Source organism: Hypanus sabinus, unplaced genomic scaffold (genome assembly GCF_030144855.1).
Source record: "Hypanus sabinus isolate sHypSab1 unplaced genomic scaffold, sHypSab1.hap1 scaffold_1079, whole genome shotgun sequence".
In the NCBI taxonomy this organism is placed as follows: domain Eukaryota; kingdom Metazoa; phylum Chordata; class Chondrichthyes; order Myliobatiformes; family Dasyatidae; genus Hypanus; species Hypanus sabinus.
In genome coordinates, this window is record NW_026779135.1 from 20881 (window position 1) to 92969 (window position 72089).

Here is a 72089-nt window from a genome sequence, read left to right on the forward strand (position 1 = left end):
CGTCCGGCAGATGTCAAAGGACCTCAGTCTCCTCAGGAAATAGAGATGGCTCTGACCCTTCTTGTTAACAGCCTGAGTGTTCTCTGAGCAGTCCAGTTTATTGTCAATTCGTATCCGCAGATATTTTTAATCCTCCACCATGTCCACACTGATGCCTTGGATGGAAACAGGGGTCACCGGTGCCTTAGCCCTCCTCAGGTCCACCACCAGCTCCTTAGTCTTTTTCACATTAAGCTGCAGATGATTCTGCTCGTACCATCTGACAAAGATTTCCACCATAGCTCTGCACGCAGCCTCATCTCCCTTGCTGTTCGACATAACTGCCTTCTCTTGACATTTACCCTAAATTACAAATATCTCTCCCATCACCTATTTTGTGGATAAACTGAACTTTCATACTTTACAACCTCAGGACTCCAAGCCTTGTTTCCCCTGAGCTCAATAGTTTGGGAGTTAAATTTACACACATATATACACATAACACTGTTAATTTTCGTTTAACTTGCTTAAGTTACTATATTATAAGTGGATACTAATAAGCATTGTGGTTTTCACATCAAAAACAGACTCCAGTAGTAGTCTGTTGCTGCTGGTTCGTTTCTGAAGCGTTACGGTTCTCCTGCATCTGGGTTATGATCAAATTTGAGGATTGATTAATTATCAATTTCATTGGGGAAAACTCTTTTGATTTATTTCTGTTTGGGAAATTTGCAGCAATGGATGTTGATCGATGTCAGGAAGCGCCAACCTCTGAGGCATTAGAGGACGCCAGAAGGGTTGAGTTGTTGAGTATTGCTGAAAGGTTAAAACTTGTTAAGGTGAAATTGACAATGAGGAGGGCACAGATGCAGAGGGTGATAGCTGAACATTATGTATCTGAGGGTGTGTTTAAAGTGGAGGAGTTGGAGGTGTTTCCTGGAAGTGAACCTCGTGAGCTTGAGCTCCAGTACAAGTGAGAAAAATTAAAGATTGAGGCTGCGGAAAGGCAGAGGCAGTTTGAGGCTAGAGAGGCAGAAAAACAGACAGAAAATTGTCTCATAAAGTGTGATAAAGGGAAAGGCTTAGCATGCCTATACTGCTTTGCCAGTTGATGAAGCAGCTGATTTTTTTTATACTGCACCAATCATCGCCACTGGGCTATAAACGTGCAGGAGCAGTGTGTGGTTCAGTGCTTTGCTCAAAAACACTCACACTGCCTCGGCTGAGGCTCGAAAACATGACCTTCAGATCACTAGTTCAACACCCTAACCAGCTGGCCACGCACCACACATTATGACCTAGTGAAGCAGGCTGTGCTCAAAGCTTATGAGTTGGTCCCAGAAGCATAAAGGCAAAAGTTTAGAAATTTGAAGAAACCTGTGAACCAGACTTATATGAAATTTGCTTATGAGTAATTTGTGTGTATTGCCCGCTGGTGCACATATAAAAATGTAAATGATGATTTTAACAGCTTGAACGAGTTGGTTTTAACTGAAGAATTCAATAAGAGTGTCCCTGATGACATAAAGACATATTTAGATGGAAATGATGCTGCCACTATGCAGGAGTCTGCTAGATTAGCAGATCAGTTTGCTTCAACTCATAAGCGTATGGTTACCCTGAATAAGAGTTTCGAAAAGAGTAGCAGGGATGACCAGGGTAAACCAGAAATTAATGCTGGGATTTGTCACACTTGTCAAGTTTTGGCTAAACCTCATCAGGTCACCCCAGTGGCCCCACTGTGGTCTATACCTGCATTCTGTGAACCCTTTTCTAAAGTTATAGAGAATTATGTTGGCCCATTGCCAAAGACTAAAGCTGGCCATCAGTATCTGCTAACTATTATGTGTACTGCGTCCAGATTCCCAGAGACAATACTGCTCAGAAATATTAAAGATAAAACTGTGTCGAAGGCTCTTACTGAGTTTTTTTTTACTTTATTTGATTTGCCTCAAGAAATCCAGTCTGATCAAGGAAGTAATTTTACATCTGGGTTATTCCAGCAGGTAGTTTATGAACTGGGAGCAAAACAAATTACATCGTCTACATACCATCCGGAATCACAAGTGGCTTTAGAAAGATTTCACTCTACCCACAAAACAATGATTAAGACATACTGTGTTGAAAATGGAAACGACTAGGATGAAGGAATACATTTGCTTTTGTTCGCAGTAAGAGAGTCGGTTCGGGAATCATTGGGCTTTACTCCATTTGAACTCGTATTTGGACGCAGAGTGAGGTGACCTTTGACCTTGTAAAAGGAGCGGTGGATTGATGGGGATGTACATGTTAACTTGTTAGACTATGTTTTAAATTTCAAAAATAAACTACACCAATTCTGTGGTCTAGCGAGACAAAACTTAAAGATTTCTCAAAACAAAATGAAGTGTTGGTTTGATAAGCAGGGTTGTGAAAGAAAATACCAGGTGTGAGATAAGGTGCTTGCCTTATGTTGACGAATCCACTTCAGGTGAAATTCAATAGACCGTATGAAATAGTCTCTCAATTTAATGATGTGAATTATGTTATTACAACACACAACCTACGTAAACTAACACACCTGGCACACATAAATATGATAAAGCCTTGTTTTGACAATCAGGCACCATCTGTGAGTGTTGTTGTCAAAACATATGAATCTGGTAACACTGAGCTTGAAACAATTGACTCGTCTGAGACTTTTCACAAGCCAAACGTGGTCCCAGTTAGGCTAATGAACTCCGTTGTTCCAGAAAATATTGATAACAAGTTGGCTCATCTGCAGCCAAAGCAACAACAGCTGAAGGAATTAATTCTGAAGTTTAAAGATTTCTTTTGCGATGTTCGCAAGCAAACCACGGTCTCATTACATGATGCAGATATTGGTCAAGCCAAACCGATTAAACAACACCCATATCGCATGAACGTAAAGAATGTAAATTGGCTGAGCAATTGTTGTAAGCGTGGAAACAGATTCAGTAGGTCTCAGGGGCACAGATTATGGGAAGGTAAATGAAGTAACAAAAACAGATGCCTATCCTATCGCTAGGATAGATGATTGCATCGATAAAGTTGGAATAGCTAATTTCTTACAAAGATTGATCTGTTGACAGGGTATTGGTGTGTTCCATTGACGGACAGACATAGAGAAATTTCTGCCTTTGCGACACCATCTAGGTTGTATGAATACAATGTTTTGCTTTTTGGAAAGAAAAATGCTCCAGGAACATCCCAGAGAATGATTAATTTTGAAATTCGAGGGTTAGAACACACAGATGCCTATATTGATGACTTAGTCACAGGGAGTGACACTTGGGAAGAGCATATCTCTGATTGGTAAGAAGGCTCTTAGAAGGTTTCTGGGAATGGATGGATATTATCGTAAGTTCTGTAAGAACTTTGCTGCTCTCGCTCTTCCTCTGACTAATCTCCTGAAGAAGGGTGAAAAGTTTGTTTGGACTGAACCTTGTCAGGGGCATTTGATCGATTGAAAGATATTATTTGAGTTTAGGCCAATCAATGTAGTATTCTCAGCAAATTTAATTAGCAGATTGGAGCTGTGGTTGGCAACACAAGTCATGGGTGCACAGAGAGTAAAGGAGAGGGCCAAAGTGACAACCCTGTGGGGTATGTGTGCTGAGGGTCAGAGAGACAGAGGAGATGAAGCCCACTCTTACCACCTGCTGGTGATCTGACAGGAAGTCCAGGATCCAGCTACACAAGGCAGGGTGAAGGCCGAGGTCTCTGAGCTCCTTGTCGATACTTCATGCCTTTGTATGGCTACTGCTCTGCCCATGACTGCAAGGAACTGCAGAGAACTTTGGAGAGCAGAGAACATCAGAGAAACAAGCCTCCACTCCATGGACTCTCCCTACACTTCCCCTCCCTCGGAAAAGCAGGCCATGTACACAAAGAACCTCATTACCTGTACATTCTTCCTGCAAACCCGCTCCCCAATCGGGGAAGAGATACAAAAGCCTTAAAGTGCGTAACACCAGGCTGAAGGATGGCTTCCTATCTGCAGTTATAAGCCAAATGAATGATAAAATGGACTCGGCCTCACAATGTAACTCGACGTGACCCTGCACCATATGTCTATCTGCACTGCACTTTCTCTGCAGCCATAATACTTTGTTACAGTTATTTTTTTTGTTGTCTATGAGCTCAATGTACTGTTGTAATGTATCGATCTGTGTGGATGGTACATCAGGCAAGATTTTCACTGTAGCTCAGTACGTGATGATAATAAACAAATACACCACTTTAATTGTGTGGAAATATTAGACAGACTGAGCTTCTGCTCCGGAACCACAGAAGGAAACTGACCAGTTGTCATTTCTGTGGAAAGCAAATATATGGAAAATGCTTCAATCTCACATTACGATCTACAGTAACTGGGATCAGGTGACCGGCGGTGGGTCTCCCATATCAATATCAGAATCAAGTTTAATAGCACCGGCATATGCCAAGAAATTCGTTGTCTCTGCGGTAGCAGTAGAACCTAATTAACAAAAGATCTTAACAATTGTGACAAAGTAAGTATATATATATATATATATATATATATAGTACAAAAATATATAAAAAAAATGTAATAAGCTATTCTAATTGTGTAAATGTAATAATCTAATTTAATTGTGTGGAGCTATTTGATCCGGATCTCACTGCGTTCTCTGAAAGGGACAAAGGTGAAGCTGCATGTACACGTCGAGCAGTGACCCGCAAATGCTGCAGATCTGCAGAAAAACGTGAACAGGAAACGGGATCAGGTGACGGGTGGAGGGTCTCCCTCCTGAACTGGTGACTCTGCTCCTCGGCCCTAACATGCTGCCCGACCCATCCGCCGCATTCCCCACATTATTCCATATTTACACCAGATACATGTCTACTTTTCCACACCATATCTACCCCGATCCCTTTCCCTCCACCCCCAGGTCACAGAGTCACTGGCTCGATTCCCATCCCCTTTTTCAGAGACTGGGATCACTGGTTCAACCGGTAATGATGTTCTGCATTTCAATGTGTTCACCTCTCAGTCCTCGATTCTCTAAATGACATTTAGAGTTACCACATTTGATCTTTCTTCAGGTTATGACCCCACCTCTCCAGGGATCAGTCAAGTGGATCTTCATTGCACTCTCTATAACAAATACTCTCTAACCTCATTGTTTATGGAATTAATTTCCATCTTCTGCAGCTCCGTGTTGCCCCAACCATTGAGCTCCCACCCCTGTCACTATTTTCACCTTCCACCTCCCCCCTCACCTGAATCCACCTCTCACTCCCCAGCTCATGCCCCATCCCTACCCCTCACCTCTTTTCTCTATTTCCCCTCCACTCTCAGTCCAGAGGGAGGGTCTCGGCCCGAAATGTTTACGGTCCATCTCCCTCCACAGATGCTGTCCGACCCACTGAGTTCCTCCGGCAGTTTGCTGTTTGGTCTGTATAACCCGTGTTAATATGGGGAGCGGGATTTTACACCATATTGCAGGGTTAGAGTTAATGGACTTTTCGGTGAGACGACAACATTAATCAGGGGTTTCATCACTGAATCCAGTGTTGTGGGATGTAAAGTCCCCTGTTATGTGTACGGCTGTGCCGTGTTGTTGGTGGAGTGGGCAGCGTGGTGTTTGTCTCGATTCGGGTCACAACACCAGAATTGCCAGCGGGATCCACACACAGTGTATTAGTCAACAGAAAACCTCTCGTCCCTGCAGTCTTTGTCTCCTGGTAAACTCAACACCCTGACAGTGTGGACCATAGATACCCCTTCCTCTCAGAGTCAGGGGATCATTCAGACAGCTGATCGCTGAGAGGAATTATATTTATTGGTCATTAAAGTTCGCCCAGATTCGTTTGGACGGATTTGATGTGGAGTTCGGGGTGTCACAGTGACAGGGCCGGACGGCCGAACTCTTTCCGTTGTCCAAACATCCTTCCAGGAGCGGCGACAATTCACCTGTGAATCTTCCGGGGTTGCCTGTTGTGTCCGCTGCTCCCGATGCGGCCGCCTCGACACTGGTGACACCGGCTCCTCTGCAGTTGTGTCGGGAAGGAACGTTTTTAACGGGTGTCGATATTTTTCTTCCCTTTTGTGCGGGGGGGAGGGGTGGGTTTTGGGGGTTGATGATCGGGATGCCGTCCTTTTGATGCGGGGGGTGGGGAGGGAGTTTCATTTTTTTTTCTCTGAACGACTAACGTTTTCTTTGTTTCGTGGTTCTCGGAAAAGGAAAAAAACTCAGTGTTATTTATGAATTCCTGCTTTGATAATAAATTAATCTTTCAACCATCCACTCCGAGCGGGACTTCCCGGTGTCCAAACATTTCAATTCCGATTCCCATTCCCGTTCCGACGTGTCATCCCATCCCTTGCCAAGATGAGGCCATCCTCAGGGTGCGGGATCAGCAAATTGTATTCCGTCTGGGTGCCCCCACCCACCCTGATGGCATGAATATCGATTTCCCCTTCCGGTGAACAAATTTACCTCACACCCCTCCGTCCCACTCCCTCTCATCCCCTCTGTCTTTGTACGTCCTCTCACCTGCTTATCACTTCACTCTGGGTCCACTGCTCCATCCCTTTCTCAATATATTGAAGTGTACCTGTGAGTGTCGATACACAAAATATCCTCACACGTCTGGTGTTACATGGTTCGACCTTCATACATCCAGTTTAGTGTTTAAATATATAAAAAGTTAAAGAAGCTAGAATCTTTACATAAATTATTATCGCAACGATACGTATATAAAATATTGTATTTTGGAAGTGACAAATGTTAACGGGTGGAGAGCAACCATTTAGGAGGTTTGGAAATGCATTTCATCTAGTTCATTTCCTCACTAAATTACTCTTTTTTCCTATCAACACAAAGAGAAAAAGAGCTTCTTTTCAAACAACTACAGTTGGTGGAGCGAGGCCAAGGAGTTAATCAGCTACTAATCATATGAAATGACGTAAAACTAGCTTGTAACCTAGAATTTTTTTTTCCATTTGGCTTCCAAAACAAAATTAAATTTATCCAGGTGTAGAAGGGGATTTTGGATGATTAGCTTGTGTATCTGATCAAAATCAGGCCGAAGATGAGCGAGAGTGAATATTTCTTTCATTATTTTCGACTCTTAAACATGGGTTTCGATGTTCATTCCTTGCTTAATATAGCTCCTTCCTGGAATCCAATGGTATCCATGGGAAAGAGCGGATGAATGCTTGCATTTGTGTCCAGCTATTTCCCAGCTTCCTAGGACAACGGGTTGAGCGAGAAGGAATGTCACAAATACCTAAATAAAAAACAGTCACAGCTCCAGGATTTCACCAAAAACGATCAAATATCCTAATGTTATTAGTGGTATTTTTCCCCACTAGCCAACACCCCCTCATCCCAACCCCCGCTTCCGTAAAATTCCCTCTATTTAATATCCAGGCTTGCTAAAGTCCGCGCTTGTTTATTTTGACTGTTTCTCAGAGGTGTCGGAGCGGCTCTCCGGCTCCGCTCTGGTAGCACTGCAGCCCTGAATGTATGAGACAGTACATTGTTAAATGCAAAACCCTGAACAATTTCGATGATCAGAAGGATCTTAGACTCCAGGTTCATCGCTCCCTGAAAGAGACTGCACAGATTGATCGGGTGGTTAAGAAGGCAAATGGCAAGGTTGTCTTTATTAGTTGAAGCACTGAGTTCAAAACTCATGAAGTTATGTTGCAGATTTGTAAAACTTGTCAGCCCACATCTGGAGTGTTTCATACAGTTCTGGTCGCCCCCATTGTCGGAAGGATGTCGAAGCCTTGGAGAGGGCGCAGAAGAGGTTTACCAGGACCCTGCCTGGATTAGAGGGCATGAGCTATAACGAGAGGTTGGACAAATTGTGTTGTTTTCTCCAGAGCGGCGCAGGCTGGGGTGAGACTGGATGGACGTTTATCAGATTACGAGAGGAATGGATAGAGTGGACAGAGGGTATGTTTTTTCCTGGGGGTTTAAAATATCTGACACATTTAAGGTGAGAGGAGATGTGAGGGGCGTCTGTTTATTTCCACAGAGTGCTGGGAAGCTGGAGACTCTGTCTGGGGTGTTAGAACCCACCGGTCACGTGATCCCATTTGTCCCTCCCATTTAACCATAGATGTAACGATCTCTTTGCGTATGTTCACAATCTCTAGATGGGTGGTCACGCATCCTCCATATTGTGTTGGGGAAATCTGATGTTGGCCACTGAGTCCCGTTAACTTCTCCCGAACTCGCCTCGCTTCCTAAGGCTCCTCACATTTGTCCTGGAGCTTTCTGGCTGTTGTGTCTCCTCCCGGATTGGGGTGGGTAAGAAAGGAGAACGTCCCAGATTGTGGGGATCTTTGATTTCACTGCCTGCTTTACCGAGGGACTGGGAAGTCTATAGGGGAGAATGGTTTCTGTGATGTGCTAATCTGGATCCAAAGGTCTTACCAGTTCCTCATAGTCACGGGCAGAGTAATTACCATGCAAAGCGTGAAGTGTCTGGATGGGAAACATTCTATGGTTGTGTTGATAAAAATCTGGTGCGGGTCAAAATACATCTGGCAAAGCTCTTGTTATTTTTGCTAATTCTGTCATTTTAGAATCTTTTGTACAATAGTATGTACTATTCATTCAGTACCTACGTGTTGCTGGAGGACCATCAGTGATCGTCCTTGATCCCATCTCCCACCTGGTTCCATCTGTTCATCTTGTTCAAACTCTGTCCAGTCTCCTCACACCCCCCAACCCCGCTTCAGTGAAATACATTAACCATCTGGGTCATCCTCAGTCCGCCTTGTATCCCACCTCCTCAATGTTATATATCAGCAATCTTTCTTCCAATCTCTGTCTTCATTGTGAAGTGTTCTTTTGTACCTTTGGCCTCGCTGAGTCATTTCCAGAATCGGTTATTGTTAGCTGGAATGCCGGAGGATCATCAGGACCCAGTTCTGTTGTGCATTGGTGTGGAGGTGCTAGTTTATGAACAGTGACGGGCTGACACACTGCATCATTTTACTGGCAGAAAATAGTACTGGGAGAGTTGGTGCCTGGGCTCTAATCCTGTGATGGGCTTTCCAGGCAAATGGAACTATTGGTGTTTTGGCTTTGACTTTGGTTTGAGCTTCTGCAGATGGGGCTGGATGCTCGTCCTGCAATGAAGCAGAAATTTTGAGCAGCTGGACATTGGTTGTGGGGAAATCCCAGATTGCACGACCCAGTGTGAGATGTGGGGACGATGTGTGAGACTCTCAGGGTCGGTAAGTGGCAGATTCAGCTGTGTGACTCTGTGAGGTTGGGTCCTGGGAGATCACGGTTTTTGATCCAGGCAAAGTGGACCCAGGGATTGAGCTGTGTGTGCTTGTGAGATGTTGATCGAGTATTTCTGGTCTGGGATCAGATGTTTGTTTCTGGAGTTCCTTTGGAAGCAATGACTGCCAGTCTGAGGAGAGGATGAGTTCCCATTCCATCCTCACAGGGAGAGGCTGTGAGTAAATGGGCTGTTCCATGTTTACAACAGTAGAAATAGACCCGTGAATTTGGTGTTCAAACTGTGTTTGGAAATTCCCCCCCCCCCCCCTCACTGTCACACAGTGGAAATCAGGCAGGCAGCTGTGCTGGAGATCTCCACTAAAAACTGTAAATGTTTGAAGTCATTCTGATGAAATGATATTAATTGAATTGTATTGTAAGCTGTTCCTTACTTGCTGAGTGTTACTGGTAATTTTTATTTCTTGGTTTATATTTCATGAAATGGACCTGTCTTCACCTGGAAATGAAAATGGCTGTGATAGTTTGTAGGCCTCTGTTAGACTCTGCAAGTCTCCCCTCTCCACGCCACCGATGTTGTCCAAGGGAAGGCCATTAGGACCCATACAGCTTGGGACCGGTGTCGTCGCTCAAGGACACACGGGCAGCCTCAGCCCAGGCTCGAACTAGCAACCTTCAGATCACTAGACCAACGCCTTAACCACTTGGCCACGCGCCAACACATGTGATAGTAGAACAGTAAAGAAAGCACAACTTTTCCCTGTCAATTATCCTGGAACCGATTTGTCTGTTATTCCTGGAAATGTGTTCAGTACAGTTGTTGCTAATGAGGTTCACATGAATAATCTCAGGAGTGATCGGCTTTCTGTGGGAGGAGCATTTGATGGTTCTGGACCTGTGCTCGATGGAGTTCAGAGGGACGGTGGGGGTGGTGGAGGGGTGTATGGTTAAGTAAACCTACCGAATGCTGAAACGCCTGGATACAGTGGACATGGAGAGGATGTTTCCATTAGACATGGAGAGTGTGTGATCTGACAGCACAGTCTCAGAATAAAGATGCTTCCCTTTAAAACTCAGATGAGAAAAATTTTTTGGCCAAAAGTTGTCTGATCTGTGGAATTTGTTACCGCAGAGGTTGGCTGAGGCTGCCATTTGGGTATATTTATGACAGAGATTAATATATTCAGGATTGCTAATTAGCTTCAGGGTTACAGGAGGAACAGGAATATGGTGTTGAAATAAAAATCAGCCATGGTTGAATGGTGTGGCAGACCAGATAGATCGAATCATCTAATTCTGTTCCTGTGTCGTATGTCTTACCATCACTGAATGATGGCTCCTTCTTATCCCATATCGCTTTGTGACATTTGAAGGACAATAAAAGATTGTTCACTGAGATCATTATATTTGCTTTCAACGTTTAAATTTCAGTGAGTTTTGTTCCTAGTAACATTAAGCAGAAATGTTTGGTCCTCCTTTTCATTGTGAACGTGCTTCATTATCTTTCACGTTAAAGTTAGACTTGCAGTGAGAGATTTATTGGAAGAAAAACCACGACTGAAGATGAGGGAACAGCAACAAGTGAACCAGCCCGAGGATTGAGAGCATCAACTAGAGAGAACCCATCTGACTCGGAGATTCCACTGATTCAGTCAGGAGAAAGTTTGGTGAGTCTCATTTACAAACACTGGTCCTTTAGACATTATGTACCTGCACAAAGGAAGGTAGGAAATAGTTGGGAGTGAGACAAAATGTGCCCAGAAGAACCAGTTATGCCTCTGTCAGACCCAGTTGTGAAGCAGCCCTTCCCCCAATGTTCCCTTTAAACTTTTCGCCCTTCACCCTTAACCCATGTCCTCTGTTTTTTTTTTCTCCCAGTGGATAGAGCCTGCTTGCATTCACTCCATCTGTGCCCATCATAATTTTATATACCTCTATCAAGTCTACACTCATCTTCTACACTCCTAGGAATGAAGTCCTAAATTATTCAACCTTTCTCTGTATCGCAGTTTCTCAAGTCCCGGCAACATCCTCATAAACTTTCTCTGCACACTTTCAGCCTTATTAATATCCTTCCTGTAATTCGGTGACCAGGGCTGCATACAATACTCTAAATTCGGCCTCACCAATGCCTTATACAACCTCACCATAACATTCCAATTCTTATACTCAGCACTTTGATTCATAAAGGCCAATGTATCAAAAGCTCTCTTTACTACCCTATCTACACGTGACGCCACGTTTAGGGAGTTTTGTATCAGTATTCCTAGATCCCTCTATTCTACTGCACTCCTCAGTGCCCCACCATCTACCTTATATGTTCTACATTATTTTTTCCTTCCGAAGTGCAACACCTCACACTTGTCTGTATTAAACTCCATCTGCCATTTTTCAGCACATTTTTGTAGCTGGTCCAGATCCCTTTGCAAGGTTTGAAAACCTTCCTCACTGTCCACTACACCTCCAATCTTTGTATCATCAGCAAATTTGCTGATTCAATTTACCAAATTATCATCCAGATCATTGATATAGTTGTCAAGTAACAATGGACCCAGCACTGATCCCTGTGGCACACCACTAGTCAAAGGCCTCCACTCAGAGAAACAATCCTCCACTACCACTCTCTGGCTTCTCCCATTGAGCCAATGTCTAATCCAATTTACTACCTTACCATGTATACCTAGCGACTGAATCTTCCTAACTAACCTCCCATGCAGACCTTGTCAAAGGCCTTACTGAAGTCCATGTAGACAACATCCACTGCCTTCCCTTCATCCACTTTCCTTGTAACCTCCTCGAAACACTCTAATAGATTTGTTAAACATGACCTACCACACACAAAGCCGTGTTGACTCTCCCTAATAAGACCCTGTCTATCTAAATAATTGTCAATCCTATCTCATAATACTCCTCCAATGATTTACCCACTACCGACATCAAACTTACCTGCCAATAATTTCGAGAATTACTTCTAGAACCTTTTTTAAACAACGGAACAATATGAGCTATCCTCCAATCCTCCGGCACCTCTCCCGTAGGTAACAACATTTTAAATATATCTGCCAGGGCCCCTGCAATTTCAACACTAGTCTCCTTCAAGGTCCGAGAGAATACCCTGTCAGGTCCTGAGGATTTATCTACTCACCTCAAGATAGCAAGCACCTCCTCCTCTTCTATCTGTATAGGTTCCATGACGTCAATACAGAGTTCCCTGTTTGCCTTATTGGTCCCAGGGACAAATAAGTCCTTGTTTGCCTTCTTTCCATTGACTCCATGCCAGTTTACTTAGTAAATACAGTCAGAAAAAAAACATTTAAGATCTCCCCCATTTCTTTTGGTTCCATACACAGCCTACCACTCTGATCTTCAAGAGGACCAATTTTATCCCTTACTATCCTTTTGCTCTTAACATACCTGGAGAAGCTCTTTGGATTATCCTTCACCCTGACAGCCAAAGCAAACTCATGTCGTCTTTTAGCCCTCCTGATTTCTCTCTTGAATAATTTCTTACACTTTTTATACTCCTCTAGTACCTTATTTGCTCCCTGTTTCTAATACATGTCATACATCTCTCTCTTCTTTATCAGAGTTCCAATATCCCTCAAGAACCAAGTTTCCTTATTCTTATTCACTTTGCCTTTAATCCTGAGACTTTGTTCCCAGGGTGTCCTCGTGGGCCGTCCGTAAATGATTTCAGCTGGTGACAACCCTGTTTTCCCCTGTGGGGTAGCCCTCATATGGAATCGGGCTAATGGTCGGACCTTCAACCAAGTGAGTCCAGTCTCCACTGTTAGTCTGGCTAGTTTACTCTTCAGAGTGCCATTGGCTCTTTCCACTCTGCCAGCGGCCCGTGGGTGGTGTACACAGTGGAATTGTTGCTTGATAGCTAGTTTGTTACACATCCCTTCATTTATTTTCACCACAAAGTGTGGGCCATTGTCAGAGCTCAGCATCTTTGGCAGGCTGTACCTGGGAATTATTTCCCGTAATAATACCTTCACAACAGTCATAACTGTATTAATGGTAGTTGGAATAGCTTCAATCCATCTACTAAACACATCTATAATAACTAAGCAGTATCTATAGCATTGTACTTTAGGCAATTCAATAAAAGCAACTTGTAGACACCAGAAAGATCCACCTGTCAAAGGAGTCGTACACGGTGTGCAGGGTACAGGTTACCAACCATTCCCTCCTTTCCCAGGGGTGTCAAATCATGTATATGATCGACCAATATTGGTAAAAATTGTGTAGGAACACAAACTTGTCCCACTAGGTGATCAGAAACCTTAGGCCGGGAACTTTCTGGCACCCCATCTGGGACCACAGTTTTCACTCCTCCTCAGAGGCAGCCCCCTCAGAAGAACAAAACTCGAGGTAGCTGTAGAACGGTGAGTAAGTTGTTTGCAAAGGTGGCATTACTAATGGGGTGGCCAGAGGAAGTCAGGAATCCCCATGTTCCCAGAGAGCCCCGTAGTCATGTACCATTCCAAACGCATAACGGGAGTCTGTGTAAACGTTCCCACTTTAGTCTGTTGCTGGTATACAGGCACGAGTCAAAGCAAACAGCTCAGCCTTCTGCGTGGAGACAGCTGCTTCAAAAGAGGCATGTTCAATTATGTCACTGTCCGTCAATATCGCATAGCCAGAACATCGTTTTCCTGCTGGATCCACAAAAGACATTCCATCCTCATAAAACGTTGCCTCAGGCTACAGGGGGTATTGCAGAATGGATGGGAGAGTCTGTCCTTCTTTCACAGTGATCCAGATGGGCTAGAGGGGGTATTGCAGAATGGATGGGAGAGTCTGTCCTTCTCTCACTGTGATCCGGACGGGCTAGAGGGGGTATTGCAGAATGGATGGGAGAGTCTGTCCTTCTTTCACTGTGATCCAGATGGGCTATTGTGGGTATTGCAGAATGGATGGGAGAGTCTGTCCTTCTTTCACAGTGATCCAGATGGGCTAGAGGGGGTATTGCAGAATGGATGGGAGAGTCTGACCTTCCTTCACAGTGATCCGGACGGGCTAGAGGGGGTATTGCAGAATGGATGGGAGAGTCTGTCTTTCTTTCACTGTGATCCAGACGGGCTAGAGGTGGTATTGCAGAATGGCTGGGAGAGTCTGTCCTTCTTTCCCAGTGATCCGGATGGGCTAGAGGGGGTATTGCAGAATGGATGGGAGAGTCTGTCCTTTCACAGTGATCCGGATGGGCTAGTGGGGATATTGCAGAATGGATGGGAGAGTCTGTCCTTTCACAGTGATCCAGACGGGCCAGAGGGGGTATTGTAGAATGGATGTGAGAGTCTGTCCTTTCACAGTGATCCGGATGGGCTAGAGGGGGTATTGCAGAATGGATGGGAGAGTCTGTCCTTCTTTCACTGTGATCCAGACAGGAGGTCTGACTTCATGGACTGAAATTGCCCAGAGATGGGGTACAACGTCTTGGGTTCAGTCACTATTAAAAGAATGTCTTACCAGATGTCCCGTCTTCACCACAGACTCCTTCCAGTACCGGAGTTGGCCCGCGGCCAAGTCTTGCCAGTCTCCCTCGGTGCTGGAGGCTTGTTTCGTCAGGGTGTAGGCAAGGAGCCCTCGGCTCTTTGGCTTGAACCCAGGGCAAACCCTAACGGTGGTATTGGGAACCACCAGTCCTGTCTGTCGCCAAAAGAAATCTGGAACTTCGGCCAGAAATGCAGTGCCGTCTCTTCCTTTATCCTCTCCAATCACCATGACTGGGAACTTCTGTCCCTCGAGGGGTTTCCTCAGGTGAGCACGACGTAGGGTCATAGCACAGAGTCACATGAGAGCTGGCCACCGGCAGAAGGGGTTTAAAGGTACTGGAGTCCAGATAAAGTGCCCACCACTGGGTGGTCAGAGGAAGCTATCAGTTGTTTGCAGTTCCGGCATAATATCCTTGTCCGTGTATAGAATCTCGACTTCCAACGGACAGAGCAAGTCTCTCCCTACGAGATTTCACCCCCCGTCTGGTGATGACTGTAAATGAAACCTCACACTGGTTCCCCTGGAATTCCACCTGCAGTGGCTGGGTACGTGAATACGTACGTTCCGTGCCTTCGAACCCAGACAGAGTGATTGTAGCGTCTGATAGCTGGAATCCCTTTTGATAGTATTTCCTGATCGAGAGTGGTTTTGGTTGCCCCATATCAATCATAAACGGAATTGAAATTCCAGCAACTGTCAATATTACACTGGGCTCTTCCTGAGGGATGAATCTCACAGTAGGAAACATCTTTGCTTGTCAATTTCTAAACGGGTTGTTGTCCCCACCTGTCCCTAGGTAGGTTTTTGATCCCATTTCTGATCCCAAAATATAACCTGCTCGCATCCTTCTTCCCGCTGAACATGTTCACTTTAAATATTAGTTCCTTTCGGGGTTGATCAGGAATCGAAAATCAAGTTCCAATAATATGTCAAAGCTCGTCGCATTCGATTTCGGTCATTGTCAGGCCAATCCATATTATCTGTTTTAATCATGTTGGCTTAGTTGGTAAGTTTTGGAGCAGTAGGACATTAAACTGGGGATACAGATTCCCATTATTAAAAGGCTTGGTCTCCTGTGAAAGTGCCATAGCAGGCCACAAATCACTCCCAATAGTCTGGTCCTGATTCCCCAGGGTTAGTCTTGCATTCAGGTACTTTAGTCATGTTTACAGGTTGCTGGAGAGCCCTTTCCATGGGGTTAGCCTGTCTCCATTCCTCCTGTAGTTCAGAATCAGCTCCTTTGTTTTTGTGACAACGAGGGAGAGTTTGGTTTCTTGACACCAGTCAGATGTTGTTCAGACCACACATATCGATCACTCAGCTCCTGAATTGCTCCCAGAAACTCCAGCCATTGCTGCTCTGTTGTCACTCCTATCTTTCCCTTTCAAACAAGTTTGGCCTGCTTCTCTGTCACAGAAACATGGGGGATTTCAGTACGGAAACAGGCTATTTGGCCCAGCTAGTCAATGCTAAAAAAACATTTAAGGTATCTATTGCAACTACCTGACTGGGACCATCGCCCTCCATACCCCTACCATCCAGGCTCCCATCCAAACTTCTTTCAAATTGTGAAACTGAGCTCACATGCACCCCTTGTGCTGACATCTCATGCCACGCTCTCACGACCGATTCAGTGAAGAGCTTTTCCACGTGCTCCCATTAAATGTTCACCTTCCCCTCTTACCCATGCCCTCTAGTTGTCATCCCACCCAACCTCAGTGGAAAAAGCTGCTTGCATTTACCCTATCTATACCCTCATAATTCTGTATACTTCCAACAAATCTTCAAAGCAATGTTTAATCACCTTGTTTATGTTTAGTGCATTTTTTAGGTGTATAAGAATATGAGGGGCATTGATCGTGTAGATAGCCAGAGGTTTTATTCCCAGGACTGAAATGGCTAACACGAGGGGGCATAGATTTAAGGTGCTTGGAAATAAATACTGAGGGGATGCCAGGGGTAAGTTTTTTACACAGGTAGTGGTGGGTTCGTGCAATACACTGCCGGCTATTTGTGTGAGAGTGTTTCAGTTACTGTGGGGCCAGGAACCCATCAGCTCAGTGGGAACAGGGAATAATAACAATGGAGAGAGAGTCAAACTGAGGCAGGTCACAGATTGGAGGTGGCAGAAATGCCCCATTCTTTTAAAGACAGGTAGAGCATCAGAGTGTTTGATGGTCATTCCAGCACTGTGCCCAGTTAGAAAATGATTTCTCTCTCCAACTTGGGTTGAACTTCACTGTAACTGTGTGATTCCAGATCACATCTTGCCAACTCATGTAATTTCATCTGAAATGTTCTACACCCTTTGATGGATTTTGTAAATCTTTTTACAGGTTAGAAAATGACAAGGAATTTGTCTACAGGAATCTCAAACAGAACATACCAGTTTTGCTGTCTCTATCCAGATATTTAAGAAGTGGAGCAAGGGATTCAATCGATCATCCTTCCTGCTCAGACTGTGGGGAGGGATTCACTCGGTCATCCTTCCTGCTCAGACTGTCGGGAGGGATTCACTCAATCATCTGACCAACTGGCATGCCCGTCATTTTGCACAGGGTAGATGCCATTCATCTGCTCAGACAGTGGGAATGGATTCATGCGGACATTTCAACTGAAGGTGCATCAGCAAGTTCACACTAGGACAAGGCCATTCACCTATTCTGTGTGTGAGAAGGGATTTAGTCAGTGTACCCACCTGTGGACACACCAGTCAGTTCACACTGGGCAGAAGTTGCTCATCTGTTGAATTTGTGGGGAAAGATTCACTCGATCATCTGACATAATGGCTCAAAAGCAAGTGGACACCGGGGAGCAGCCGTTCACCTGCTCAGCCTGTGGGAAGGGATTCACGTTGTCAGCTCATCTGCAGGCACACCAGTCATTACACACTGGGGAGAGGCCATTCACCTGCTCGGACTGTGGGAAAAGATTCACTTCATCATCTCAACTTAAGATACATCAGCGAGTTCACACTGGAGAGAGGCCGTTCACTTGCTCAGTCTGTGGGAAGAGATTCACTCAGTCATCCCACCTACAGAGTCATCAGCGAGTTCACACTGGGGAGAAGCCATTCACCTGCTTGGACTGTGGGAAGAGATTTACTCAGTCATCCAACCTACAAGCACATCAGCAAGTTCACACTGGGGAGAGGCCTTTCACCTGCTTGGACTGTGCGAAAGGATTCACTCAGTCATCAGCACTGAAGGTACACCAGCGAGTTCACAGTGGGGAGCGGCCGTTCACCTGCTCAAACTGCGGGAAGGGATTCAGTTGCTCATTTAAACTGAAGGTACACTAGCGAGTTCACACTGGGGAGTGGCCGTTCACCTGCTTGGACTGTGGGAAGGGATTCACTTGCTCATCTAAACTGAAGGTACATCAGCGTGTTCACACTGGAGAGAGGCCATTCACGTGCTCAGACTGTGGGAAAGCATTCACTCAGTCATCCGACGTAATGTCTCACCTGCGAGTTCACACTGGGGAGAGGCCGTTTACCTGCTCAGACTGTGGGGAATTATTCACTTGGTCATCTGAGTTAAAGGGACATCAGCAAGTTCACACTAGGGAGAGGCCGTTCACCTGCTCAGTCTGTGGGAAGGGATTCACTCGGTCATCTCAACTGAAGATACACCAGAGAGTTCACACTGGAGAAAGGCCATTCACCTGCTCAGACTGTGGGAAAGGATTCACTCGGTCATCTAAACTGAAGGTACATCAGAGAGTTCACACTGGAGAGAGGCCGTTCACCTGCTCAGACTGTGGGAAAGGATTCACACAGTCATCCTCCCTAATTGCACACCAGCGAGTTCACACTGGAGAGCGGCCGTTCACCTGCTTGGAATGTGGGAAGGGATTCACTCGGTCATTTCAACTGAAGATACATCAGCGAGTTCACACTGGGGAGAGGCCGTTTACCTGCTCAGACTGTGGGGTATTATTCACTTGGTCATCTGAGTTAAAGGGACATCAGCAAGTTCACACTAGGGAGAGGCCGTTCACCTGCTCAGTCTGTGGGAAGGGATTCACTCGGTCATCTCAACTGAAGATACACCAGAGAGTTCACACTGGAGAAAGGCCATTCACCTGCTCAGACTGTGGGAAAGGATTCACTCGGTCATCTAAACTGAAGGTACATCAGAGAGTTCACACTGGAGAGAGGCCGTTCACCTGCTCAGACTGTGGGAAAGGATTCACACAGTCATCCTCCCTAATTGCACACCAGCGAGTTCACACTGGAGAGCGGCCGTTCACCTGCTTGGAATGTGGGAAGGGATTCACTCGGTCATTTCAACTGAAGATACATCAGCGAGTTCACACTGGGAAGAGGCCGTTCACCTGCTTGGAATGTGGGAAGGGATTCACTCGGTCATTTCAACTGAAGATACATCAGCGAGTTCACACTGGAGAGAGGCCATTCACCTGTTCAGACTGTGGGAAGGGATTCACTCAATCATCCACCCTAATGTCACACCAGGCAGTTCACACTGGGGAGTGGCCGTACAACTGCTCCATCTGTGGGAAAGGATTCACTCTGTCATCTAAACTGAAGGTACATCAGAGCGTTCACACTGGAGAAAGGTCACTCACCTGTTCAGAATGCGGGAAGGGATTCACTCAATCATCCACCCTAATGGCACACCAGGCAGTTCACACTAGGGAGTGGCCATACAACTGCTCCATCTTTGGGAAAGAATTCACTCGGTCATCTCAACTGAAGATACATCAGCGAGTTCACACTGGAGAGAGGCAATTCACCTGCTCAGACTGTGGGAAGGGATTCACTCGGTCATCTCAACTGAAGATACATCAGCGAGTTCACACTCAGGAGAGGCCGTTCACCTGCTCAGACTGTGGGAAGGGTTTCACTCGGTCATCTCAACTACGGAGACACCAGCGAGTTCACACTGGGTAGAGTCTGTTCACCTGCTCGGACTTTGGGAAGAGATTCTCTCAGCCAGATCAACCAAATGCGCATCATTGAGTTCACACTGGGGAGAGGCTGTTCACTTGCTGTTAATGTGGGAAGCGATTCACTCAGCCAGCTAACCTTATGGTAACTCATTTTGGCTGGCAGCTTAACTTTGGAGTTGATAGACCCCAGCCCGGTCAAACTTAAGAAATCTCGTTTGGGTGGATGCTGTGTGATGTGTCCCCTGTTACAAATCAGTACCCTGAAATTACAAACAGTACACAATATGTGATTAACCAATTGAGCTTTATAATTCTTACTTTGACGATAGGGTTAGTAAAGTAAACAAACAAGCAAAAAGGAAAAGGGCCCACTCTCTCCATTCACGTCTTCTCATCTCTCCCCAGCAAAAGACTACAAAATCTCTCTTCCAGACTCACAAGAAAGAAGGTTTCTCTCATTGGATAGCCCTGCACTACAAAACCCTGTTTTCTCTGGTCTTAACCAAGCATTGCTGCTACAGAGAAACCATTACATCAGCAGTGAAACCTTACAGCATATTATACTTGTCACACACTGCCTTGTTCATACTGGGGAGAAAGTTTCAATAAGCTGCATGCTGGATATTTGTTGCTGAATATCACTGTTGCTGAATGCAATTTCGAGAGTTACTGTTGGAGCTGAATTACTATTGCTCACCACATCCAGTTCTGCACACTGGTCTCTGGGCATGGGAGGAGTTTCTTCTGCTGCACTTTCACCTTTAACGGGACTGGAGTTTAATATTCTGGATCTGAGACAAATAAATCAGTTTATTTTAAACTCTGTCTTTGGTACTTAAGTGAATTTGTAACACAGCTAGTGTACAGTAGAGAGTCAACACTGGCTAGCCGGACCCTGCCAGTGATTCTGTTCCATTAGATTATGAGGACACTCAGTCCTCATTTATTGTCATTTATAAATGCATGCGGGCATTATGAAATAATACAATGTTCCTCCAGAGTGATATCACACAAAAAACAGGACAAACCAAAGAGTCACACTGACAAAAAAAAACACATAATTATAACATATCGTTACAGCAGTGCAAAGCAATGCCATAATTTGATAAAAGTAGACCATGGGCACGGTTTAAGAGAAAGTCTCAAGTCCCGATTGACTCTAATAGTCCCGATATCAGGCAGCAAAAGGGAGAAACTCTCCCTGCCATAAACTCCCAGGCACCGACAAACTGATGCCTTGGAAGCATTCGACCACAGCAGACTCTGAGTCCTTCCGAAAACTTTGAGCCTGCGATACAGTCTCCCGAGTGCCATCCTCTGCCGAGCGCCTTCGTCCTGGCCACCGAAACAAGCAAAGCCGAGGTCTCAGAGGCCTTCTCCTCCGAAGATTCCGGACCGCAGCGGCAGCGAAACGGGCATTTCAGAAGTTTCTCCTGATGTTCCTGCAAGCTCTCACGTCTGTCTCCATCAAATCAGGGTACTTATTACACAACAATATTATACTTAATGTACAGATACAAATCTGTACTTAACAAGTAACAGATATCATTCTCCAGAGAGGCCGTGTGCGCTGCGTTGTGCCGCCATCTTATTCCCCACCATGACAGTTCTTTTGAATCCTCCCCTGTACGGCCAAAGTCGGCATGGTTTTCCTCAGTAGAAATCTTCCCAGACAAATCTGTTGGAATCCTTTGGTGAAATAAGAAAGGCGGTGGGTGTTGTTTGTTCGGATTTTCAGATGGTCTTGAACCAGGTACTGCAGCTGAAGCTGCTTAACAAGACCACAGCTCATGGTATTTGATGTCTCTGTGCCTGTTCCCGCTGGAGTTTAGAATTATGGGGGGGGGGGGGGTGTTGGTGTCGCGGGGTGGGCTTCCCGAATACTGAAAAGCCGAGGTATGGAGGTTATGGAGAGGATGTTTCCCATAATGCGGAGCCCAGGACCAGGGGTAAACCCTCAAGACTACAGGGAAATCAATTCAGAAGAGAGATGAGGAGGAACTTATGATATTATGTTTATTCAACACGGCCTTGTCTGATCTATGCTTCTGTTCCCATCCCCGTCTACCTCCACCTCAAATGTACCCACCCACCCGCCTGCACTCAGATATATAGATAGGTAGATAGACACTTTGCTGATCCTGAAGGAATTTACTTGGAAGATTTAGAATTTTAGAAATTTCTATATGTCTACATTTAAAATGAGTAGCCCTTTTCGATCCCTGTCCGTTTCTCTCTCACTGATCAACAGAGATATCAAAGAGCCCAGCACTTTCCCTCGTATATCTCCCCCATCTCAATCCCTGGTTTCTTTCCCAGTTTGACTCCCCATCTCTCTTCCCTCCCCATTCCCTCCAATCTTTCTCCACTGTCGTTCTCTCCCACGCCTCTTTATGCCCCCTCACTCGCTCCCCGTTTATTTCTCACCCACGTCCATCTCATTTTCCGCCATCCCTCACTGATTGTCGCCACCCGTCTCTCCCCTCTGTTTCTTGCCTCCGCCACTTCCCTCAGTCTGTCTCGGTAACACTCCAGCAGCCTCTTGTTGCTCTCTCTAACTCAGTGTGTCTCTCTCAATACCACTAAGCCTGTTCTCTCTCTGTCTCTCTCTCCCACCCCCTCTGTCTCCCACTTCCCTTCTCTCCTTCTCCCTCTTCCTCTATGTTTCTGTCTCTTTCCCTCTTCTGCTTCCTCCAACTCTAAATGCCAGCAAGTTCCGATGTGCAAACAACACCAAGGCTACTTATCTTGTCGATGTCACCGTCGCACATTGAAACGGACGGGATGCTATCCTGGAGTGAACACGGGCTGAGATTCAGTGTCGGGGTGGGGGTGTGGTTTGTAGACAGAAAGGGGAGAAGAGAGGTGAGAGTGAGACAAAGATGGGTTGAGCAGAATAAGAGAGGGAGGCGAGGAAGTGGGAGAGGGCGTATTAGGATAAGAGGGGAGAGGAGGAAAGGGAGAGTGAGAAGATGGAGGAAAGAGAAGCAGTGTTTTGAGGAGTGAGGAGGGTGAAGGGTGGGGAGAAAGGGAGTGACAGATCTTGTGAGCGCACTGTGGAGAGAGGAGGGAGCAAGATTTTGAGGGAGCTGCACACACTCAGTGTTGGGGGACTTCCATTACCTGGGTCCCACTCACAGAAACTCTTCTAAGGATTTACTTTATACTTTATTTTACTTTTTTAAAATATTATTTTTTACGTTGCTGTATTTGCATCAACGAAAACCGGATTCAACACGCTGCGAGCATGTGCTATTTTGAACTGAAATGAAAGCCTAACCCAGAAAGATGAAGAAAATATCGCAATGGAACAGAGATGCCCTCTGGGGGCAGTGACGTTTCCTCAGATGGCTTTAGAAACAACAACACTCGCCGGGGGTGGGGGGGGGGGGCGTTCAGTATTCTTGGTGGGGCGGTAAGCTGCCTCTAACCAAAGAAGGACGTGGCACTGGGACGCGTTAAGAAGCCAAGCACTGCAGCCTTGAACATTCGTCATCACAACGCGTCTGACACTCGGCAATCTTACTAACCTAACAGACGTTGTTGGGGATGCATAAATTAGCAACCAGGGTGTTCGATATTTCCACTTGTTTCGCGGCACGAAAAGGTCTAGAATAGGTTGGGTAACACTGCTGTAGAAGAAAGAGTTAACCTGGATGAGCATAATTGTCCAGGGATGAGATCCCCACCACCTGAGCAGACCAGGTGTCAACTAGAAGCGTCTGACGCCAGGCTAAAAGTTGGAGATCTCTTCCCAGAAACTGAGTTGTTCCTTGTGGCGATACAGGACCAGGTAGCTGAAAAAAAGGTAACAGAAATGCTCATTAAAAGATCTGACAAATTCAAGACAAAGTGTATTTTCCTGTGTTGTGCCTCTCTCGGGCTGTAAAGCAGAATACAGTATGCTGTTTCAAACTATCCAACGCATTACATGATGCAAGAACGATTTACTTCAATCTGTTTCCTTACACAGTGGGAAGCATCATTCACCAGAATCTCGCTTGAAGATGCAGATTTTGGCAAGATCCTATAGATTAGTATAAGTATGCGCGTAATGCCGTTTTAAGGCGGAGTCTGACGATTATATTATGATCGATCCATTGTTTGGCAAGCAGTAAGTACATGATACCCCGTCAGGATATAATATCACAGGATAAGCATGCAAAGATAATTTACTTGATTGGTATAGTCATTCCGACACATACAACACACAAACGTCAGTGTGAATAACATATGAAATATGCCGACTTGAAAAGGAAAATGAAAGTCTGCGATATTGTCCCAATTGTAATATATACAACAGGTATAATCCCAAAGTCAGTACACTGAAACATTAGACAATTAGAGCTGCAGGACAATAATAAACACCGCTAGAACAGGCCGAAAATCCGTCGCAATTGAGAAATTAGATTTTTGTCTATGTCCAGACCTCACGTTTTACCCGTTTTAACTGAGAGAAAGGGAGGCAAAATAGACGTTTGGTTACTCCATGGAAATTCGCACAATTATGGACCAAATCCAGGAGCTCTGTAGCGTTAATCATTTCTCCATGACAGGTTTATCTAAAATTAAGGACAAGTGCAAGGTTTACTGTGAGTTCGTGCAGACTGTTGACTCGCTTTCTCATTTCATTCTGATGCAAAAGGCTAACGTAACAAATGAGATGCAATTTTGCCGATTAGGACTTGAATGCCCCCGGATCCTCTCCCGCTCCATCATTACCGAAAGGGTTGTGGCGGTGACAGGAGCCGGAATATGGTGGGGAATAAACATAAAAGATAGGGTGAGTTCAGTAATTGACAGGAGGTGGACGTCGCGGGCTGAAGGTGTGAATGTGTATTTTCCAGTGTTGTGCCTCTCTCGGCACTAAACCAGTTTTATTCTCCCCGCTGCCATGTTCTCCGATGTTAGTTCTGCAGTGTTAAGATGAAATCACCATAACCCCCTCTGAGAAGAGCTTAGATGCTTTGTTTATTGATTAGATGAATAATTGACGAGAGTGGATATTTCGCTGCGCTGATGAACTGCTCTCTGAACTTGGACTGAGTTACCCCATAAGTAAACGTGTTTGTGCAGCAACTTAATAACATCAGCATGTATCCGGTATGTTGAAAAATGTATTCCGACTCATTGTAATTATCCAATCCAGAAAGGGATTCAGAAACTTTTACCGACCACAGGGTGATGAAGCTTCCGGAGATGGTGAGAAGTAAGATCACAGACCTCCTCCTGCTTTCCATCTCCGGGTCACTGCGGATCTCCGTCTTGCTCTGACCCCTCAGCCCCTTACGGACGCGACTGGTCACGACAATGTGGCTGACTGTCAGAGCGTTGAGCAGGAGTATTAACACGAACGGGAGTAATGGCGATAGAGCAGTAGTAAAACAGTCATATCCCAACCACCCGGCATCCGTAAAGTAGGTCGGCTTTGGAATACAGTCCCAGGGTATATTGTCAATCACTTTCACAGGTTGCAATATGAAGAAGTAGGGCACATTATTCAAACACAACACAACACCGGTTGTTGTCAGAACCACAGACGCAGTTTTCCCGGTGCAATACTTTGCTCTCCATTTCTGACAACAGATGGCGACAAACCGATCAAACGTAAAGCTGACGGTGAACCAGACAGAACAGTCTGTGGCTGCCTCTCCCAGGACAGAGATCGTACTGCACACGGGGGTGATGTCCAGGAAAGTCCCGGGGAAGTAATAATAACTGACCCGCCACAATATCACCGCAAACACAATGGTCAGTAGATCCGCAGTTGCCATGGCCACCAGGTAGCGAGTGGTGCAGGTGGATAGACCGCACTTTCCCCGGGACAGAATCACTATTGCCACTAAATTCACTGGGGGAGGGGGAGGTGGGGGAGAAGGAAAGCAGAAAGATTGAATGAATTACTCTCGCTGGGTCTTTGTGCCGAGATAAGCTGAAAAGAGAGAAAAATCAAACTTTGCGGGTGCTCATTACTGGGGTTTAAAAAGTTGTAAATCGGATTTTGCAGACGCCTCAAGCAGGGAGAAAGGTCACGGCACTCGGTATCGAAAGAGAAGCAGGATTTGGGAAGGAGGCATTGTCAACTAATCGCAAAGGGCTCTTTTCGGCCGATATGTAAAGTTTGAATACTTTGGCAACTTTCACGGCCATTGTGATTCCCGCGATCCCATCATCTATCTTTTGGCTGTCTTGGCATATCACCCAGCCCCGCTGCCTGACTTTGTCCATTTACAATGTTCAAAGTTCGAAGCAGATTTACTTCCTCTGTTCGCAGGCATTCATCTCTTCCTCGACTTCCCGTTTGTCACCCGTCCGCACGGGCCCAGCCTGGCTCGCTTTTGTTAAATTCCGCAGCTACCATTGGCCGCAGTTCCTTCACACTCTCTGATAGGATCGGATCTGGAAGTTCCCATTTTCATTTTTTGTTTTGCATATTCTTCCTGACCTGCTCCAAATTACAGAAGCATTATTCCAAATGGATCGATGTCCATTGTTCCAGAGCGGAGTATCCCATTTACTTTACACCGTCAGCCATCTAACAGACTGCTCTGGGTTGGCTAATCCCCACTTCACTGATAATATGGCGTGGAAACAAACCCTTGTAAACTGAAACGCACACCGACACTATTTGAATTTTCGAAACTCACGATCTTCCGAGATCGAACACACAAGTGAATCTCACCTGGGTTTCGCTTACCGCGTTCCCTTCAAACTCGCAGTATTTTTTTTTCAAACAAATCCCTTAAATTTTAAATTAAAGCATCTTGAACTATTAATGCTGAAAAAAATCAAGTAGTCCTTAAAGGTGCCGAGCGCGCTGAATTATCGGAGTTTACTTCGAACGCGTGTTTCTATTGATAAATCAAAACAGCTTGCCATGGACCCACGATATATATCCATCGCCCCGATCTTACACTCTAAATCTGTTTCAATCTTTTCTTTTGTTGTTTTTTTTCCCGCGCGCATTGAACAGCAAATGTTCGTTCGCGTCTGTTCTTACCAGGGACACCAATAACGGCAACAATCAAGTAATATATCTTCCTCACGCGGTAAATAATTTCAAGCATGTTGTGTGAGACTCAGCCTGTATTCCAGCTGCCCGCGATCACGCTTCAGATACTCTGAGCTAATGAATCTCCACGGCCATTCATTTATACCCGCTCCAGAACGCTAAATATACTAGGCTGACGTGTTTTCAACAGCTGGGGTAAAAATAAGCATGATTTCATTCAAATAAAATCCCAAATGTGATGAGGTATGGAGAGCTTCACAGGAAATTGCAAAATCTCACAGATGAAGAAATGACGATTGGAGAAGTCAGTGAATGTTGTTGTGAGACACTCTCAGGCTCGCCTCTCTGTTTCATGATTCTCATTGTTGATCTTGTCCATTCCCAGACTCCATAGACTTTGTCGTCATAGACCAATTCTATACTGACACTGGGTTGCTCTGTTCCACTCTGGAAATTGTCTCCGTTATAGATGTTTCAATAGAAATATACAAACGAATATATTGTTTGTGCTTTCCTGTAATATAGTGAACAGCAATAAGCTGATATCGCATCCAGGCTTACGAGGCAGGGAACGCACGCAAACTGTTAATCACAATAATCACAACACGTACAAAAAGCTGGAAGAACTCAACAGATAAGGCAGCATCTATGGAGATGAATAAAGGTCGACTTTTCATGCCGAGACGCCTTCTTCAAATTAATTAACTCTTCGTCGAGCACCTCAGCTCCAACAACAAAAAGCCGAATTTCCCAGTGGCCAACCATTTCAATTCTAATCCCCATCCCTAGTCCGAAATGTCGGCCCATGCCACACGAGCCCACCCTCAGGTTGGAGGAGTAACCTGCAAATATATTCTCTCTGTGGAACCTCCAATCTTATGACATGAACACATATATCTGAAACTTCCTGTGTTTACCCCCCCCCTCCCCCCGTCCCTCTTCATTTCACCACTCTGGCCTCCTGCTCTTCTCCTCACCTGCCAGTCACCTCTCTCCGGTCCCCCGCTACTTCCCTTTCTCCCGTGATCCACTCTGTCCTATCAGATTCCTTCTTCTCCAGCTCTTTGCTTTTTCCCATTATCAGCCCCAGCCACATTTCGCCCCATATCCAACCTGTCTGGCTTCACCTATTAGCTTCTAGCTTGTTTTCTTTCCAGATACTCCCAACGTTCTTATTTTGGCATTTTCCCCCTTTTTACGCCATCCCGAAACTGGGTCGCAGCCCGAAAAGTCAACTGTTTATTCATTTTGATACATGCTGCCTGACCTGGTGAATTCCTCCAATATTTTGTGTCAGTATAACATTGATTGCAGACCATCACTTGGTAAACCAGGAACACGCAATGTTTGTACCGATATGATGCAAATAATTCAATCGCCCTCAAATTGGTGTGACTGCTTAAACTGACAGAGTATCTGCATTCATTACATTTGTACCAGCAATGACAACTGTTTTGCAGATGAACTGAATTGGTAGCGCTGTTAACAGTAAGGTAGAAAGTCGTAAAACCACAAGATTATAGGAGCAATAGTAGGCCATTCAACATCGAGTCTGCTCCACCTTTCAATCATCGGCTGATCCAATTCTTCCTGTCATCGTCACTCCCCTGAGCATTATGCTCACTCCCATTATGCACCCTGAGCACCTTCTCTGTCGTAATTTCCACTGCACATACTTCACCTCCCTGATACTATTCAATGTCCGGTGTACTGCATACGTCTTCCATTGTGAAGACTGATACAAAATTCGTATTCAGTTCCTTTGCCATCTCTCCGTCTCTCGTCACAATACCTCCAGCGTCATGTTCTATTAGTCCTCTATCTACCCTCAATTCACTTTTCTTCTTTATATAGTTAAAAAGGTTTTCATCTCTTCTTTGATATTAGTCACCAGCTTCCTTTCATAATTCATCTTTTCCTTCTAACGACATTTTTGGTTTCCATCTACAAGTTTTAAAGTTTCCCAATTGACTATCTTCCACTGGATTTGGCTTCCTTGTATGCCCTCTCTTTTGCTTTTGTTTTATCTCTGAATTTACTTGTCAGCCACGGTACTGTCCTTCTTCCATTCGAAAATGTCTTCTTATTTGGACTATATCTGACTTACACTTTCCTCATTTTTCGCGGAATCTCCACTGCTGTCCTTCCTGCTAGAGTCCCTTTCCAGTCCATCTCGGCCAGTTTCCCTCTCATGCCACTGAAATTTCATTTATTCCTCTGAAGTAACGACACATTGTCATTTAGTTTCTGCTTCTCAAATTTCAAAGTGAACTCGATCTTACTGTGATCACTGTTACGGGCACGTCTACCACACTGCCGACGGATTCCGAGATGGAAATTAAACCCATGAAACTATCTCATTTTTAAAAATATGTTATTTCTGTTTTTGCACATTTTTATCTATTCAATACCCATATACTGTAAGTAATTTACTTATTTATTGAATTTTATTTCACTTTTTGTTCTATATTATCTATTGCATTGAACTGCTACTGCTAAGTTAACAAATTTCACGACTCATGCCGGTGTTAATAAACCGGATTCTGATTCTGATATTTAATGGAATTTATGTTCGGCGGTGTTCGTATTTGACGTACCACAGACCACTTTTCCCTCACCACTTACGAAATTGCCTAATCATCAGTGATTTTAATCACAGTTATTCACTGCTAACTAATTCACAGATGAAAACCGGACACAAGCTGTTGTCCCGGGTATCGCTGTGACTATATTAAGGATTCCAGAAGCACCTTGCAATCTCAGTATGAACGGGTTGCAAATTCGATGTTCGTGTTGTGGATATGAGAATGCCAATCCAGAATATAGGTTGCAGTTGCTTTAGGATTTTTTTGCCTCAATTTGGCCTGAAGGGACACCAAGGGCAGGATGTCTCGGGATTTGCATGTGACGGAGTGTCTCACACGGCACGGCTATTTGAAGGCCCTGCTGATGGTTAAGGGAAGAGGTGTTTTCACAGCTGTTTCACCTTTATTTGTCTTTTCCAGCTATAGTTCCCCGGCCTCACCCTCGTGCCTTGTATATGCTGAATTTCAAGAGTGGACGTTATCAGGTTTTATACAATGCGGAGTCTGTTAATAACAGCCGAATCTTGTCCGTTATTGGTTAAAACAAGATAAATAAATAACAATAATAAAGTGTAACATTAACAGAGCAGGTAATGTGTATGTAAACAAAGAGGTGCAAGTCCATAAGGAGGGAGATTGTGTGGCGAAGATTTAATCTGATTGGCCTATGGAACAACTTAGTTCTCTTATCAGAAATGACAGAATTTTTTGCTGAACCTGGTGCCGGGGCTTTAATGGTTTTGTATCATCGGCCCGATGGATGGTGGCGGTGAGGGTGGTGGGAGAAAGGGAATTAGCGGCGTCGGTCGGCCTTTGATTATGGTTCCAGAGCTCTCCAGTTTTCTGTGGTCTGATCAGGGTCATAATGTGCTCCTGTAGGTGTGAAACTGAATCTCTCTGGGTGTCCCTGTTATGGAACTTTCCGTTCAGGAACATGCTCGTGAGACGCTGGGGATCTTTCTCCCGATCGTGCGTTGTCGAAAGCTGCGAATAGCGCTTCAATCGAAGCTGAAACGAGCCAAGTACATTTGTAATAACATGTCTCTGCTCTTGTACACTGTGCCTCATGAAATTAAACTGATGTGTAACCATTAAGTTTTTTTTATGCTCTTCGCAATGACCTCGTGACGATTTTAATCTCGCGCTGATTTAAGTGTGGCTCCATATGTGCATAAGACCATAAGATATAGGAGCTGAAGAAGGCTATTCGGTCTATTGCGTCTGTCCCGCCATTCAATCATGGGCTGATCCAGTTCATACGGTAATCCCCACTCATCTGCTTTTACCCCATACCCCTTGATGACCTGGCTAATCAAGAGAATATCTTCCTCTACCTTAAATACTTCCAACGACTTGGCAATAAATTCCACAGATTTACCACACTCTGACTAGAGTAACGACTCCGCATCTCTGTTCTAAATGGACGTCCTTCAACCTGAAGTCGTGCCCTCTTGTCCTAGACTCCCCTACCATGGGAAATAACTTTGCCATATCAAATCTTTTCAAGCCTTTCAACATTCGGAAAGTTTCTATGAGATCCCCCTGACGAGCCCTGACAGAGTCTCACAGTCACATCATTTTGCTCTTGTATTCTATATCACTAGAAACGAACGCCAAAGTTGCACTCGCCTACTTCCCCACCGACCCAACCTTGGAGATTAAACTTTAGGGTATCCTGCACAACCCCAAGTCCCATTTGCAGCTCTGCATTTTGAATTCTCCCCGGAGTTGTCACTCGCTAACTGGTTGCATTGGAAGCGGCGGATCCACTGATCGTTGTCCTGGACCAGATATTGAGTAGGATTCCGAATAGTTACATGCCAATCGGAATTTTCTTCTGGTCTGAGTGTACACCGGTGTTTAATGTCCAGGTTGTTCCTCCTTTTTCGATCTGGTACATCGTCTCCTTCACTTTTGATCGATCTGTGGACATTTGTTGCCAAAAAAATAATAAAACCCAATATTCAATCTCGAAAATCACGGCAATGCATCTGCGGACAGTGACAGTGGTTAGCTGGTTAAGAAACATTTACTGGTATTTTCATTTCTCACAGTATTATACAATGATGTTCACTCCATTTATTTGTTTACCTTCTGTATACTGTTTGTCCCTATCTTTCGCGATGTCAATGAACTTATTTAATTGCATCCTCACCTCTGTAAATCCCATTCCTGATGGTTCTGACGAATGGATTAACCGTCGGGCACCTTTTAGTCACCAGCAGATGGCGCAGGAGTGACCGGTGTGCTGACGTGGGGAAGGGTGCCAGAGACCAGGAGATGGAGAACCGCCGGAAACCCATCGTGCAACGAGGACCGAAAGAAATGCAAGAGAACGCTTACGACAGAAAGCAGAAGGCTCAAAAGAAGGCACGGTGATGCCGTAGCAGAAAATCTGAAGAAGATTCCTCGGGGTGATGCTGCTATGCTAAGAGCTAAGGGAAAGCTAGAGACTGACTTTGTCCTCTGGGAGATCAGAGTGGTAAACCGAGTCTGCAGCCAAAGGAATGCATTTAATTGGCATCTGTATTTACTTGGGGTACGGAGAGAGTCTATGGAGGGAAGGCAAAACGGCATCAACACCATGGACTATACAAATTACCGAGGTTTTGTTTGCTGACTTGAGGCAAACTAGGAGGATAAATCAGGGATCGTCCCCAGCTGTTTTCATCGATATTAACGATCTGAATGTTTATGTGGTTAAACGCATCAGGGCATTTTCGGATGACGCCAGACGTAGAAGTGCGTTCGGCGGCGGGAATACGACAGCGGCTTGCAGCGGAACGTGGGCCAGCTGGCAAAATGACGTCACAGATCAGAAGCAAGCTGCCGGTACACAGGCCAAAGTACCGAGTACACGGGACGGGATGGTAAGCTGAGGTTGTACAGGACTCTGTCGGTGTCTAATCTGAAAGGTTGAGCACAGCTTTGGTCAGCTCCCCACAGGGAAAATGAACTCAGGTTGAAAGAGGGCAAGACGAGTTTACAAGGATTTGGCTGGCTCTGGAAAACCTGCTTTATAAGATTGAATAGATTAAAACTGGTTCCTTAGAATATAGAAGATTCGAGAGGAGATTTTACGGTGGTATACAACGTTATGAGGGGTATAGATAAGGTATATACAAGCAGGATTTTCAACTAATGTTGGTAGAACCACAACCGGAGCTGATGGGTGAAGGGTGAAAGGTCAAGAAATTAAAAGGGACATGAGGTAAAACATTCTGACTCAGTGGGTCCTGAGAGCGTGGAACGAGCTGCCAGCACTAGTGGGGCATGCGAACTGGATTGCAACGTTTAGGAAATAGTTTTGAAGGTAGGGCTATGGTAGATACCTCTCCGGTGCAGGTCGATGGAGCAGGCAGTTTTGACAGACCTTTTCCTGTGCTGTACTTTTCTCTGTCACTTTAACGCTGTGACTCTCTGACTCCTTTGTCGCTGATTCACAACAGTCCACGGGTTGATTACACAAAGATCCGAAGTAAAAATCAGAAGTTGTATTGTTCACTCCTACATTCCCCAAGTATGTTCTTGGATCTGTTTTGAGGTCGTTAAAACTGCCCCGCCCAATACATCAATTGCTCCATCTCGCCAGTCTGGGAAGAAACCGGGTTACTGATTGATTCGGAAGGTTCGGGTTGTTGTTCTGAGAGACTTGGGGCTCAGGTCTGTGTGACAGCAGCGGCCTGTCCGCCCACATTCCTCAGAACAGGGAGCGGCCTTTCTGCTGAAATCAGATCCTACCGGTTCGACGATTCACTCTCATTCAGGTGTGAACAACAACACTTTAATATTGTGTTTAACCATTTCTGCTGCAGGGAAGAGTGATAGGATCTTTAACGTGATTCAAAGAAAACTACCTGGGGTCTCAAACACGCAGCTTTACCAGTCACTCTACCCCGTTCGCAGAGAGTTTCCAGCATTTTATTTTTACTCCGGACTCGCGTCATCTGCAGTTTCTAAAATACCTTTTTAAATATATAAAGAAAACAAATTTTAGAAAAATTAAGTTATAAGGAAAGATTGAAAAGTTCGAAGTTTATTCCATTGAACGAAGTGGATCGAGAGGAGATATGATAGAGATAAACAAAATTATGAGAGGGCTTGAGAGGGTAAACGCAATCAGTCGTTTTCCACTGAGGTTGGGTGGAGCTACAACCAGAGGTCATGGGTGAAGGGTTGAAAATGAAAAGTTTCAGGGGATCATGAGGGGAAACATCTTCACTCAGAAGGTCCAGAGAGTGCGGAACGTTCTGCTGGATACACATGTTACAAGCCAGTTCGATTTCAACCATTAAGAGACAGTCTGGATGGGAGGGGCGTGAAGGGCTTTGGCCCCGGTACAGCTCGAAGGGATTAGGCAGTTTAAATGGCTCAGCCGAAAGGCCTGTTTTTGTGTTGTACGTTTCTATATCACCTTGATCTCTGATTCATAACAGAGAACGGGTTAACTAACCAGAGATCAGAAATAATTTTCAGAATCTTAATTTTTCACAGCTTAATTCACCAGGAATATTCTAACAAGGAGGATATGTTCTGAAGACTTTTCAAGCTGCCCCTTCTCTCTGACCCACGCGCTGATCTGTCGTAACCATGGTAACACACAAAATGCTGGAGGAACCCAGCAGGACCGGCAAAATCTTTGGAACGGAGAAATAAGTCGAGCTTTCGGGCCAAGACCCTTCAGTGGAACTGGAAAGGAAGGGTAAAGAGGGCAGACCATGGATGCGGGTGGTTGTTCTGTGAAACTCGGAGCTCAGGGTCTGTGTGGAAGCATCTGCTGGACCCCACATTCCTCGGAACAGGGAACGGCCTTTCTGCTGAAATCAAATCCGACCGGCTCGACAATTCACTGTCATTCAGGTGTGAAATCATTCAATTTTATAATGTATTTAACCATGTCTGCTGCAGGGAAGACCGATTGAACCATTAATGTGTCTTTAAGAAATTTACCTGGGGTCTCGAACCCGCAAAATAACCCGTTACAGGGCTGGGAGTGATTTCTGCGAGTTTCCAGCATTTTATGTTCCTTCGGTCTCGCATCATCAGCAATTATTCTACAAGTATTTTTATGATTTCTTCAAATAATCTGGCCGTGGCGTTCATAACCGCAACATTAACTTGGCAATGTTCCCTGTTACCGCTGCCAGTAACCTTCAAATGTTTGCTGTATCCGCGAGAGTGAGGGGGGGGGGAGAGGCTGCTGGAAAGGAGGAGGGGAGTTTGAAGGGGTGAGCAGGCGGAGGAGGGGCAGGATGAGTGTGTGGAAGTTGATGAGGGGGAAGATGAAGTTCTGTCAGGAGCAGGAAGAGTGGGAGAGAGTTAAAGAGATGGGAGACATGGAGAGGGCGAGAGAGAATGAGGAGATGGAGGAAGAGGGAACAGTGAAACAGATGGAGGGAAAGGGGAGAGAAAGGGACAGATAGAGTGGGAGAGAGAGGGAGAGTTTGAGAGAAAGGGTATGAGGCATTAGGAGAGGGTAAGTGAGAGTGGTAGCGAGCGCGCCTGGGAGATAAGAGAAAGAGTTGGAGAGAGGGTGAGTCACGGGTAAGGAGCGGAACGGGATAAGAGTGAGGAAGGTGAGAAATGAGGAGAAGGGAGAGAGTGGAGGAAGAGGGTTCAGCAGAATGGGAGAGGCGATGATGGAGAGGGATGCGAGGAGGGCTCATTGAGAGAGAGGAAGGAGTGTGCAGGAGGAGGCGAGTGGGAGGGGTGAGAGAAAAGTGCAGTGGGTAAGGAGGGTGAGTGACCGGGAAGCATAGGAGAGAGGAATGAGTGAGGTGGGCAGCAAGGAGAGAGGGGAGTGGAGGGCTACTCTTTGCATCTCGTGATCACAATACCACCAGATTGAGAGGAAAAATGGAAAGGGGTATCTGCATAGGTTGAGATTAAAATTTGGAAAGGACAATTTTTTTTGGTATCAGAAATGAACTGGCCACTATGGAATGGGACAGGCTGTTCTCCGGCAAAGGCGTTCTAATAATCGGGAGACCTTCAGATGTGAAATGTTGACAGTATAAAGTATGTATGTGCCTATCAGAATAAAAGACAAGGAAAACTAGTTTAGTGATCCTTGTTTTTTTGGAGAGATGTTGAGGCTCTGGTTACGAGATAAAAGGAGTTCCATACTAGATGTAGGCAGGTCGGTTGTTATTGAGTATACGAAATGCAAGGTAATTCTTGGAAAGAAATCAAGTGTGCTAAATGAATGCTTTGGGTGAAGGCCAGTGCTAACGGATTATACAGATTAGACCAAAAGGATTGCAAGGGCCTCTGAAAGATCAGAACGGTAAACCATACATGGAGCCAAAGGAGATGGGGAGATGAAGAGATGGAAGAGATGGATATTCTGCATCTGAATTTACTTGGGAGATGGATAGAGAGTCTGTATAAGTACTGAGGTCCTGGATCCTCTGTGGATTATAGAGGATCCTCTGTTTCAGAAAGGGTCAACAACTCTGTGAGAATGTTTTAGGCAGGTGAGTCTGATATCAACAGTGGGAAGGATATCGGGAGCTATTCTAAGGGATAGGATATATAAATTATTTGACAGACATCGACTGATTATGGACAGTCAACATGGAGTCGTACGTGGTTGGCCTTGTCTCAGCAATCTTATCGATATTTTTGAGGGTGTTACCACGAAAGTTGATGAAAACAAGGCAGTGGATATAGTCTTCATGGACTTTAGAAGGGGATTGCCAAAGTCTCGCATGGGAGGATAGCCAAGTCGGTCCAGTCACTCGGCATTCAATAAGCTGGATAAGATATTGTCCTGGTGGGAGAAACCAGAAAGTAGCTGTAGATGGTTACCTCTCTGACTGGAAAGCTGCAGAGATCAGCGCTGGCTCGGTTGTTCTTTGTCATCGAAAACAACAATCTACATGACAATGTAGTTATCTAGGTCAGCAAATTTGCAGAGAACGCCAAGGTTAGGGGTGTAGTCGAAAGCGAGGAAGGTTATTATGACTTGCAGAGGGAATTGGACCAGCTGTAAAAATGGGCTAAAACCGTCAAAGGTAATTTAACGCGGACAAGTGTGAGGTGTTGTTCTTAGGTAGGAAAAGCCAGGGTAGGACTGAAGCAGTGAAAGATAGGGTACTGAGGAGTGTGGAGGAACGAAGGGACTTGGGGTTACAGTTCCATAATTCATTGAATGTAGCGTGACAGTTAGATAGGGTCGTAAAGAATACATTTTCAAACAATCGCCTTCATAAATCTATGTATTGAGTACAGGAGATGCGATGTTATGTTGAATTTGTATAAGACTTTGGAGAACAGTGTGAAAGATTACCTGCAGTAAAGATGTGAATACGGTTATAGGATACTGAAACATTTTACAATGATGTTGCCGGGTCAGGATGACGTGAGGTATAGGACAGATTCAATAGAATTGAGAGGAAATTTGATCGAGGTATACGAAATTATGATACATATAGGGTAAGTCTAAAGAATCTTTTTCCTCTGATGGTGAGTGGGACTACAACAAAAAGTCATGGGTGAAGAGTGAAAGATGATAAGTTTAAGAGGAACGTGAGTGGAAACTTCTTGACTCAGAGGATCCTGGAATTAGCGGCCAGCAAGAGTAGTGCATGAGAACACCATATCACTGTCTAACTGATCGATTGGATGGTAGGGCACTAGACCCGGCGCAGGTCGATGAGGTTAATCATTCGGATGGTGGGGGTATGGCGAGCTATGGCCCCAGCGCAGGTCGGTGGGATCAATAATTTAGATGGTGGGGGTATGGCGAGCTATGGCCCCAGCGCAGGTCGGTGGGATTAATAATTTAGATGGTGGGGGTATGGTGAGCTATGGCCCCAGCGCAGGTCGGTGGGATTAATGATTTAAATGGTGGGGATATGGTGAGCTATGGCCCCAGCGCAGGTCGGTGGGATTAATAATTTAGATGGTGGGGGTATGGCGAGCTATGGCCCCAGCGCAGGTCGGTGGGATTAATAATTTAGATGGTGGGGGTATGGCGAGCTATGGCCCCAGCGCAGGTCGGTGGGATTAATAATTTAGATGGTGGGGGTATGGTGAGCTATGGCCCCAGCGCAGGTCGGTGGGATTAATAATTTAGATGGTGGGGGTATGGTGAGCTATGGCCCCAGCGCAGGTCGGTGGGATTAATAATTTAGATGGTGGGGGTATGGCGAGCTATGGCCCCAGCGCAGGTCGGTGGGATTAATAATTTAGATGGTGGGGGTATGGTGAGCTATGGCCCCAGCGCAGGTCGGTGGGATTAATAATTTAGATGGTGGGGGTATGGTGAGCTATGGCCCCAGCGCAGGTGGGTGGGATTAATAATTTAGATGGTGGGGGTATGGCGAGCCATGGCCCCAGCGCAGGTCGGTGGGATTAATAATTTAGATGGTGGGGGTATGGCGAGCTATGGCCCGAGCGCAGGTCGGTGGGATTAATAATTTAGATGGTGGGCTATGGCCCCAGCGCAGGTCGATGAGATTAGGCAGTTTAAATTCCTCGGCCGAAGCGTCTATTTCTGTGCTATACTTTTCTATGATTCTATGACTCCCTGATGTCCGATCCATAATGCAGACAATGGGGTGATTAAATGATAGTCCAAAATAAATATCAGAAGTTGAATTATTCACAACTAATCTCCCCCCCCCCCAATACAATTCAACAGCGTGGATGTGGTTTGAAGTAGTTTCATACTGCCTCGCCCACTGGCCCACACGCTTCCACGCGCCGATTTTTCGTAACCATGGTAACACTGAAGATGCTGCAGTAACTCAGCAGGTCTGGTAGCATCCATGGAAGTGAACCATTAATCGATGTTTCGCACCAAGACCCGTCAGTGGAATGGAAAGGAATGAGGAAGAGGCCAGATCATTGATTTGGAAGATATGGGTTGTTGTTCTGTTTGACTCCGGGCGCATTCCGCAGAACAGGGAAGGGCCTTTTTGCTGAAATCAAATCGGACCACTTTGACAATTCACCCTCATGCGGGTGTGAAAAAAGTAACTTCAATAATGTATTTAATCATTTCCGCTGCAGGATAATGCGATAAAACAACAAGTGATATATAGTAAATTGCTTGGAGTCGTGAACCCGCCACGTCAGCAGTTACAGTTGCTTCCCCGTTTGCTGCGATTTTAAGTATTTTATGTTCACCTGAGACTCACAGAATCTGCTGCTGTTTTAAAAACTATTTTTTCAAGATCCCTTTAAATAATTCAACCCTTGGCATACCCATCCTTGACATTGCACAATATAAAGAACATTATCAAGTATCAGGAACCTGGTTCAGTCCCGGTCACAGTTACCAGTAAACTTTTAAATGGGTTTGGTGTACATGTGAGAGAGAGCAAAAGGTACACGGGAATAGTCAGGGGGTGAGCAGGGCAGGGGAAGGGCAGGGTGTGGGTGTGGAAATTGGAGAGGGGAAAATTGAAGATGTTTCACTATTTGGGGCAGATAGAGGGAGTGAGAAGGGGGAGCGAGAGAGCGAGCTAGGGAGAGAGATGGAGAGAGAGGAGAGAGTGAGGGGTGAGGAGAGGGAGAGAGCGGAGGACAGCGAGGGGAGAGAGGGTGTTTGAGGAGGAGACCGTGAGGGCAAGGGTCTGAAGGATTATGAGAGGGTGAGTGAGAGGTAGAGAGCGTGTGACTGGGATAGGAGAGAAAGGTGGAAAGGTGAGGGAGTAAGGAGTGGAGAGAGAGTGAGGAATCAAAAGGTTAAGTACGACTTCATCATGTCCTAATGGTATAACTAATAATTCCGTGTAATAATTATTGAAGGATAGGCAGATCAGCTACTGTAGCCATTAGACTTGTTTACAGGACGGCAGGCCTGGCAGCTCAGAATTTCGGGGTTCCGTTGTTTTCGACGCACGAGAGTGGGAGGGATTAAAGGGGGGTTGCGGCGTTACTAGTCAGGGAAAATGTTCTGTCATTGCTCAGTCAGGACGGACTGGAAAACTCTTCCACAGAACAGCACATCGCAGGAACAGACCATGCGGCTCTCAATGTAGTGCTGAAGCACCTCAGAGGCAAATCAAAGCACACAGACACTAATCCCTCCCACCAACACCATGTCCATATCCCCAGTCTTCCTTACTTCAATGTGCCTATCCAAACGTCTCTTAAAAACCACTGATGTCTTGGCCTCTCCCTCATACCAGGCAGCACATTCTCTGAACACGACTCTGAATAAAGAAGCTCACCCCTCACATCCCCCTTGAAGCTACCCCCTCCTGCCTTCAATGCATGCACTCTGGTATCAGACATTGCAACCCCGGGAAACCGATAACCCCTGTCCACTCCATTTAAGCCTCTCATAATGTTTTAAAACTCTATCAGATCTCTGCTCAGCTTTGTGCTCCAGTGATCAGCTCATCTATCCAGCTTCGCATGATAACTCATACCCTCTGTGCAGGGCAGCATCCGTGTAAGCCTCTTCTGCACCCTCTCCAAAGCCTCGACATCCTTTCCATAGTGGAGTGACCACAAATGTACCAGTTCTCCAGATGTGGCCTTACTAGAGTTTTATAAAGTTGCAATACAGTCTCCTAACTTTTCAGCTCAATGCCTCGACTGATATAGACAAACATTCCATAAGCCTCCTTAACCACCTTATCGACCTGTGTAGCCATTTTAATTGAGCTATGAACCTGGATCACAGATCTCTCTGCTCAGCAAAACTGTTAAGGATCTTGTTCCTAAGAGTGTCCTGTCTCCTTGCATATTGCCCTACCGAAGTGCTGCACCTCATATTTATCTGGGTAAAAACTCCGTCTGCTATTTCTCAGCCACATCTGTGACTATTCTATATCACGTTGTATTTATTGCCAGTCTTCTACACGATAGACAATTCCACCCGTCTTAGTATGATCCACAGATGTACTGACCGACCCCTTTGCATTTTCATGCGGATCATTTATACACAGCACAGACAGCAGAGGTCCCGATGCAGATGCTGCGAAGCTCCACTAATTCCAGACCACCAGCTCGAATTAGTCTCTTCAGCCGCTACCACCTGTCGTCCATACACAAACCAGTTCTGAATTCAAACAGCGAATTCACTGCGGATCCCATGAATACTCCACTTCTGGATTAGCCATCCACGAAGGACTGCCAAATGGCTTACCAAAATCCATGTAGACAACATCCAGTGCCCCACCCTCATCAATCTCTCTCATCGTCTTGTCAAAACGCTCAATCAATTTGGTATGACACGACCTAACAAACACATAGCCAAGCTGGCTCTCCCTAATTAGGCCATGGTTTCCCAATGCTCAAAAATCCGAACCCGAATAATTTCTTTCAGCAGCTTCACTCCACCTGAGGTGAGACCTACCGGTCTACAGTTCCCAGGATTTGTCCCTCACTCCTTTCATAAAGACAGTTGGAAAATTATCGGATTGCCTGTTCTCCTGGTCCTCGCCGGTGCTAGAGAGGACAGAAATATACTGGGCAAGGTCCCAGCAATCTCATGTCTTGCCTCCTTCAATGAAATGGAGTAAACCCCATCAAGCTCTGGGAATCTATCCACCTATCAGATTTTATGGGGAGCAGCAGGGAGCAGGTCTGAGAGGTAAAAAGAAACGATCAGACACGATTAAATGGCGAAGCGAACTTGATGGGCCAGATGGCCTAATTCTACTCCTACGTCTTACGGTCCTATAGTCTTAATACTCATTAGGAGGCCCAACACCTCATCATGTGTTTTCATCCTAACTTCTGAATCTTAAAATAGGTTTCCCTTTCCTTTTTGACTAAATTTATTACGTCGCGGACATCTGACTTTCTCTTGTCTTTCCAACCCCGTCTTTTCTTTTAACAGAAACACACCTTTCCTGTTCTCATCAATTAAACTTTAAACACCCTGTACATATCTGATGTAATATGTTCCCAATTACCGCTTCTTAGTTCCTGTCTAATACACTCGAAGTTTGTCCTACTTCAATTTAAAACACTTCCACTGTAACTATGCCTCTCCTTAACCATCATTATCCTGAAATTTAAGGATTTATTTTCAATGTTCCCTGACTGTTCACCCACTGAAAGGTGAAACTCGATATCCAAAACCAGGTCCAATATGGCCCATCCTCTCATTGGACCGTCCACATATTACTTTAAGAAACCTTCCTGTATGCATTTAAGAAATTCTGCCCCAAACTAAACCCCGACACTAAAAAAGGCCCTGTTTATATTAGGGACGTTGAAATCCACCATGACAACAAATATATGTTTTACACATTTCCTTAAACTGATTACATATCTTTGCCTCAATGTCCCGGTGGCTATTAGGGCGTCTGTAGTACAATAACATCAGTTTGATTATACTCTGCCTCTCCCTCAATTCCCACGAATGGACTCTGTCTGACCCATCCATTATATCTCCCCGAGTACAGCTGTGAAATTGTCCCTGGTTAGTCGTGCAACTCCCTCCCGCCACTTCCACCGCCTCCTGTATCTTTTCTACAACTTCGAAAATCTGGTACATTAATCACTCATTCCAGCCCCTCTCTCAACCAAGTCTCAGTCATGGCTACAACATCGTAGTTTCATGTTCTGATCCATGCTCTAAGTTAATCACCTTTCCCCATAACGCTCCTAATATTAAAATATACACACAACCTATCCGATCAATCATACCTGTTACATCCACAATAGGAGGCAGTCGATGCTGTCTACTTTGCATTTGACAAGTTCTCACGTGAGTGGCTGACCGAGGAAAGTCATTTGCCTGACATTCAGAGTGAGGTAATAAATTAGAGTAGATATTGGCATTGTGGGAGAAGGTAGAGAGCGGTAATAGATGTTTGCCTCTCCTGTGTAGACCTGTGACTAGAGGAATACCGAAGATATCGCTGCTGGTCCGATGCTGTTGTCATGTATATCAATGATGTGGATGACGAAACGGTTAATTGAATCAGCACGTTTGCGGATGACACCAAGATTGGGGGTCTAGTTAACACCGAAGAAGACTATTAGCGTGCAGTGGAATCCGGACCAGCTGGAAAAGTGGACTGGAAATGGCAGACAGAATTTAATGCAGACAAGTCTGAGGTGTTCCTGTTCTGTATGATCAACCAGGGTAGGTCTTACACAGTGAACCGTAGGGTACTGAGGAGTGCGGTCGAGCAAAGCCGTCTGGAAGACAAGTACATAAGTCATTGAAAGTGGCGGCAAACCTTGATACAGTAATAAAAAAATCTTTTGGCACATTGGCCTTCATAAATTATTCAGTACAGGAAGCAACTCAGTGGTTGTGGGTGCCTGGAATGACTTCACAGTGATGGTGGTGGAGGCTAAAACATTAGAGGTATTTAAGAGCCTCCTGGACAGGCACATGGATGAAAGAAAAATAGAGGGTTACGGGGTAGAGTGGGTTTAGTACTTTTTTTAAAGGAATAAATGGGTTGGCACAACATCGAGGGCTGAAGGGCCTGTACTGTGCTGTAGTATTCTAGTGTCTAGTGTCTAGATGTTGTTCCCTTATTCAAGAATGGGAGTAGAGATAGCCCAGGAAATTATAGACCAGTGAATCTTACTTCAGTGGTTGGTAAGTTGATGGAAATGATCCTGAGTGGCAGGATTTATGAACATTTGGAGAGGCATAATATGATTAGGAATAGTCAGCATGGTTTTGTCAAAGGCAGGTTGTGTCTTACGAGCCTGGTTGAATTTTTTGTGGATGTGACTAAACACATTGAGGAAGGTTGAGCAGTAGATGTTATGTTAAAATTGCATTAGAGATTTATCAGGTCCAGTTTGGAGTGTTGAGTGCAGTTTGCGTCACGTACCAACAGGAAAGATTTAAATAAGGTTAACAGGGTAGAGTGAAAATTGACAAGGATGTTGCTGCGATTAGAGGACCTGAGTTAGAGGGGAAGTTTGAGTAGTTTACGACTTGTTCATTGAAACGCAGAAGATTTTGGGAGAAAATTGACGGAGGTCTACAAAATCATGAGGGGTATAGATGTGCTAGATGGGTTAGAGGGATAGGGAGAGTAAGAAGTAGATCAAGGTATAGTGGGGAGTGAGTCTTCCATTTTAAACAAGCACACGATTCCCTCCCTGGCGCTGATTTTCAAATAATACGTTACCCCCTCCAAGGCGGCCATTCTGACAACTGTTTTACTTAAGTTTTTGCATCACCCTCTCAGTAACGCCCATTTTCAATCAGCCCATCCCTCCCCAGCCCTCTCAGTAAAACTTCTGGCCATTTAGAACATATGACATTTTATGAGAAACAAATTCAATAAGTATTTCCGGCGGGGTGTGGATCAACAAAGACTGTTTGTGAAATGATCCCCTCGTTAACTGTGGGCGAGTGGGACTCTTGTGACAATAGTAATCCGGGTGGAAATGCAATAACATCTCAATGATAGTGTTAATTAATGATTTTTGGTGTATATATATCTATCTATCTATCTATCTATCTATCTATCTATCTATCTATCTATCTATCTATCTATCTATCTATCTATCTATCTATCTATCTATCTATCTATCTATCTATCTATCTATCTATCTATCTATCTATCTATCTATCTATATATAGCCGAACACTTTGGTTTAATTTCAGCAGAAAGTTGTCTCCTTGGACTTAACACCTAAACAGGTGAGAGGCATTTGAACTGAAACGGTACCTACGCCGGGCAGTCCTGTTTACACACGGGGAGGAGCTCAGACCCTCCCAGAACTCGGACTGGATCAAATCCGCAGCCTGGGACTCGCTGAGTTAAACAGAGAAACTCCACCCCACTGCAGCGGTGAAAGAAAAATGAGAGATCTACACGGAAATCCGGACGGACAGGTTAGTGCAGCAGCTCAGACTCAACTCTCCGTACAGGGCAAGCACACCAGTGCAGGACCATTGTCGATCACCCGGGTAGTCAGACTGTGATTTCCCGGGACCACACTGAACGCCGTCCGGTTAAACATCAGAGGTAAGTGTTGTCTATGATTCTGTACAATTATACAGCGTTTACTGTGAGGCTTGGCTTTGGTCGTGATCGCGAGTGAATTTTGTGGGAGAGCGGTGTCTTGATATGTTCTTGGTAACGAGTCGATCATTGTCCAAATCGTTAAGAGAAACGAAGACTTTGCCGTCAACCACAAATACTCCTCAGGGTGGTTTCTACTGAGTGCGAGCAGAAGGCATCTTTCACCCCGGTAGTGACATATGAAATATCTCACAGGGCAGTGACCCGCCACCGATCTTTCTCAAACTAAAGAAAACAGTAGATGCGGGAAATCGGAGCAACACACACAAAATGCAGGAGCAAATCTGCAGGCTAGGCAGCATCTATGGAACAAGATACTGTTACCTTGAAGGCTATAGGTCATGTTCTTTACATCGCGCCATGTAGCAGAAAGGGTAAATACAATATTAAACTTCCTTCACATTTGAACAACAGTCTCTAGTCGAACAGGTTTGGAATTGATTTCAGCGGAGCGGCCGCTCCCTGTTCTGAGGAATGTGACCGGACAGGCAGCCGCTTGCTCGTAGACCCTGAAGCCCGAGTCTCACAGAACAACAAGCCGGACCTTCCAAATCAGTCAATCATCTGCCCTCTTCCCTTTTCCAGTCCAGTCCTGATGGAGGGACTCGATCCGCAACGTCGACAGTTTACACTCATCCAGAGATACTGCCTGACCTATTGAGATCCTCCATCATTGTCTGTGTTGCCATGGTTATGAGAGATCCGTGTCGGGCAGTGGGAGGGGTTATTTGTAAGTAACGATTCACAGTATCCATACTGTCAGAATATCGTTCGGGAATTGAGGTGAGAATAATTCATCTTCTGATATTTATTTCGGACCTTTATTTCGAAACAATCAGTTGTTTGTGCATTGGATCAGCGATCAAGAAGATATTTGGTTTTTTTTAAGCCACTTCTGGTGGTGGTGATTTATGTGTTCCTACTGTTTCCTGTTTGCATGCTTGACATTTTCCACAGTTTAGGTAAAGATTAAGAACGACGGCCATCTGATTCGAAGCAAGGGTGTGAGAGATTTACAGTGAACACCTGTTCCTTTTCCAGAATTTACGATTTCAGACGAGTGCATCGACTGATCCTGTGTCGATTGTGGGTGTTTTGAGCTCCTCTGCTCAATGGCCAGTGGAGGCAAAGACTGTGATTCTGTTGAAGGCCTATATTTTTGATAAACAGCGGGATTGAAGTGTTACAGGGATGGACAAGAGAGAATATGTAATGAAATTTTAGATCAGTTGGGTCGTGATCTCATTATCTGCACAGCAGTTTCGAGGGGCCGGGTGGTCCACTTCTGTGTTTTGTTGTGTTGACTGGAAAAATTCTGACAATTTAATTAATGTAAGCTTACTCGTATGTGGAAGGAGATATGATTTTACTTAGAATAGTTGAGCTGAACACAAGCCGTTTGCTTGATTAAATGATTTGCGTTCAGCTTTGTGCATTAATTGTATGCCCCTGCTGCATTAGTGGGTATAACTTTTGACTCATTCGGTGAGCTGGCCAGCACAGTACGGGACCGAAGACCGCGCTCCCCGTTCCCTGTCCCTGACTCTACCGTCTCCACATCTACTGTACGCACCAGCTCACCGCCCCGCCCACCGCCCACGCGCGCCCTCGCGCGGAGCATCGTCACCCGCGCGCTCCCGGGCTGAGGTTGAGACGATTTGTTCACGCTGCGCGTGCCTGGCGTTTCTCAGATAACTGCCGTGAAGTGACGGGATTTATCTTATCTCCTATTAATGGCAGCAAATGTTACTTTAGCACAGCAGCCAATGGGCTTCACCATTAAGGAGTCCCTTCCCGTAGACCCCATTACTTGTTTAGTATCCTGACTCATGGGAAAAATCCAATAAGCTCTTTTCTTTTAAATGTCACTCATCTTCGACAAGGAGTTTGCGGAGCTGTAAAGGCGACGGATTGAAGTGGGAAAACAGGGGTTAATATCCTCTGAACTAGCGAGGACGAAAAAGGATTCAGTATATTGTGGGGGACACTGGTGAAGTGTTGACCGGCAATTGCGGTGCTGGGGTGATTTTGAGGGCAAGGGATGATCTTACTGTATGGCACCTTGAGCTAGAGGAACCCTGTGGTTGGTCTTTGTTTCAGGTGTCTGGGTTTAAATAACAGAGTAAACAGAGCCACATCGGGCCAGCAGACTGTGGTATTAGATGCTGTGGGTCAGATACTTGGTGCTTAGTTGTTCCCTGTCTGCACTATCAACTTATCTGAAGAACAAATTGCAACAATTACAAGTCTGTTATTGACCGAAAACATTTATATTTATTCTGTATTTTGTTTATGATACAATCATTGTCCAACTTATGTTCAAATTCAATAGTCATTCAAACATAAATGAAAATCCATGAATTCAGCCAAATAAAACAGTGTTTCTGCACACGAAGCCTTCTTATAAGAAACTGTCTCTCTAAGATCCCCCAAAATCAAACCCATTTCCTGAATAATATTATCTATCCATCATAGTCTCTGTCATCCTCTCCTTCTTTTGCCTTCTATTTTACCTTGGATTCTTCTCCAAGTAATTCCGTCTTCTCATGATGTGGCCAAAATATTTGAGCTTTTCAAGCCTTCTGGTGAGCATTCTGGCTGTATCTTACCAAGTATAGTCTTGTTGGATCTAGTGAGCATTCTGGCTGTATCTTACCAAGTATAGTCTTGTTGGATCTAGTGAGCATTCTGGCTGTATCTTACCAAGTATAGTCTTGTTGGATCTAGTGAGCATTCTGGCTGTATCTTACCAAGTATAGTCTTGTTGGATCTAGTGAGCATTCTGGCTGTATCTTACCAAGTATAGTCTTGTTGGATCTAGTGAGCTTTCTGGCTGTATCTTACCAAGTATAGTCTTGTTGGATCTAGTGAGCATTCTGGCTGTATCTTACCAAGTATAGTCTTGTTGGATCTAGTGAGCATTCTGGCTGTATCTTACCAAGTATAGTCTTGTTGGATCTAGTGAGCATTCTGGCTGTATCTTACCAAGTATAGTCTTGTTGGATCTAGTGAGCATTCTGGCTGTATCTTACCAAGTATAGTCTTGTTGGATCTAGTGAGCATTCTGGCTGTATCTTACCAAGTATAGTCTTGTTGGATCTAGTGAGCATTCTGGCTGTATCTTACCAAGTATAGTCTTGTTGGATCTAGTGAGCATTCTGGCTGTATCTTACCAAGTATAGTCTTGTTGGATCTAGTGAGCATTCTGGCTGTATCTTACCAAGTATAGTCTTGTTGGATCTAGTGAGCATTCTGGCTGTATCTTACCAAGTATAGTCTTGTTGGATCTAGTGAGCATTCTGGCTGTATCTTACCAAGTATAGTCTTGTTGGATCTAGTGAGCATTCTGGCTGTATCTTACCAAGTATAGTCTTGTTGGATCTAGTGAGCATTCTGGCTGTATCTTACCAAGTATAGTCTTGTTGGATCTAGTGAGCATTCTGGCTGTATCTTACCAAGTATAGTCTTGTTGGATCTAGTGAGCATTCTGGCTGTATCTTACCAAGTATAGTCTTGTTGGATCTAGTGAGCATTCTGGCTGTATCTTACCAAGTATAGTCTTGTTGGATCTAGTGAGCATTCTGGCTGTATCTTACCAAGTATAGTCTTGTTGGATCTAGTGAGCATTCTGGCTGTATCTTACCAAGTATAGTCTTGTTGGATCTAGTGAGCATTCTGGCTGTATCTTACCAAGTATAGTCTTATTGGATCTAGTGAGCATTCTGGCTGTATCTTACCAAGTATAGTCTTGTTGGATCTAGTGAGCATTCTGGCTGTATCTTACCAAGTATAGTCTTGTTGGATCTAGTGAGCATTCTGGCTGTATCTTACCAAGTATAGTCTTGTTGGATCTAGTGAGCATTCTGGCTGTATCTTACCAAGTATAGTCTTGTTGGATCTACTTGCTGTCCAACAAACTCTTAACACTTTCCTCCAGCATCCAAGTTCAAAGGCGTTGCTCCTTTTGCATTTAAGCTTTACCAATAGTCCAGCTCTCACAGCCATATATCACAACTGGAAATACCATAGACTTGACTCTACGGTCCTTCGTAGGCATTGTTACGTCTCTGCACTTCATCATATTTTATATAAATTTCCCATTGCTGCCCTCCCCAGAAACAAGAGATGTTTAATTTCGTGGCTACATTTGCCATCTATAAAAGGCGTTGAACCGACAAAATCTGTTCCTATTTCCAACTCCTTTCCACTTATTACCACGGAGCTGATAGGACTGGCCGGTATTCTTAATATTGATCAAGAGGGCAGCTTTCCACTTTCTTCTTTCACTTTCATCAGAAGCTTCCTCAGATCCTCCTCACTTTCAGCCATTACAGTAGAATCTGAGGTTGTTAGTTTTTCATCTGGCAACTTTGAGTCCGCGAGACCAACATTCCCCATGATGTGTTCAGCATATAGATTACATAAGTATGGTGACAGTAAGCAGCCTTGTCGCACTCCTTTCCCAATGTTGAATCAGTTTGTTGTTCTGTGTTCAGTTCTGACTGTTGCTTTTTGATCTTCGTTTCACACAAGGCAGATTATATGTCCACTTCTTTAAGAATTTGCCATCGTTTATTATTGTCCACACTATCGAAGGCTTTAGAGCAGTCAATTAAACATAGATAAATACCTTATTGGAATTACCCCGATTTCTCCATTATCCGGCGTAGGTTAGCAATTTGGTCTCTGGTGCCTCTGCCTCTTCTAAAACCAACTTTCACCTCTGGCAGTTCTCGATCTATATATTGCTGGAGTCTTGCTTGAATGATCTTTGGCATTAACTTGCTACCATGTGAAATAGTTTGGTAATTTCAACATTCCTTTATTGGGAATTGAGATAAAAACGGATCTATATCCAGCCTTAAGTTCATTGTTGTTTTTGTTTTCAGTACAGCATCAAATTTTTTTAGTTTTAAACAATTCAACTGGACTCCCGTCATATCCTGCAGCTTTATTATTGGCAATGTTTTCTATCTCCCGTTCGACTTCACTTTCCAGAATGTCTGGCTCTGGATCGCTGAGGGAGTCATTGCAGGTGTCTTCGCTGTTGGATCTGTCTGCAATTCTTCTGTGTGTACCTGCCAATTCCCTTTGATGTCTTCTGCTTCTGTAAGGTCCTTCCCTGTACTCATTTTCCTATATGCATTTTACATGAAGTGTTCCTTTGATTTCTCTAATCTTCCGCAACAGATATCTAGTTTCATTGTCCAATTCTGTTGGCTTCTTCAGCTTCAATGCATCACTCCTTTAAAAACGTTTCCTTATATTTCCTTGCTATCTTTTTGAAATTTGTGTTCAGTTGGAGGTCTTTGTTCCAATCTCCATTTACTCCCAGGAATGTCGGAGAGTGAGCAGTGACCTTACAAAAGTGGTTAAAATCATGAAGTTCAGAGTCACTGATTCTCTCTTTTATTTGTGTAATTCAGGTCATTGCCAGCAGGTGGGGCTTTCTTCCACTCGGACGGCAGTCAAGAAGACAACAATCAACTAACTTCAGTCAGAGTCAGAATGGACACAGGTATGCTCACTGTGCTCTTATTAAAACCCTGTCCTTATGTTAGACGTGTAGTCAAGTCATCAATAGTTCAGTGGAATAAACTTAGGCGATAAAGGGGCAGGGAAAAAGTACCATCAAACGGGGTCATTGATCCTACTGGTAAAGCGACTTTGAGCACTGGAACAATTCAGCAGCTCCAGCACAAGGACCTAACAAGGGGAATGGTCGAATCGCTCCGCTCACCAGGCAAATCTTCACCTGAGTGAAAGGAGAAGGAGCTTCTGAATAAGTAGATGAAGCTCAGGAATACAGCAGCGGGCAATGCAACAATCCAGGGAACAGACAGAATATTTGGTACAAACTGATGTGGAAAATGCCTCCAACAGCCAGTGTGAAAAACAGATGTTGTTTTCTCGTTTGGAAGGACAATGGTGAATTCTCCCCGGATTTCCGGGTTGTTGCACAATGGAGCTGAGCGGAGATTCCCGCTGTCTGTCTTTTGTGGCCGAGCTAAAGAACGTTATATTGAGGGAGAACCGACTGGATGCGGGATGCAGTGAACAGGAGCAATTTTAAACAGGGAATCTGGGGGGGGGGGAGGGCTACCGAAGCAATGAAATGTCCTTGGCGAATAAGATTAAAGTAAAACAAAATGATAAGTAGAGAAGGCAACGCACAAAATGCTGGAGGAACTCAGCAGGTCAGCTAGCATCTATAAAGAGAAATTAAGTATCAACGTTTCAGGTTAAGGAATCTTAAGGAATTAAGGAATCTTAATTAGAGAATTTGTACATTGATTTAAAAGTTGTTTTGGGCACATCGAATAGAATAGGATTGTCTGTCTAGGTACCATGTCCGATGCGGGTGTGGGTGACCATTGCTTTCCACATGGATCTATCCCTCGCTCTTTGGATGACTTCATTTCCCCGATATGCAGCCACCTGAGTTTGCTCCTGTCGATCTTTCCAGACAGTATAAGTTCATCTTTCCGCATGATGTGTCCTAGGAATCTGAGTTGTCTTTCTCTTACTGTTGTTATGAGTGATCTAACTGCTTGTGCTCTTCTGAGAACTTCTTCATTTGACCTGTGTGTAGCCCATGATATTTTAATATTCTAACATTCTCTTGATAATCATAATTCAGCTGCTTCTAGTCTCTTTTCCATTGCTGGGCAAATAGTCCAGCATTCACTTCCATAAGTCAGGATAGAATAAATGTAGCACTGCAGTATTCTGTTTTTAGTGTACAGACTCATCTTTCTGTCTGTTAATATGGTCTTCATTTTCTGGAAAGCCTGTTTCGCCATTGCTAATCTGTATTTGATATCTGTGTCGCACCTGCCATCGCTTGCTATTTGGCTGCCAAGATATCTGAATTTGTTGACTTGTTTGATGTTTGTATTTCCGATCTTGATCACACATTGTGGGATGTTTGTCTTTCTGGAGATGCCCATGCTTTCTGTCCACTTAGTGTTGATTTAGAGGCCTCTTCAATTTCTTTGTGCTGCCACTATAGTGAGTAGTTCTTTAAATTCTGTTTCCGAGTCAGCTATTAGTACGATGTCATCAGCATATCGGATGTTATTTATATTCTGGCCTCCAATTTGTGAGTCCTTTGATGTCTTTGATACTTCTCAAGACATTTTTACTATACAGGTTGAAGAAGTCAGGTGAAAAGACACAACCTTGCCTGTCATGGTATTTTCATACTCACTCACTTCTCCTTCTATTCTAATGGATGCTGTCTGGTCCGAGTCTAGCCGAACATAAAGAAGAATCTTGAAGGACCTAACATTCTAAAATCAGAGATTCGAGCAGCCATAAATAAAACAAAACGTAACAGAGCAACTAGTCCAGTCAACATCGCTGTTGAAATGATACCGGCCTTAGCAGAATTTGGAATAGAGAAAATAACAGAAATAGCAAATGAAATCTGTGATCATGGGGAGATACCTGATGATTTAAGTAAATCAGTGTTCGTCGCACTTCCAAAGAAAGAGGGAGCAACAGAATGTGAGTTACATCGTACAATAAGCCTGAGGAACCAGGTGGGAACAATTATTCTCAGAGTAATCAGAATGAGAGCAAGACGCTTTTAAAACCAGAATCCATTAAAGAACAATGGAGCTTTGTGGAAAACACTGGAACCAGAAATGCAATTTTCATGCTACGAATGATCTGTGAACGAGCCATCCAGGTAAAAAAAGACATCTACCTATGTTTAATCGACTATACAAAAGCTTTTGACACTGTCAGACACCAAGATCTCCTGGAAATGCTTCAAGAATCAGGACAGGAGGAGCGTTATTCTGGCTGAAGATGTGTGACCAGTAGTGTCCTCAAAGATCACTGGTTCGCCATGCGTCGTGTGTGATTTAAATAAATTCATAATAAACTATGCATCACTCAAAATGATATACTTTGTAACACCACGTGGGCGCACTCATTAGTCGATTTACACAGTTGACAGTGTTGAGTAAATTTGGGACTGTTTTCAAAGTGCTCAGCATCGAATTAGAAATATGAACAGACTGTCACCAGGCAGAGTTAATTCTGGCAAATATGAGAAGTTGCACTTTGGGAGGTCAAGTTCGCTAGCGATGTGCACACTGAAATCTGGGACCCTTAATAAGTTTGTTGTACAGACGGGTCTTGGATATGGATAGCTCTCATGAAAGAGGTAACACAGTTGGTAGCGTGCTAACGATGAGTTGAGGTATTTGTTAAAGTTGGGCGATAACTAGATGAACTTTGGTTAAGAGACAATTTCAGTATTGTGCAGAAATCTGGTAACCACATCACGAGAATGATGTGAAGGGTCCGGAGAGGGTGCAGACGAGTTTCACCACAAATCCCAGAGGGAATAGGTTTAAGGTTAGAGGGTAAAGTTTAAAGGGGATTTAGGATGTATGTTTTCCACAGAGAGTGATCGGTGTCTGGAATGTGCTGCCGAGGGAGGGACTGGAAACAGATACTCAGCAGCATCTGAGAGGCGTTTGAATTCATGAGTAGGCTGGGAACGGAGGGACATTGACCGTGTTCCTAAAGATGGGATTGGTTTCAATTGGCATCGTGTCCGCATACGCATGGTACATCTACTATTTTATGTTCCATGCTTGACTACAGATCTGAACTCCACAATCTCCGCCTTCCTGTCAAAATGTGAGGATCACCACCTGTTCCGGTTGACGAGATTCTACATGGAGCGACTGGAGCAGGCGATTGAGGAGGGTCTGGAGGGAGTCGGCTCCATGTTAATGGGCGAGGATCACTTCACCGGGCGAGAGTATCACGTAAGTGGGAGGAACATAGACTGATTGTAGATTCTACTGAATCTGTTACAGACCGACAGAACCGGTGTAACGGTGCCTCCGGGCTATGAAAATCATGTAATGCTTCTGGTGAACATCAAGAAAAGAATTTTAATCTGCGGATACCCTGAACCTTTATTTACCAATACAATCCCCTTTCCAGTTATCTGACCACGTTCATTTTTAGACAGGTTAGGATACAGGCAATGATTGACAGGTGACTTTACTAATATGACGCTTGACGGACATTGCAGGTGGACAGAGAACCACTTGACATCACTCAGACTGACATCACATCATGTTCCCAATGTTCGACCTTAATGGCCTTTCACTAATCTGTGTTCTCCTGCTGACCCACGGGTTTCCCAAAATCAGATATATAGTGACATATTTCTCAGCTCATTTCTCGAGTCCATCTTCAAACCCATTTTCAACTCACCAGGCAACACTGACTATCGTCTCTCATTTGAACTGCTGACTTTTTTAAAATCGATTTTCACAGCATACCTCATGTTTCTGTTATCTTTTGTTCCTTGTGATTGTTACAATTTGAGTTTGTTGTTACCACGGCATATGCTGTTAACACCGGGAAGTGCAATATTACTATCACTGAAAATATTCCAAACATCTACAGCTAACATAGAATTACAAAGAAGCAGCTTTCCAATGGTCCTCGTGCTACTGGAGTGCGTTCACTTATTGCCACGCAGACTGAATTTTAGTGAAGAGCCACACACGATACCGAACACTACATTCCACGTGAGGCAGCTGACAATTTCAATCCAAACTTCTTACTCAACATCACCAGCATTTGGCTTCGGTCTGACACACATGCACAATAGTCGTGTATTTACTAGCTGCTCCTCACTGCCAGTTCCCAGCTATTGGCTGAAACTGGACCCCACATGGAAACTGACAGTGAAGGGTGAACCTGCTGCGGTTCACCAGCAAGTACCTCAGGGAAAATCAACAGTGACCCTGCCATAGTTTGAGCTAGCCGTAGTCATCAAACTCAACAGTACAGCAACAGGCTCTTCTGCCCATCTAGTCCACACCGACCTATTGTTTGCTTAGTCCCATTGAACTGAACCCAGACTGGAGACATCCATAAACCCCCATTGAATTAATTTATCCAAACTGATCTTAAACGTTCAAATCGAATGTACATCAACTAATTCCGATGGCTGCACTTTACACTCCGAGTGAACAAGTTCCCGTCATCTTGCCTTTCACCTGTCATTGTTACCCAATGATCTCTAATTCCTGTCTCACCCAACCTCAGTAGTAAATGCCTTTTCACACTAACTCTATCTATACCTTTCATAAGCTTGTATACCTCTGTCACATCTGTCCTGGTCCTCCTACACTCTATGGAATAATATCCTAACCTATTCACACTTTCCCTATATCTCAGGTCCTCAAGTCCTGGCAACAATCTGTAATATTTCTCTACGCTCTTATTGATAACCTTCCGAGAGGGAGGTGCACCCATTGTTTCAAAATAGCCTTTGCAACATCAATTTCGACATAATATCCCGACTTCTGTTTTCAATATTTTGATTTATGAAAGCCCATGGATCTGTATTCCCAGATATCTTAGTTTTACTGCACTGCTTAATGTCCTACCGCTCAATGTCTTAGTATTCTGGTGGTTTGTCCTTAAAAAATGCAACACCTGACATGTGTCTCATTAAATTCTATCTCCGAATCTCCATTCCACCTTTTTCTAGTTGTTCCATGTCCCGCTGTAAGCTCAGATAACCTTCCTCGCTGTCACTACCTTGGTGTCATCCACAGATTTGCTGACACAGTTTACCACATCATCATCCAGAGCATTGATATATATGACAGACAACACCAGACCCAGTACAGATCCCTGCCGTACACCACTAGTCATAGACCCCCAGTCATCTCTTAACGACCCTTGCGTTTCCAATATCTAAACTAAATTACTACCATGTCATGAATGGTAAGCCACTTAGTCTTATTGATCAAGCTCTTTCATGAAGGATCTTCTCAAAGGCCATGCTGAAGTTCATGTGGATATCATCCACTGAGCGGTTTACATTATTTGCCTGGTGAGTTCCTCAAGAAGCTGTAAGCCTGGTTAGACGAGATTTACCAGACACAAATTAGTGTTGGCTATCCCTAATCAATCCTTGTCCATCCAAATACTAATATTCAGTCCCTTAGAATACCTGCCATTCTGCCACTAGCTTTACTAGCACTGATGTCAGGATCACCAGCCTTTGATTCCCTGGCTTATTCTTACAGTTTTTATAAACAACAGACAACATTACTTACCCTCCAATACTTCCACCTCTGACATTTTAAATACCTTTAGCGGAGCACCTGCATTCTCTGAACTAGCCTCAAAAGAAGGAAAGCACTAAGGATTTATCCACGCTAATCTGCTTCAAGACAACAAATATCTCCTCCTCTATAATCTGTATAATGTCCATGATTTCACTGATTCTTTGCCTCACTCCAAAGACTCTGCATATCTTCAGGGTCTTTACAGTGAGGCAAGACAGCAGTGAAACATACAACAGTAAATATAAACGCAACAAAGTCCATTTAAATCTCCCCACCATTTTCAGCTTCATGCATAAAGGCCCACTCTGAACTTCAAGAGGACCAATTTTGTTCATTGGCATAATTCTGTTCGAAATATATTTGATGACGAGTTTGGAATTCTATTTTCCTTTGTCTGCTAGAGCAATCTCATGCCGATCTTTAGCTCTCCTGATTTCCTCCTTTAGTAACTCTTGCATTTCTTGTACTCGTCGGGTACCTCATTTGATCCTTCGAAACAGTACTTGCTATGTGCTTAGGATCTGAATATTCCTCAAAAGCCAAGGTTCCTTAAACATCTTATTGTTGCTTTTTATTCCGTCAGGAACAGTCAAACTCTGTACTTGTGGTCATTTATGCACTCGAACTCTGTACTCTCAAAATTTCAGTTTCGGAAGCCTCACACTTACAAAGCACGTCTGTACCAGAAAACAACCGGTCCAAATCCATTTTCCTCAAATCCCTTCTAAGTCCATTAAAATTGGCCTTTCTCCAATTTAGATTCTTAACCCGAAGACCAGACGTACCCTGTTCCGTAATGATCTTTAAGCTAATGGCACCAGATCCAAAGTGTTTCCCTGCACACGTCTGTCACCTACCATCATAATCTTGTGTTTATCGTGACTGTCTGTGATCTTTCTACAAATTTGATCCTCTAAAGCCCAATGACTATCCATTTCTTAATGTTCAGTTTCACCCATGCAGTCAGTAGATGATCCCTCCAGTTTGTCCTGTTAGAGCAATGCAGGGACATTTTTCCTGACTAGTTATGCCACCTCTCCTTCCATAATTCATCCCGCTCGAATGAATCATGCCTTACACAACGGAACACTGGAATGCTGAACAGCCTCTTCCTACCAAATCACATCAATGGTTACAATGCTGCCATTCAATGTGCTGATGAATTCTCTGGGCTCATCTGCCTTTCCTACAATACTCATTGCAATGAAACAATACGCAACTCAGAACATTAGTTTCATCATTTTTAGAGTCCTGACTCTGTAAGTTGGCCTAACAACACATTTCCCACACAGCCACTCCATTATCCGCTCTGATTATTCATCCCCCGCAACTCAATTTTAGCACATCACCAAACCCAAATGCAGCGCTAACAACCCTTCCCGCAAGATTGTCAGTCCCCCTCCAGTTCAGGTGCAAAAGGTTCACCTCTCTCCATGTCCCATTTCCTTGGAAGAGAGCCCAATCATCTAAACATCTGAAGCCCTCCATAATGCAGCATCTGATCACCCACACGTTAGACTGTATTATCGTCCTATTTCAGGCCTCATTCGCACGTGGTACTGATAGCAATCCCTACAACACAGCTCTCGGCTTCATACCCTTTAACGTAGCATCTAATTCCATGACATGATTTTGCAGGACCTCATCACACTTCCTACTCTTGTCCTTGGTAACAACGTGGACCACGACCTCTGACAGTTCATCCTGCCTTTTCATAATGTGTCAGACTCAACGGGAGATATCCCAGGCATTGGCAAGCCGCTATCCAAATGCCTTGTTCTCATAAATAGTATCTCCAGTCTGTTCCACTGACCATTGAATTCCCTCTGTCAGTGCAGCTCAGCACTGTTCATCCCTTCCGAGTCACAAAGAAAAACTCAGATCCAAAGGCATAATCACCGTGGCTTTCCACTGCGAGGCCATACCCCGAAACTGAAAGCCGTATACCTGTTATAGAGGAGTTTCCTGTAGCGGCTGCCTGTTCCCTCCCCTCTCCGCCCCGCTGCCGGTTACCTGTGTCCTGCGCCTTGGGAATAGCCTGACAGACAACCTGTCAGGCTCCCGAGTGATCCCGGGTTCATCCAGTTCCAGCTCCAATTCCGCAGCACAGTCTGTAGGAAGTTGCAGCTGGGTGAAATTCCTGACGGTGTAATTATTGGAGAAAATGGAGGTCTCCCTGTATTGCTAACCCTGTCGGAAAAGCATTCCACTATTCTGCCTAGCATGCCCACTGTTCTAGTCATGAAAAAGAGGTAAAATATTACTCAAAAACGACCTAAACCCGCCGCCGCTTCTCACTGAACCCTTTCTTGCACAAAGCCTCAACTCCCCACTCTATTTCTGGCTCACTCACGCATGTGTGCTCCTCTTAAAACTCGTCAGGTTGATTATTACCCCGCAATCTGTGACGTACAGGAACTCCACATTGACCCCGCTGGCTTCTTTTAAAATCGTTCCCCAGTACGAACACTTCAATGGCTGTTAGTGATCTGTGGCGAGCAGAATGTGCTGGGTCAGTCCATATTCAGAGTAGATTTGTACCCATCCTTCCGCTCCTCGATATATTCCCCGTTGTTCATTACAGGGCGTGACTGAGCTCGCGGAGAAGGGAAACCGAGCGGGCGCTTCCAAACTCCTCCTGGATCTGGTGATGGAGAAGGGCTCCGGGGCCCGGAGGGTGATGTGGGAATCCTTTGTGAAACTACATCACCATTTACCGAAGCTGAGCGGAATATTGAATGAAATACGGGAACGAGGTACGGTGGACAATTTACTGTGTGTTACAGATGTAAGTGCTGATGAATTTACAGTATTACACAGAATAGATTTCATGCAGGTTAACCTGTTTGAACAGGTGACGGGCAGTTCGTCTACATGGACCGTAAGCGGAGTTTACCTGAAATGCCCAAGCATCTGAAAGGTAAGCGATAGAACAGAAATCTCAAAGTCTGTATTTCACACTGAGTCTAAATACCTGTCTTTACGGGCATGTTTCGAGACTGTCAGAGTTTGGGAGACACTCTGTTGCTGTGTCCGGGGGACGGGTAACCACTTGCATTTTTCAGAACACTTTTTACCGTCTGGATCTTCGGCTGTACACCTGGAGAAATCTATGAGTTTGCTAAACGCATATTCCCGTCGGTGAAAGAAGAAACGTAGGACATAGAATAGTATACCACAGTCAGGCCCTTCGGTCCACAATGTTGTGTCGACCCTTAAACCCTGCTTCCCATACTTTAACACCCCAACTTAAATTCCTCCATATAACTGTCTAGTAGTCACTTAAATTTCACCATTGTATCTGCCTCTGCCACTGACACAGGCAGCACATTCCACGCACCAACCACTCTCTGAGTAAAAAGCCTTCCTCTAATATCCTCCTTGAACTTCCCAGACCTTACCTTAAAGCTATGTCCTCTTGTACTGAGCAGTGGTGCCCTGACGAAGAGGCGTTGGCTATCCATTCCATCTATTCCTCTTAATATCTTCTTTTCCTCTATCATGTCTTCGCACAACCTCCTTCTCTCCAAAAGTAAAGACCTAGCTCTCTTAATCTCTGATGCATATTCTGTAAACTAGGAAGCATCCTCGTAAATCCCCTCTGCCCCCTGTCCAATGCTTTCACGTCCTTCCTATAGTGAGGCGACCAGAACTGTACACAGTACTCCAAGTGTGGCCTAACCAGAGTTTTATAGAGCTGCATCATTACCTCGCGACTCTAAAACACTATCCCTCGACTTATAAAAGCTAGCTCCCCATAAGCTTTCTTAACGACCCTATTTACCTGTGAAGCAACTTTCAGGAATCTGTGGACATGTACCCCCAGATCCCTCTGTTCCTTCACACTACCAAGTATCCTGCCATTTACTTTGTACTCTGCCTTGGAGTTTGTCCTTCCAAGGTGTAACACCTCACACTGCTCCGGGTTGAACTCCATCTGCCAATTCTCAGTCCACTTCTGCATCCTATTAATGCCTCTCTGCATCCTTCAACAATTCTCTACACTATCCACAACACCAGCAAACATTGTAAACACAAAATACACTGCAGATGCTGTGGTCAAATAAACACGTACAAACAAGCTGGATGAACTCAGCGGGTCGGGCAACATCCGTTGAAAGGAGCAGTCAACGTTTCCGGTCGAGACCCTTCATCAGGACTAAAGTAGGAGGGGGCAGGGGCCCTATAAAGAAGTGGGGGGAGGGTGGAATACCAATCAGAGGAAAGATCAAGGGGTGGGGGAGGGGAAGCAGGGAGGGGACAGGCAGGAGGGGTGAAAAAAGAATCTAAGGGGAAAGCACGATGTTTAGTAGAAGAAGGCGGAGTCATGAGAGGTGATAGGCAGCTAGAAGATGAGACAGTGTGAAAGTGGGATGTAGGAAGGGAGATGGAGGGAATTACCGGAAGTTGGAGAGTTCAAACTTTGTGTCGTCTGCAAACTTGCCAACCCATCCTTCTACACCCACGTCCAGGTTATTAGTAAAACTCACAAAATTCCTTTCCCTCCAATCCTCCAGTAGCATTCCCGTGGACACCGAGGACATAAAGATCCTAGCCAGACGCTCAGCAATATCTTCGCTCGCCTCGTGGAGCAGCCTGGGGAATATTCCATCAGGCCACGGGGACTAATCCGTCCTGATGTATTTTAACAACTCCAACACCTCCTCTCCCTTAATATCAACATGCTCCAGAACATCAACCTCTTTCATATTGTCCTCACCGTCAGCAAGATACCTCTCCTTGCTGAATAACGAAGAGAAGTATTCATTGCGGACCTCGCTCACTTCCACAGCCTCCAGGCACATCTTCCCACTTTTATCTCTAATCTGTTCTTCCTTCACTCTTGTCATCCTTTTATTCTTCACATAGTTGTAAATGCCTTGGGGTTTTCCTTTACCCTACTCACAAAGGTCTTCTCATGACCCCGTCTTGCTCTTCGCAGCCCCTTCTTAATCTCCTTTCTTGCTACCCTATATTCCTCAACAGACCCATATAACCATATAACAATCACAGCACGGAAACTGACCATCTTGGCCCTCCTAGTCCGTGCCGAACCCTTAATCTCACCTAGTCCCACCTACCCGCACTCAGCCCATAACCCTCCACTCCTTTCCTGTCCTTATACCTATTCAATTTTACCTTAAATGACACAACTGAACTGGCCTCTACTACTTCTACAGGAAGCTCATTCCACACAGCTATCACTCTTTGAGTAAAGAAATACCCCCTCGTGTTTCCCTTAAACTTTTGCCCCCTAACTCTCAAATCAAGTCCTCTAGTTTGAATCTCCCCTACTCTCAATGGAAACAGCCTGTTCACGTCAACTCTATCTATCCCTCTCAAAATTTTAAATACCTCGATCAAATCCCCCCTCAACCTTCTACACTCCAATGAATAGAGGACCCATCTGGTCCTTGCTTCCTAAACCTCAATTATGCTGCCTTCTTGCACCAGACTAGATTTCCCACCTCACTTGTCACCCATGGTTCCTTCACCCTACCATTCCTTCTCTTCCTCACCCTGACAAATTTATCCCTAACATCCTTCAAGAGATCCTTAAACATCGACCACATGTCCATAGTACATTTCGCTGCAAAAACAACATCCCAATTCACACCCGCAAGTTCTAGCCTTATAGCCTCATAACGTATCCTTTCTCAATTAAAAATGTTCTTGTTCTCTCTATTTCTATCCTTTTCCATGATAATGCTGAAGACCAGGGAGCGGCGACCACTGTCCCCTAGATGTTCACTCCCAGAGAGATCTGTGACCTGACCCGGTTCGTTACCTAATACTAGATCTGTATGGCTTTCCCCCTAGTCGGCCTGTCGACATACTGTGACAGGAATCCGTCTTGGACACACTTAACAAATTCTGTCCCATCCAAAGCCTTGGAACTAATCAGCTGTCAATCAATATTAGGGAAGTTAAAGTCACCCATGTTAACAACCCTGTTATTTTTGAAACTTTCCAAAATCTGCCTCCCAATCTGCTGTTCGGTATCTCTGCTGCTACTAGGGGCTTATAGAATACTCCCAACAGAGTAACTGCTCCCTTCCTGTTTGCTGACTTCCACCCATACTGACACAAACGAGGATCCTGCCAAATTACCCACCCTTTCTATAGTTGTAATAGTATCCCTGACAAATAATGTCACCCCTCCTCCCCTTCCCCCAGCCCCCATCCCTTTTAAAGCAATGAAATCTGGGAATATTGAGAATCCATTCCTGCCCTGGTGCCAGCCAAGTCTCTGTAATGGCTACAACATCATCATTCCATGTATGTATCCAAGCTCCCAGTTATTCACCTTTGCTCCGGATGCTTCTTGCATTGAAGTACACGCACTTTAGCCCATCTACCTTACTAATATTACACCCTTTATCTACTTCTCTTTCCTCAAAACCTCTATATGTCAGACCTGGCTTTGGCCCATGCACAATACTTGCAGTTCTCGCAAGATCATGTTCCTCCTCCAACTCACTATCTGCTCTAACACTCTGCCCCCCCCCCCACTTTGCAAATCTAGTCTAAACCCCCTGGAGTAGCACTAGCAATCCTTGCCGCAAGGATGATAGTCCCCCTCCAGTTCAGGAACAGTTCAGGACCGTCGGAACAGGTCCCACCTTCCCTGGAACAAGGCCCAATTTTCCAGAAACACGAAGCCCTCCCTCCTGCACCAACTCCTTAGCCACGTATTTAGCTGGATTATCTCCCTACACATGGCACGGGTAGCAATCCTGAGATTGCAACCCTGGAAGTCCTGTTCTTCAACTTTACACCTAAATTACTATACTCTCTTTGCAGGACCTCCTTCTTCTTCCTATCCACGTCATTGACATGGACCATGACATCTGGCTACTCACACTCCCTCTTGAGAATACTGAAAACTCGATCCGAGACACCGCAGGCCCTGACACCAGAGAGGCAACAGACCATCCAGGATTCTCGATCTCTCCCACAGAACCTCTTATTTGTCCCCTTAACTATCGAATCCCCTATCATTATTGCTCTCCTATTTTCTCTCCTTCACTTCTGATCTGAGGGTCCAGTCTCGGTGCCAGAGACGCGACCACTGCAACTTGTCCCTGGTAGGTCGTCCACACCAACATTATCCAAAGTGGTATACTTATTGTTGATGGGAAAGTACACAGGGTTGCTCTGCTCTTCCTGTCTATTCCCCTTCCCGCTCCTGACAGTCACCCAGCGACCTGTATCCTGACTTTTAGGGGTGTCTATCTGCCTGAAACTCCTGTCTATTTTTGTCTCTGCCTCACGAATGATCTGAAGTTCCTCCAGCTCCAGCTCCAGTTCCCTAACACGGTTTGTCAGGAGCTGCAGCTGGATGCACCTTTTGCAGGTGTAGTCATCAGGGACAATTGTGCTCGCTCTGACTTCCTACGGACTAAATCGGAGCACCCGGCTGTCCTAACGGCGGTCTCCATTACTTAATTCTGAGATAATTAGATTAATTAAAGGAGCTTATCCGGCTTTACCTCATTGAGAGCAAGTTTGTCCTCAGTCTCTTCTGGCCGAAGCCTCTCGAGCCAAAACCTTCCTACTCTGTCTCCCTTCACTCCGTCACAGGCTACTACGTCGTCCGCTCCGTTAATCTGCTCGCTTTTTCAACTCTCTCGCTGTTCTCACAGGTCGACCGTCACGCGCATGCGCAGTCGTGCCCCGTTCAAACTGCCAAAGAATCCTCTGTGTTTCCCTTTCTTAGCACCAAATATCCCGAGAACTGTCAAAACTGTAGCCAGACCTCCAATAGAAACATCCAACACCAGCATGGTATGGCTCACAATTCAGATCCAAAGTGGAGCCGAGATTTGCCTTTATTCCTCCATCAGACCACAAGACATGGGAGCAGAATTAGGCCATTCAGCCCATCGAGTCCACTCCACCATTCCATCATGGCTGATCCCAGGTCCGCTGAATCCCATACAACTGCCTTCTCACCATATTCTTTCATGCCCTTTCCAGTCAGGACCTTTTCCCTTAAATATACACATGGACACGGCCTCCACTGCAGTCTGCAGCACGGCACTCCAGCGATTCACTACTCTCTGGCTCAAAAAATCCTCCTTACCTTTCCAGAAGGATCGCCCCTCTATTTGGAGGCTGTGCCCTCCAGTTCTGGATACTCCCACCATAGAAAACGCACTCTCCACATCCACCCTGTCTGGTCCTTTCAGCATTCGGTAGATTCCATTGAGTACAGGCCCAAAGTTGCCAAAACGCTCCTCATATGTTAACCCCTTCATTCCCAGAATCATTCTGCTGAATCTCTCTGGACTCTCTCCAAGGGCAACACATCTTTTCTGAGGTATATCCCCAAAACTGTTGGCAAAACTTCACGTGCTGCCTGACTACATACTTATAAGGGCTAAGCATTATCTCTTTGCTTTTATGTTCGATTCTTCCTGAAATAAATGCCAACATTGCATTTGCCTTCTTTACCAGATCCTCAACCTGTACATTAAAGTTCTGGGAACCTTGCTGGAGGACTCCTAGGTCCCTCTGTACCTGTGATGGTTGAACCTTCTTCCCATTTAGATAATGGTCCGCACTATTGTTCCTTGTCCCAAAATACATTATCATACGTTTCCCAACACTGTATTCCATCTACCACTTTTTAACCCATTCTTCCAATTTGTGTACATTCTGGTACCTACCCTCCACCTATCTGTGTATCATCCGCAGACTTTGCCACAAAGGCAGCAGAACCAATAAAGTCCCCTGCAGCGCACCATTAGTCAAAGGCAGCCAACCAGTAAAGGCCTTTTTTATTCCCACTTGCGGCCTCCTGCCATTCCGCTACCCACGCCAATATCTTTCCTGTAACGCCAAAGAATTTTATCTTGTTCAACAGTCTCATATGTGGCACCTAATCAAATGCCTTCTGAAAATCTAAGTAAATCACATCCACTGCCTCTCCTTTGTTGACCCTGCGTCTTAGTTCCTCGGAGAACAGATTGGTCAGGCATGATCTCCCTTTACAGAAACCATGCTGACTTTGACCTATTTTGTCATTAGTCTCCAAGTACCTCGAAACCTCAACTTTCATAAGAGACTTCCATAATACACTTTGCTAACCACTGAGGTTTGGTTACTGGCCATAATTTACTTTTTGTTTTTTTACCTTCGTCCTTTCTTAAAGAGTGAAGTGACATTTGCAGTCCTGCAGTCCTCCGGGATCATGCCAGAACCAACTGATTTTTGAAAGACCATGGCCAATGTATCCGTTATCTCTCCAGCAACCTCTCTCAGGTCTCTGGGATGTAGTCAAGCTGCCCCTGGTGACTTATCCAACTTAAGCCCTTTCAGTATGCCGAGCTCTTTTTCTTGTGATATATCAGTAGCACTCACTTGGTTTGCCTGTGCTCTACTGCAAGCGTCTTCCACAGTGAAGACATATGCAAAGTACCTATTAAGTTTATCGGCCATTTCTTTGTCCCCCATTGCTGTCTCACCAACATCACTTTTCAGTGTTCCAATATCAACTCTTATCTCCCTTTTACTCTTTATATAACTGAAAAAGTGTTTATTTTCGTGCTTTATATTATTGGCTTGACTGCTCCCATATTTCATCTTTTCCCTTCTCATAGCTTTTCCAGTTGCCTTGTGTTGGATTTTAAAACCTTTCCATTCATCCACTTTTTCCACCCACTTTTGGTACATTATATGCCCTTTCCTTGGCTTTTATGCTGTCCTTAACTTCCGTTGTCAATCACTGTTGCCTGCCTCTTGGGTTTGAGAGCAACTTCCTCTGTGGGCCATATCTATCCTGCACCTTATGAAATATATCCAGAATCGTCAGCCACCTAAGTTCTGCCGTTATTCCTATGAGTACCCTCTAACCCACCTCGTAAAGCTCCTCTCTCATGTCTCTGTAATTACCTTTATTCCATTGCGATACAAGTACATGTAAGTTATGCTTCTCCCTCTCAAATTGCAGCTTGAATTCCATCATTTCATGCCTCCAAAGATTCTTTTGCTTTAAGCTTCCTATTAAGATCTGGGTTATTACACAATACCCAATTTAAAATAGCCTCTCCCCGCGTAGTCTCAAGCACAAGATGCTCTACAAAGCTATCTCGTGGGCATTCAATAAATTGCCTCTCTTGCGATTCGACACCTTACGTATGTTTGATTCTCCTATTTTCCTTGAATTCCCCCATTACAATTATGTCATTACCCTTATTACGTGCTTATCCAGCTCCCTTTTCTGTATCAACCCCTCCTCTTGGCTACTATTTGGAGACCTATATATGATTTTCTTTATGTTTTTTTACCCTTGCAATTTCTTATCTTCACCCACAAAGATTCAACATTCTCTGATCCTATCTAAATCTCTTTTCTAATCATGTATTTCCATCTCGAATCAATAACAACACAACATCTATTGGTCCTGCCTGTCCTTTGGATACAAATGATATCCTTTGATGTTAAGTTCCCAACTATGGCCTTCATACAGCCATGACTCAGTGACGCCCACAACATCATACTGCTCTACATATAATTGCACCAAGAGCTCGTCACCTTGTTCCAAATGCTACGCGCAATCAAATAGAACACCATCAGTTCTGCATCTGCGCCCTTTTGATTGCACCATCTGTGATGCAATCCGTCTGCGTTTGAACCCAATCATGAGCTTGTCCTTCCTGATATTCATGTTATACCTATCATCTAAGGTAAGCTTGTAGGCTCATCCTAAGCTCTACCATCCTGGTTTCCAATCCCCTGCCTTATTAGTGTAAAGTAGTCCCAACAACTCCAGTAGATCTACCCACAGGAATATTTGTCCCCCTCGAATTCGTGCAACACGTCCATTTTGTACAGAGCACGCCTGTCCCAGAGGTTGTCCCAATTATCCAAAAACCTGAATCCCTACACCCGCTGCAATTCTTCAGTCACGGATTTATCTGCCACCCCATTTTCACTGTCGTGTGGAACAGACAGCAATCCCGAGATTACTATGTTTGAGATCCCGCTTCTCAGCTTCCCTCCTATCTCCCTATATTCTGTTTTCCTGAACTCCTCCCTTTGTACTTCCTATGTCATTGGTACCAGTATGTTCCACGACTTCTCGCTGTTCACCCTCCCTTATCAGGATATTGTGGACGTGTCCAGAAACATTTTGGACCTTGGCACCTGAGTGACAAAGCATCATCGGTGTCTCCTTTTTGTGTCCGTAGAATCGCCCACCTGTCCCCCTGACTATAGAATCCCCTGTTATTTCTGACATCCTGTTCAGCTTCCTGCTCTTCCGAACAACATCTGGGAATTGCCTGAATCCATGTCCAAGTTCCCTGGAGCAGAGGTGTGGTAGGGGTGCATCGTCTCAGTTCATGTACCAGCTCCTCTGTGTAGATGAGATTGTACAGGGGTGGTAGGGGTGTATGGTCTGAGATCACGTACCAGATCCTCCGTGTAGAGATTGTAGAGGGGTGGTAGGGCTGTTTTGTCTGAGATCACGTACCAGCTGCTCCGTGTAGAGGATATTGCAGAGGGGTGGTAGGGCTGTTTTGTCTGAGATCACGTACCAGCTCCTCGGAGCAGAGGAGACTGTAGGGGTGTGGTTGGGACATATTGTCTGAGTTCCTGTACTAGCCCCTTGGAGCAGAGGGGACTGCAGAAGTGTGGTGGGGTCTTATTGCCGGAGTTCACGTACCAGCTCTTCAGAGCAGAGAAGACTGTAGATGTGTAGTTGGGGTGTTATTGCCGGAGTTCACGAACCAGCTCTTCAGAGCAGAGAAGACTGTAGATGTGTAGTTGGGGTGTAATTGCCGGAGTTGACGAACCAGCTCTTCAGAGCAGAGAAGACTGTAGATGTGTGGTTGGGGTGTAATTGCCGGAGTTCACAAACCAGCTCTTCAGAGCAGAGAAGACTGTAGATGTGTGGTTGGGGTGTAATTGCCGGAGTTCACGTACCAGCTCTTCAGAGCAGAGAAGACTGTAGATGTGTGGTTGGGGTGTAATTGCCGGAGTTCACGAACCAGCTCTTCAGAGCAGAGAAGACTGTAGATGTGTAGTTGGGGTGTAATTGCCGGAGTTCACGAACCAGCTCTTCAGAGCAGAGAAGACTGTAGATGTGTGGTTGGGGTGTTATTGCCGGAGTTCACGTACCAGCTCTTCAGAGCAGAGAAGACTGTAGATGTGTAGTTGGGGTGTTATTGCCGGAGTTCACGTACCAGCTCTTCAGAGCAGAGAAGACTGTAGATGTGTAGTTGGGGTGTTATTGCCGGAGTTCACGTACCAGCTCTTCAGAGCAGAGAAGACTGTAGATGTGTGGTTGGGGTCTTACTTCCGGAGTTCACGTACCAGCTGTTCAGAGCAGAGAAGACTGTAGATTTGTGGTTGGGGTGCTATTGCATGTGTCATGTACTAGCTCCTCCTAGAATAAGAGACATTGAGAGTGGACACGATCCTGATGAGGGAGAAGATGAAGGTTTTCCAGCTGGTTGATCGATACGCTGAGCTCACGGTCATTTCCACTGTTCGAGATCGGACACTGGTGGAACATGAGCTGCTGGCAAGAGCCAGAGACCACGAGGAGTCGAGAGAAAAACACCTCCGCAAAAAGCTGGAGAAAGTCCACATTGCTCATCTATTTCAGAATAGGTACTCACATTGTTTTCGGGACAAAATGAAAAGATTCTTCAAAAGATCAACTTCTGGATGTTCGGCAGCAGTGTCTGGAGTCTCGGGGATCGGGAAAACAACAATGGTACAAAAGATTGTTTATGACTGGGCAACAGGTAAAATATACCAACAATTCCACTTTGTCTTCTGTTTCAAATTCCGGGATTTAAACTCTATTAACTGTAGAATAAATCTGAGGGAACTGATTCTGGATCAGTATCCTTACTTTGGGAAGTTACTGAGAGAGGTCTGGAACCCAAAAGCATTGCTGTTTATATTCGATGGTTTGGATGAATTCAAACACAGAATCGATTTTGCTGACAGTCGGAGAGACACAGAACCCAAGCACCAGTGCCCAGATCCCGAGTGGTGGTGTGAAGTGTCTGACATTGTGTACAGTTTAATCCAGGGCAAGCTGCTCCCAGGGTGTTCAGTGCTGGTGACCACCCGGCCCACTGCGTTACATTTGTTGGAAAAGGCTGATATCCGTGTCTGTGCTGAAATCCTGGGATATATTGGTGAGGAACGGAAGGAATATTTCATCAGACATTTCGAAGATCAGACGGTGGCAGAAGCTGTTTACAAACACGTGGAGGAGAACGAGATCCTGTACACTATGAGCTACAACCCCTCCTACTGCTGGATCCTCGCTCTGGTACTGGGCCCTTTCTTCACACAAAGAGTCAGGGACCAGCAGCGAGTTCCCAACACCATCACCCAACTGTACTCCTACTATATTTACAACATCCTGAAAAACCACGGCCGTGAGATTGACAACCCCCGTGATGTGTCACTCAGGGTTGGTCAGATGGCCTGCAGAGGAGTGTCCGAGAAGAAGATTGTGTTTACAAATGGAGATTTGATCAACTACAATCTGCAGCCTTCCCAGGTCCCGTCCGGGTTCCTGATGGAGCTTTTGGAGAGAGAGGATTCTGCCCGGAGCGTGGTGTACACATTCCCACACCTCACCATCCAAGAGTTTGTAGCTGCAGTCGCACAATTCCTGAATCCACATCCCGGGGATATCCTGAAATTCCTCACTAAAGCCCACAACACGACAGATGGGCGATTTGAGGTATTTCTCCGTTTTGTTGCTGGTCTCTCCTCCCCAATGACAGCTCGGGTCCTAGAGGAGTTTCTGGGTCCATTTCCTCATGAAGCAACCTGCCGGGTGATTGACTGGGTGAAGGAGGAGGTTAAACGCCGGAGTGGAAACACAAGGAGTGAAGCTGGTAAAAGGAGCGTCCTGAACACATTGTTTGAGTCTCAGAATCGTGAACTGGCTCAGGCCTCATTGGGATCTGTGGAAACACTTTCATTCAGTGGAATGATACTGACCCCGATTGACTGCGCGTTCCTGTCTCATGTCATCGGACTCTGTGATACACTAAAACACCTCGACCTGGAGAACTGCCACATTCAGTGTGAAGCAATCCAGCGGCTGGTCCCCGGCCTGCACAAGTGCCAGGAGTTGAAGTACTGATTTATCTCTCACTCTTGAACTGTGAAACTGAGTTGTTTCAAATTGGTAAAACTGTAGTAAATCAGATAATGTGACAAATAACTACAGGAATATAAAGGTTGACTAGTGAAAAACTAGTGACTAGTCGGTGACTAGTGAAAAACGACCATTGTTTTAATGGCAGCAAGTCACAGGAATGGCCGTGTTTCTCGCTGCCTGTGACACGTCCATTGACAATGTTCCTGCTCACTGTTACAGACACCCAGACCGACACTGACTGCAGCAGGTGGGTCAGAGATTCACACCCCCTTCCCGTTGAGGGACAAGAGACCGTCAGCAGACTGTCCCAGTGAGAAGGAAAGATATACCATTGTGAGATTGTCCTCTCCTGCCCTTCCCTGTGTGTGACTATCACGATCAGTCCGCCTGTGTGACTGTGCTCACTACCAGGTACCCAGACCCCATGGGCGCATCTCCTCCCCCGATTGCGGACCTCAGTTCTGACCCAACCCTTCCTTGCAATATATTTTTGGATCATCTTATCTTATTGGATTATCTTCTCCTATCGGTATACTGATGAGGGAACTGACATCCCCATCCCCCTGCCTCCTGTGTGACCACTCTTCCCAATCCCCTTAATCCTGTGGGATCTCTCATCCCTCTCCCCTTCTTCCTGAGAGATCTCTCTTCCCCATCAACTTTCTCCTGCAGATTCTGTCTTTCTATCCCTTTCCCTCAGGTGGGGTCTCTTCCACCGACTCCTATCGACTTTTCCCCATTCACGAATCTTCCTCACTGTGGGACTTTCTCTCAACCTTTATCCCTGCCCCTCCCGACCATCTCACATCAAGGACACTTTTCTAACCATCGGGAAAAGAGACAGAATATGTGGAGTTTACAGTGTCACACCGACAGACTAAATTACTGACATTCGGTGAATACCCTGGAGCTGGACAGTGAGGGACATTGACGGTGATGGGAACACCGATCAGTGATTTACTGAAGTGTTTAATGTTTCCTGAAATATCCGAGTGAGAGAAATTCCCTCAGACCCACGGTTTTGAATCACTTTGTTCATGAATCTGTCTGTTTGTGTTTAGACTTGGGACGAATGATTTGGGAGATTCTGGAGTGAAACTGGTGTCTGCGGCTCTGAGGAACCCGGAGTGTAAAATACAGATACTGGGGTAAGTACCAAACTGTGGGAGATTGTGTTGACAGTCACTGGGTGTCTGACACTGAACATTAATGTCATCAGTAATTGTGCTACTGATAAACACTGGGGATTTGTACAGTCTCCTGTCTCTCTGTGTCCTTCACCCTCACTCTCTCTGATGTCCAGGCTGAGGGGTGTCGGTCACACAGATTCTGGTGCCGAGGATCTCGTTTCCGCTCTCAGTACAAACTTATCATTGACGGGTCTGAACCTGAGTGGTAATAAACTGGGAGATTCAGGAGTGAGTATTGTGTTTGCGGCTCTCAGGAATCCGGAGTGTAAAATTCAGAGATTGCGGTAAGTACCAGACTGTGGAAGGTTGTGCTTACAGTCACTGGGTGTCTGCCACTAAACGTTAATGTGATCAGTAATTGTGTTACTGATAAACACTGGGGATTTGTACCATCTCCTGTCTCTTTTTGTCCTTCACCCTCACTCTCTCTCACCTCCCGGCTGAGTGGCGTCGGTCTCTCGGATTCTGATGCCGAGGATCTTGCCACCGATCTCATTACAAACCGATCACTCACGGATCTGGACCTGAGTGATAATAAACTGGGAGATTCCGGAGTGAAACTGGTGTCTGCGGCTCTAAGGAACCCGGAGTGTAAAATACAGAAACTGTGGTAAATACTAGACTGTGGGAAAGTGTTTACAGTCACTGGGTGTCTGACACTGAACATTAATGTGATCAGTAATTGTGTTACTGATAAACACTGGGGATTTGTACCGTCTCCTGTCTCTCTGTGTCCTTCACTCTCAATCTCTCTCATCTCCAGGCTGAGTCGTGTCCGTCTATCAGATTCTGGTGTCGAGGATCTCGTCTCAGCTATCATTACAAAGCGATTGCTAACGCGGCTGAACCTGGAATCAAACTGGCTCACAGACCGATCTATCCCCGCTCTTCGACGCCTTATAGTAGAACTCCCGACTCTGGAGCGGATTGTGTAAGAGTTAGGATTTAATATGATGAAATATCAGCGGATCCGCGGGTTTTCTGGTGATATTTGTCTGTGAGTGATGTTGAAACATTAACCCCGCTCCCCTGTTACTGACACTGTTGTGTAATCTGTTTATTCCATCTTTATTCTCCCTTCTGTTTCAGGCTGGTGGGGAATCGGTTTAGTCAAACCGGGGAGAAGGAATTGATGTCTCTCCAGGAACGCACAGCTGGACTGAGAGTGATATTTGACCATCGGAATATATGAACATTTTCGCCCGCGGGATGGGGTCACTCAGGCAGATTTCCCGGTTTTACCTTTAACGGCCGCGCTCCAGAATTATTTCCAATATACTCCGGCTTCAGCCGAGCGTGCCCTGACGTCAGAAACAGTCCCGCTGCTGAGCGTTTCCGTCTGCAGTGCCGAGGCCCTGCTTCCGCCGGATGTCTTGGTTTGGGCCTCGCCTGGGGAACCGGGGAATGACACAGGCAGGAATTGTCACTCTGGA

The 72089-nt window shown here is 45.1% G+C and overlaps 1 protein-coding gene across 2 annotated transcripts; it reads left to right on the plus strand.

The window, feature by feature from the left end:
• The first annotated feature begins 7821 nt into the window (after positions 1-7821).
• Positions 7822-18045, plus strand: LOC132386263 (zinc finger protein 239-like). 2 transcript variants are annotated; one of them, XM_059958539.1, is made up of 3 exons: positions 7822-7910; positions 10729-10879; positions 17051-18045. In XM_059958539.1, exon 3 carries the CDS (start codon positions 17500-17502, stop codon positions 18013-18015), a length of 516 nt encoding a protein of 171 aa, XP_059814522.1. In that variant the 5' UTR covers positions 7822-7910; positions 10729-10879; positions 17051-17499; the 3' UTR covers positions 18016-18045. The 2 variants fall into 2 exon arrangements, with proteins under 2 accessions (XP_059814522.1, XP_059814521.1); XM_059958538.1 differs by having other exon boundaries at positions 7837-7910; positions 10733-10879.
• Positions 18046-72089: the final 54044 nt, after the last annotated feature.

What these genes read in the sequence shown, in the direction of transcription:
- LOC132386263 (XM_059958539.1), top strand. Translation starts at nt 17,500, where the DNA reads ATGGCTCAAAAGCAAGTGGACACCGGGGAGCAGCCGTTCACCTGCTCA.